This window comes from Chenopodium album, chromosome 12 (assembly GCF_948465745.1).
Source record: "Chenopodium album chromosome 12, dcCheAlbu1.1, whole genome shotgun sequence".
Classification (NCBI taxonomy): domain Eukaryota; kingdom Viridiplantae; phylum Streptophyta; class Magnoliopsida; order Caryophyllales; family Amaranthaceae; genus Chenopodium; species Chenopodium album.
In genome coordinates, this window is record NC_137845.1 from 30,273,696 (window position 1) to 30,345,784 (window position 72,089).

The following is a 72,089-nucleotide window of genomic DNA, read 5'->3' on the forward strand; positions in this document are numbered from 1 at the left end:
AGCGCTCTCACTAAGAGCCTCCAATGCAGACGGGCTTTTACCCCCGGTTGTTGGTCTTTTATGCCAGACGGCACAGAAGATACCGTCTGGGTTGTTTGAGTCCTTGTTGCCTTAGCAGGGGTCTTCTTGAGATCATCCGGCCGATTTCATTTGAGCATCTTGGTAATCGACCAGGGAACAACCTTGCTCCCACTCTGAGATAGGACAACCGGCAAGTTAGTTCTTTGAAGATAAATTCTTACAAGTTATGAGGGCAGGTGGGCCTTACCCCATCTTTCCTGGTCACCGCCTGGGCCTTCTCCAGAATGTCCTTTCGAACCTGAGCGACAGACTTGGTAGGCGTCTTGTCGGCGTCAACCATTTCCAAAGCAGTTGCTGCAAAGGGAAATCAACCGGTTAGAAAAATGATGAATCAAGAACCGAAAATGCAAATATATTAAATTCCCAGTTGAGGGGCTACATACGTCTCTCAAATATGGTACTTAGACCACAGGCGGAGAGAAACACCTCGTCTTTGAGCCACTCCGGATGGGGCACCCAATACTTAGGCACAATTATTTCTGTCCCATCGTCAAGCGGCATTGTAGTCGTTGTAAACAGACCCGGGTCCATTATTTCATCCCAAGCCGTCCTAAGAATATGCAGACGGGCACAGAACTAGAGGCGGGTCCTTATTGTTCTGGCGAAGGGCCCGGTTGTGATGCAAAGATGGAGAAGATACCAAGTAAAACTTCTCCCTCCACTTACTCCATTTGGACGTCTTGTCTAACGTCATCATATACTCCGGGAGTGTGGTTAGAGTATACCACGCTCCCCAACCGCCTGGGGCGCGGCTCATATAATGCATATGAGCAAACGCCTTAAAGCTAGGCGTCACATTATGAAATTCGCAAGCGGCGATATAGCTTAATATGTTAACCCACGAATTGGGTGTAAGCTGCCATACGCCTAGCTCATATCCCATTAGGATGGCCCTTATTCCTTTGTGAAGGGGTAAGCAGAGACCGACTTTGAATGCCGCCTCATAACAGTCGAAATAGTTATCAGCGTGCTCAATGTCATCATCCCTAAAAACTGCTGCCTCCGTAGGCGGTACCTATATATCCCAATCGTCCCTTATTGGGTGTTTGTCTTTGAAAGTTTCGAAGCTATCTTTCAAAGTAGCAATGTCCTTGGGAGACATACCCGTCTCTGTGGGGTTCGTTATAGATGGTCTTTTGGCCATCTGTTAATATTCAAAACCGACATCCTCTTGATTGGAGCTGGATGCCTCAGAGCCGGACTTGTCAACGGCCTCTTCGTCGTATGACTCTTTATTAAGACTTTGAGCAGAGGCGGATCCCTCATCTCCTGACTCTTCTAGAATCCTGTCACTAGGAGTGCTGGGGGCACGCGGGGAGAACTTTGATTGCTCATCCGATTCCTAGTGTTCCTCGTCTGGGGTTACCTCATTAGCAGGCACTTCCATAGTGCGCCTTCTCCTTCTTGGCTTTACAACCGTCTATTTAACTCTCGCCATTGTGTCCTGCATAGACACAGAGATGGTGGAATTCGGGGATGAGCAAAGCAGGTCCATGCACCCAGAGACGGCACCCCTAGTCCTAGACTCAACCGTACCAGGAGACCGGCTGACTACTATCCTAGGCTGTGCCGTGTGTGTTGATGGTGAATCCATTTTTTTTGAAAAACTGTATATATACAAACGGAAGAAATTCGAAAGAGTTGAGAAGAGAAGAGACGGTTACCTCTGATTAAACTCTGAAAAGTTGCCTCAAACGGTGGCCGGTTGAGTGCACGAACGCTGCATACGGAAAATTTCTGGAAAGTAGCTACAGGCGGTAATAGAGTGTCTCTCTCTAGAAAATTCTCTCTCTAGTCTTGTGAAATGGTCAAAAATGAGGGAGAAAAAGCGGGGGGGGGGGGGGGGGGGGAGGTAAAACACTATTTATAGAAGGGTGAAAACGAGGGCATCCCCGTCACTTTAACCGAAGGTGAACCGTTTGTTACTGTTCATCACTAACAGGGGGACGCGTGTCACAGGCGCCCCGTGGCCTGCCACGTCACCCCTGTGAGGGGCAAATGTTTAGGGTAAAAATACCCTAGACACGTAGCCCAATCAGAGAGGGACACGTGTCACTCTTGGATGGGTCCAACGTGGACCACTCCTGACACGTGTCAGCCTCAGATGACAAATGGAATGGTGGCCTCCAAGGCCTAATTCCCAAGAACGCCGCAAAACGGCGCAACCCATTAGGTCATTCTGACCTAATGAAGGGCACATTTTCCAACGACCCAATAAATAGGGAGATTTTCCCCATTTTGGGGACCTTTTCATTCATTACAACATACCTACATTCTCTCACATCAAAGAAGACACCTAATCTGGGAATCCGAGAAGATCTCACCTTTACCTTTTCCGCACCTTTTCATCTTCTACGACCAATACTAACTTGAACGTCAGAGGCGGAACTCCTACCAACCGGAGTCTCCGTGTTTTGCAGGTACAGGCCGTGTGGAATCAGTTTTGGTGACGTAACTCTCCCGAGGGACCAAAAAAACACCCAAAACACTTACTACACTAAAAGTATGTAGGTTTATTGGCATTAATAACAAAACATGAAGACTTATGAAACATTAAATTTGAAAAACCCTCGAAAGAGAAAAGGCCAAACGAGAGAGGAGAGAAGGGACGACAAAAAAAAAAAAATAGTTTACTTATATTATTACAGAACGTAACAAATTTATCAATTAAAATCACTTAAAATACATTGAAAGAGTTGATTTTTTAAGATTGTAAATTATCTGAATGTAAAAGATTAATTAAATGAATTACTAATTTATATTATATAATCATTTCTTTAAAATACATAGAAATATGATACTTTCTTCTTTGCTAAATAAATGCACCATTTTTCATTTCAAGGTCAAAATTTTTAAATTTTGACCATTGAACCTAAAATCACTCCATACTTTATAAAATGAAATAGAGTTAAGTAAAATCTAATGAGAAGCATCTCATCGAATTTCAAAGTATTATTAATTTTATATCTATAATATTTAACAATGTATAATTAAAGATACTTATAATCAAAATAGTGTATCAAATATTGTGAAACACTGTTTTCTTCAGTTCAGTTCAGCTCTAATAAGTTCAGTTCAGTTCAGCTCTAATAAGTTCAGTTCAGTTCAGTTCAGCTCTAATAAGTTCGGTTCAGTTTAGTTCAGCTCTAATAAGTTCAGTTTAATTCAGTTCAGCTCTAATAAGTTCAGTTTAGTTCACTTCAGCTCTAATAAGTTCAGTTTAACTCTAATAAGTTCAGTTCAGTTCAGCTCCTAATTTCCTTCTCTTATTAAATATTCATTTTAGTTCAGCTCTAATAAGTTCAGTTCACTTTAATCAGTTTAGTTGATCTCATTTCAGTAAATGAGAAGAGGCCCTAAATAATGTCAATCCACTTCAAAGAAAGCAAAAGGAGTACTAAAATGGTCTAACATTAGAAAAAGACTTCACGAGAAAAAAAAGCTAAAAACAAAAAGGAAAACAAAATAAAGGGATAAATATTGTCAATAGCTTTTAGATGAGCTGTTTCCTCCTCAAATACTAGTATCAGCTAACCGCCAATTCACGTGGTCCTCGTTTACTACAACACACTAACCATGCTGACATGGCACCCGAACCTAATAAAACTCATTGCCACGTAGGATCGGACAACCGTTTGGTCCCTAACTCAAATCCCCATAACAAAACCCAAAACCCATTAAAATAATAAAAATAAAAAATAAAAATTTGCTCATGTTAGTTCCAAGTATAGCAGTTGGAAGTAGTCATTTCCTCTTCTCTTGTAAGCTAACTTAACAAAAAGTTGCAGAACAACAAATAGTACAAATTCATTCTCTCCCTTACCTTTCTTTGTTTTGCTTCTTTGATAAGCTAATTATATCTCTTTATTTTTTTTAATTTCTTTTTTCTTTCATTTACTTGGCTTTGTCTGTCTCCTCCATTGAAGCCTACACGAGAAGTTTGGTAAGCTCCTCACGGAAAAGCAAATTTCTCTGAACTTTTGTCTCCCATTACCCCATTCCTTCTCTTCTTCTCCTTCTATATATATGATCATCAAATTATAACTAACAGATTAATCACATACAAATACATTCATATATATAATATATATATTCATAATTGTATTTCAATTTGTTCGATAATCTATCTGGTTCGTTTTATCGAATATGATGGGTTGTTGTTGGAGGAAGGCGGTGGTTTACCTATTGATGATATGGTTGCAACAGTGTTGTTTTCTATCAGTGGCGATTCTAGACCCGCTTGATTTCCTAGCATTGCAATCGATACGGAAATCGTTACGAGATGTTCCGGGGTCGAATTTTTTTCAGTCATGGGACTTCACATCCGACCCGTGTAACTTCCCCGGAGTTTACTGTGATTCCGACAAGGTCATCGCGCTCAACCTCGGCGACCCACGGGCCGGATCACCGGGCCTAACGGGCCGGATTGACCCGGCGATCGGGAAACTGTCTTTGCTCGCGGAGTTCACCATTGTTCCGGGTCGGGTTATGGGTCGAATACCCGGTACAATATCGGAGTTGTCGAATCTTCGGTTTTTCGCCGTTAGTAGGAATTTCCTAAACGGAGATATTCCTGCTGGTTTTGGAGAGCTAAGAAGTTTGCACACTCTTGACTTAAGCTACAATCAGCTTACCGGTTCGATCCCTCGACCTCTTGGTTCACTACCGGTTCTTTCGAACCTTATTCTCTGTCATAACCACCTTGACGGTCCGTTGCCTTCTTTCATCTCAAATTCGCTAACTCGAGTCGACTTGATGCACAACAATTTAACCGGTCCTCTCCAATCCGACTCATTCCCGCCTTCGGTCCAGTATCTCTCGCTCGGGTGGAACAAGCTAACCGGATCTGTTTTCAACACATTACCCAATCTAAACCGGTTGAATTACCTCGACTTAAGCATGAACCAATTCACCGGTTTAATCCCATGTCAAATATTTACCTTCCCAATTTCCAACCTCCAACTACAAAGAAACCAGTTCTTCGGCCCGGTTCATCCCGATACCCAAGTAACAATTTCAACCATTGATTTGAGCTACAACAGATTATCGGGCCAAGTATCGCCAATGCTATCAACGGTTCAGAATCTATTCCTGAACAATAACCGGTTCTTCGGTTCGGTTCCGGAGAGCTTTGTGGACCGGCTGATGGATGCAACGATACAAACGTTATACTTACAGCATAACTATCTGACAGGATTTCAGATGAATCAGACGGCTGAGATTCCTCTAAGTAGTGTGTTGTGTTTACAGTATAATTGTATGGTCCCACCAACACAGTCAGCTTGCCCGTTGAAAGCTGGGGATGCCAAGACACGACCTACAGCGCAGTGTAACGAGTGGCGAGGGTAATTTTGGAATTTCATACCAGACATCTTATTATTGTCTTAAAAAAAGGTTTTTTTTTTCCTAATTAATTAAATTTTTTTTTGTTGTGTCTAGCTAATTAATTTAGTTTGTGGCAAAGATTTTTGCTTTGATTTATTTAATTTTTTGTTACATGAGGTGAATGAACTCAGAAGAAATAATGTGGAAAAGCAGAAATGTGGATAGTTTTTAACTTTTATTTTATATATTAATTTGTAGTTTATTATTAGTATTACGGAGTACATTATTATTATTAAACTTGTTACTATATATTATTTACGAAGTATTTAGCTGTACTCAGTTTTTTGTGGTAATGTATTACTATGAACTTTTTTTATTTATTTTTATTTTTTTAAGTATGGTGGCTTAACAATAGTTTTTATGATTAATATGTTGTTTATAGGCATACTCTCTACTTCCTAATTTAATTTTTACTTTTATTTTCTATCGTTGTCGGATTCTCCACAATATGGTTGATCTTAGTGTGTTAGCCTCCATCGCATGTCTTCATCCACGCCTCTGCTAGGTAGTATGAAGGCGAACCTAAGTCGAGTGAAGTGTCTTGCACAAGATTTATTTTGATGATCCTTGTACACCACAATATACGAAGTAATAATTTTGATGTATGCCACTTTAATCCTTGTATTGAATACGGAGTACATGATTTAAAAATGGATATATAGAGCAATTAAACTAAGACGGATAGAATAATTTTAAAACTCGGAAGGTTAAGAAGACATCGAAGCCTTGGCTTCTTTTTAAGAAGCTTTAACCCGCACGAGTTGGTGAAGCATATCATAATCATTCCATACAATAATACAAAAACAACTTAATAATAATTATTATTATTATTAAACATAAAAATCATAACCAAATAAACAAAGAAAAAGGTAAAGGCTTAATTAAGACACTTTGTCAATTAAAGGGAAAGAGACAAATGCATCTTTCTAATCTTTTTAGCTTAACATGAAGACTACAAGATTTTGAGTTGAATATGATTTTTCTTACGTATGATTTAGAGGAAATCATTAGTTAATGAAGGGGATTTTAATGGGCCACGTGGTCCCTAATTTGGGCCAAAAAGGGTGATAGTGATCCAAATGGGCCCAATATATTTGGGTTCAATAATTTATTTTTCATCCACTAGACGTAGCTGTCGGAGGATTCTGCTCAAAGTGGAAATTTACCTCAAACTCGATCTTTAGCTCATTAAATACACCAACACATGAGGTTTTTGTTTAAGATTTATTTGCGGTTTTGTCAAATTAATTCTTGATTCAATTAGCGGTTTAAGAGTGAATGAAGTGAAGAAATAATACTTGGTATGTAGTAGAATAGTTTGCATAAATCTAATATGAAACTGTTAATTGAAGTAGGTCTTTAGTAGAATTAATCCCTAGTTGAGTTAGTATTTAGGGTCTGTTCATATTTACTTAATTTCAGTTCAGTTCAGTTCAGTTCAGCTCTAATCAGTTCAGTTCAGTTCAGTTCAGTTCCAATCAGTTCAGTTCAGTTCAGTTCAGTTCAGCTCTTAATTTCCCTCTCACATAAAATATTCATTTCAGCTTAATTCAGTTCAGTTCAGTTCCAATCAGTTCAGTTCAGTTCAGTTCAGTTCCAATCAGTTCAGTTCAGTTCAGTTCAGCTCAGTTCAGTAAATATGAACAGGCCCTTAGTAGTGGTTTATCATTAATGCATCAAAAAACAAAAAACAAAAAAAAAAAAAAAATACCCGATTCACTTGTTAATTGTTGACATGGATGATTCATTATTAATTTTTTTTTTTAAAGTAATGAATTTTAAAAAGTCAGAGTTTAACACAAACGTTGAGACATCTTTTAGCATTATCCAATAAATAGTATAATAATTTAGTTAACAATTCATTTTTATTATTTAAAAGTTATTTTTATTAATTTCACTTTCTCATTATTATCAACATCTCTTTATTACTTAAGGTCCCAACTTAAAATTTCATTTGTAGGTTTTAGCTAATTTCATCGTAGTTTGAGGTAGTAATTAACGTTGATTAAAAGTCCTCTTGCCTTTGGCACTTGTTCAAGTCCCTAATTCCCTAATAAGACTCATCCATACATCAAAATGATCCTATGATTCAAGAACTATTTTTAGATATCATTCACTATAATCTTACAAATTCATAATCAAATATTACCTATTACTCAATAAATACAAGGACAAAGACAATTATAAGTGTTTTATTATCATTTTTGTGCACAAACAAGCAAGCAAATATGGGAGAAATAGTACCAATAAATGATACAAGTATATAAAAATAGAAGATCCATTCATCATAGAAGTAGGTGAAACATGTGTATAGAAGAAATTAAAAAAAACATAAATATAAACGGTTGTAATTAAGGGACCAAGAAGTTTCTACTTTTCATTTTCACAAGAAGATGATCATCAAGTACTTGTCATATGAATTCATCATAGTGGAAATTTATGATTTCAAGAGGTCCACTTAATTTGTTGTTGTTGTTTCAATGAATACTACAAGAAGGGGGGGTTGAATTGTAGTATGAGAGTTTAGCCAAACTTTTTGCGGAATTAAAATTAAGTTAGCTAAAGGAACTGAGAGATTAACTGAAGGAACTAAAGAATGCAAGAGAGATTTTACGTGGAAAACTCCTTGGCCCTAACAAGGAGAAAAACCACGACCACTTGGGATTTTGGGAAAAGAATCTTCACTAGAATAGGGCAAATGATCCTATTACAAGCTAAAGACTCAAACTCAAGTTCCTCTACGAACTTGAGACCCTGAGGAACAAGTCACCCAACTTGTTACTCTTCTCTTCTCTTTCTCTCTTCTCACTTCTCTGTTCTCTCTTCTCTTTCTCTTCTCTTTCTCTTTTCTCTTTCTCTTTTCTCTTTCTCTTCTCTTTCTCATACACAAATGTTCACTCGAACTTCCCCATTCCCCAATTACAACTCGAAAGAAAAACAAACTCTAGTATAAGAACATTAAGAACACTCTAATCAACTTATGTGGAATTGGACGCTTGACTCAATTAAAAGCTTGAAAACTTATGTGAGCAAGGACAAGTTTTTCCAACAGAAATTATGAACTATTTATAGAGCTATAAACGCTTTGGAAAACTTCATTGTGCAGCAAACCCATTACGCCACTACTCATGCCCACTAAGAAGATCATGTCCCTTAATTTAAGGAACCATGAACTCCTCAATTTTGTAGAACCACGACTTGATGAAGATCGTGGGAGAGTAGGCCGCAAGTTTTGGAAAACATGGTGATTTTATTTTTTTCAGAAGATATTTTCGAAAGTAAGAAAATAAAATAAAATCTTTTTGCACAAGATACTTTCGAAATTCAGAAAGAAATAAAATCCCTTTCAAAAGATAAACGTTTTAGATTGCAACCGTTTTCCTAAAAACTAGCATGCACAATTTTATCTTCTTAGACCAATTCCACACAGATTTTTCGAGTGCCATTTAATATCTTATACTTACATAAATCCTAAAATATAAAAATATATTTAGTCTTCATGTTCTCTGATGAAGCTTCTACTCCGAGGCTTCTGTTCCTTGGAAGGAACTTCTCTTCTCTGGTGATGCTTCTTCTCTGAAGCTTCTGTTCCCTGAGGGAACCTTCTCTTCTCAAGTCTTCATTTCTGAAGCGCCAGTTCCTGTGAGGGAACTCTTCTTTTTGGATAGCTTTGTTTCTGGCCTTCCTGTTCCTCATGGTATCTTTGCTCGACACTTAATTCTCCTAGTCTTTGCACTGATCACACACTCAAACAATCAAGCCTTTATTAGTATGTAAGTAAGTGAGGTTGTGTCATCATCAAAATCATTAAGTCCAACAATATTCCCCCTTTTTGATGATGACAAACAATCCAAACTTACTTACAAGGAAACAAAGATAATCCACCCTAAACTAAGGAAGGAAAATGCAATGCAAAAAGGGAACTACTTAATAAAAATAAAGACAGAAAACAAAAAGAAGAAAAATTGCAAAAATGGAAAAACTTGTATTTACATATACCTGCCTGTAGAGATGTAGGCTTGCTGAGAAGACTTCGAACAGAGACCATAGAATGATTAAGTTTCCTTGGATAGTTTGCATCTTTTCCCCCTTTTGGCATTATCAAAAACCAACATACAAGCATAGTATACCATAACACAGCACCATCAAGTGGTCTAGTGTTAAGACAAGAAGCATGCATATATAGAGAAAACATTCACAAAGCATATAGGCAAAAGCATTATAGACATTCATCATCCAAAACCGATTTAAAACATCGGCCAATGTACCAAATTTGCAAGTTCACAAAAAAAACAGAGTGCCCAAAATATTACAGACCAAATTTAAAAATTGTTTCCCAAAAACAAATAAACAAAAGTTTCATCAACAGAAAAAGGCTGCAAGGAAAGAGAGGTTAGGAAGCAGTGCTCTGGTCATCATCAACAGCAAGATCCTCAAGCTTCTTGCTGATTTGAGACACAATATCCTTCACTGTGGACAGTCTCCCCTGTTCTGAGCTCTTGACCAGTTTCTTCAGATCAGCATCAAGAGTGAGCACACTCTTCTTCAGTTCCTCCATTTTCACTGTTGACTGCTCTTGTTCCTTCAGCACCTTCTGGAGCATCTCCTTCAACTCCTTCACATCCTCGCTGGGAACCTTAGGTGGGGAACTAAATGCTGCAAAACCTGAAGTAGATGCATACTTGCCCGAAGTAGGAGAGGTGGTAACTTTCTGCAGTTCCTCTTGTACCCCAGTTATATCTATGCAGATAGGTGCTGGGGCCTCCTTTTTCTTCATCAACCTCAAACTCTTCCTCTTCTTCTTTCCCCCTGTCTCAATAACCTCTTCCACCTGCCTTTCCTCTTCCTCCTCTTGTTCCTGCAACTCCTGAACAACATTCCCTATGGCCTCTCCTGCCTGATCTTCTCCTACTTCCCCCTCAACTGAACCACCTACTTCTTTTGGCCTCCTTTCTTCCTGCACAACTTCAAAACACCCATCTACAACTTTCATCTTATGGTTTTCAAGGAAAATGGGTTGTATGTATTCAGTGTTTTTGAGGGGCAGGGGTTCTTTGTCAGCAAAGGAAATGCCAAAGCTTTCAAACACATAAGTGAGTAGGTTACCATATCCAACCTTCCAGCCTTTAGGAACACAATGAGATAGGTGTTGGATCATGATAGAGGGAAAGTTAATTTGGATCTTTTTGGCTAGGCAATAGATTAGGACAGAGTCAAGCTTGTTGGCACTGTCTCTCTTTTGAGAACGAGGGATAATGTCATTGAACACGAATTTTAACAGGATTTTGTCAAGAGGGTTTAGATCATTGTGGTTTATGTAGGTTTCCTCCGGGTCACCTCCTAAATACTCCACTATTTCATCAATATTAGCATCAGGAATCGGGTTCCTTATCACATTATTTTTGAAATAAATATCATACCCAGTATTAGGCACATCAAACAATTCAGCCAGATACATAGCATCAAACTCAATAGCCTTCCCATACACACAGCAGTGAATAGTATCCTTAGAGTACTTAAAGCTTTTGCAAAAATCTTTCATAGCATCAACATACAAACTTCGATTAAAACACTCACCCAACAGATTCACCCAATTTTGAGCTTCAAGCAAATCCAACAATTCATAAAGCTTAACAGATTTACACCAAGGTAAATTAAGTGCCAAACCTGTCACAAAGTGATCGCTGATTTTCTCCTGTTTCTTCATAGAAGCAGGCTTGTCTCGATAGTTGACACCCATCTCCGAAACGCTTTCTTCCTCTTCTTGCATGTCCTCGATTTTTCTTTTTCGGGAAGAATTGGACTCAGTAGGAGATTCCTTCTTTTGAGGCTCAGGATTTCGAGTTTCGGGGATGATTTCCATGGTGATTTCTGGAATAGGGTTTGTGATTTCTTCGGCTTCAGTTTGGGTTTTTGGTGAGACAGACATTGGTGAGAAATTTTGATCGGAGTGATGAGAGAGAAGGTAATTTTTGAGTGGTGTAAATTTTGGTGAGGCTGACATGTTTTTATGGTGGAGGTAACTTGAGGAAGTGAGGTGTCGTTTGGGAGGTGAGGTGAATTTAGTTTATTTGACACTCCTATTTATTGCTTAGGGAAACGTAAACCGTGTTTCAAGAGAGTAATGGATGTGGGCAACTTTTGAACAAAAGATAATGATGAATTTTGATATATTCATCCGAATTTAGTGTTTAGATAAAAAAAAATTTGAATTTTGAAGATCAGATAAACACAACACTTTTATCTTTTGAATTCAATGAAATTGCTTGCAAATACAACTTGATACACGGAACAATTCAATAAGGCTCATGCAATCAATTTTGGACTTCTAATATCTATGACTTTCAAATTTACATGCCCATTAGTAAATGTTACTCCTGCTCACAACTTGCCTTAACTATGTAATTAAACATATAACACTTGTGCACAGTATACAATAGTTTAAGCACGTCAGTTTGAGTTTCATACCTGAGGGAACTTGATGCATTTCTCTTAGTATAACTTAATCATCCCAAGTTCCATTCTCATCTTCTCATGCCTTTCTCTATTCAAGGGCTTAGTTAATATATCTGCAATTTGATTGTCAGTTTGGCAGAAATCTAACTTAATTAAACCCTTTTCAACATTATCCTTAAGGAAATGATGCCTTATATGAATATGCTTGACTCTTGAATGATGGACTGGATCTTTAGATATGCAAATTGCACTAGTGTTATCACAATAGATAGTAATGCAATTAAATTTAATACCAAAGTCACGCAACTGTTGTTTGATCCAAAGGACTTGAGAGCAACAAGCAGCTGCTGCTACATACTCAGCCTCTGCAGTAGACAATGCAACAGTATTTTGTTTCTTGGAACCCCAAGAAACTAGACAAGAGCCAAGGAACTGAACCATACCTGAGGTGCTTTTCCTGTTGACTAAGTCACCAGTATAGTCAGCATCAGTAAATCCTCTAAGCATAAAGTCATCACTTCTAGGATAGAACAGACACAGGTTATCTGTTCCTTTGAGGTATCTCAAAATTCTCTTAACAGCCGTTAGATGAGATTCCTTAGGGTTAGACTGAAATCTAGCACACAATCCAACACTAAAAGAGATGTCAGGCCTACTGGCTGTTAGATATAGCAATGAACCAATCATACCTCTATAAGTCGTTTGATCCACACTTGTTCCTTGTGGATCATCATCAAGTCTCGTTGCTGTTCCCATAGGTGTGTGATTTGTCTGGACATTCTCCATGTTGTACTTCTTCAGAAGTTCCTTGATGTACTTCTGCTGGTGAATCATTATTCCTTCTGCTGTTTGCTTTATTTGGAGTCCAAGGAAGAAATTTAGTTCACCCATCATGCTCATCTCAAATTCACCACCCATTAGCTCAGCAAAGTACTTGCACAAACCATTGTTAGTAGCACCAAATATAATATCATCAACATAAATCTGTACTACCAACAAATCAGTTCCTCTAGATTTAAGAAAAAGGGTTTTATCAACCTTTCCTCTTTTAAAATCATTTTTCAGGAGGAACTTTGAGAGCCTTTCATACCAGGCTCTTGGTGCTTGCTTAAGCCCATAAAGAGCTTTATCAAGCTTGAAGACATGATTTGGAAACTTAGGATTTTCGAAACCTGGAGGTTGTTCTACGAACACCTCCTCATTTAAGTAACCATTTAGAAAAGCACATTTCACATCCATTTGATAGAGTTTGAAACCCATAAAGGAAGCAAAAGCTACTAGGATTCTAATAGCTTCTAATCTAGCTACTGGAGCAAAGGTTTCATCGAAATCAATACCTTCCTGTTGGTTATAGCCTTTCACAACCAACCTTGCCTTGTTTCTTACAATGGTACCATGCTCATCCAGCTTGTTCCTGAACACCCACTTGAGCCCAATGATCTTCTTTTCCTTAGGCTTTGGCTCAAGGTGCCAGACTTTGTTCCTTTCAAACTCATTTAGTTCCTCTTGCATGGCTACTATCCAGTCAGCATCTCCCAAGGCTTCTTGATGATTTCGAGGCTCTAGGATGGATAGAAATGCTTGGAACGCACAAAAGTTCCTCATTTGTGATCTGGTTTGAGTTCCTTTCCCAATGTCACTGATTATGAGATCAGTAGGATGGGAACCTCTATACCTGAATGGCTTGGGATGAAATTCCCTTGCTGGAACTCCAATTTGAGGAGCTTCTTGTCCTGTTCCCTCTGCTTGTTCCTCTTCAGCTTGTTCCTCATTCACCTGTTCATCTTGGTGAGGAACGTCTTCATTCTCTTGAGGTTCTTCTTCTGCTGCAGGATGCTTTTCTTTGGCTTGCTTTTGATCTTCTTCTTCATCTTTGTCTCTGATCAATCCTATTTCAAAATCATTATCTTCTTCCTGTTCCTGTACACTCACAAACTGATTAACTTCATCAAATATTATGTGAATGCTTTCCTCAACACACATTGAGTTCTTATTGTAAACTCTATAAGCTTTGCTATCAGAGGCATATCCAAGAAATATAGCCTCTTCACTTCTCTCATCAAATTTGCCTAGATTTTTCTTACCATTATTATGTACAAAGCACTTACAACCAAAGGCCCTAAGATGAGATATGTTTGGTTTCCTTCCCCTGAAAAGTTCATAGGGAGTCTTGTTGATGATGCTTCTGATTGTTACTCTGTTAAGAATGTAACATGCTGTATTCACGGCTTCAGCCCAGAAGTTCCTTGGCAATCCACTTGCAATCAGCATGGTTCTAGCCATTTCCTCAAGGGTTCGATTCTTCCTTTCCACGACCCCATTCTGTTGGGGGGTTCTTGGAGCTGAGAAGTTATGGTTCATGCCATTTTCCCTGCAAAACTCATCGAATCTTGAGTTCTCAAATTCAGTTCCGTGATCTGATCTGAGATGGAGTAGTGAGTAACCACTGATTTTCTGTATTTTCTTAGCAAAAGCAACAAACTCGTCAAAAGTTTCATCTTTACTTGCAAGGAAAATAACCCAAGTGAATTTGGAATAATCATCAACAATAACCAAAACATATTTCTTGCCACTCCTGCTTTGAATTCTCATGGGACCACACAAGTCCATATGGATTAGTTCCAAAGGCTTTGTAGTGCTCACCATTTTCTTCAATTTAAAAGATGAACGAACATGCTTGCCTTTCACACATGCATCACAAACTTTATTCTGTAGGAACTTGATAATAGGAAGTCCCACAACCAAGTCCCTTGACCTTAGTTTGTTAAGTAATGAAAAGCTAGCATGTCCAAAACGTTTATGCCATAGCAGGGGATCATCTTCAACAACACTCAGACATGTAAGGTTGTTCCTTGGGATTAAGTTGAGGTCTACAGTATATGTATTCCCTCTTCTTGTTCCTTCTAGAACAACCTTTCCTGATTTGTTGTTGATGATGTTACAAGAATCAGAAGTAAAGCTTACAGAGTTTCCCTTATCACAAAATTGTGATATACTGAGCAAATTGTGCATTAAGCCCTCGACCAGGAACACATTATCAATGGAATGAGATTTTGATCTTCCAATTTTTCCTTTTCCAATGATCTCGCCCTTCTTATTGTCCCCAAAGGTTACTGTTCCTCCAGGGTAGTCTTCTAGTGAGAGGAATTTTGATTTATCACCTGTCATATGCTTTGAACACCCGCTGTCGAGATACCACGAGTTGTTCCCCCTCACTAGAACCTGCAAGAAAACTAAGCATTAGTATCAGGAACCCAGGTTTCCTTGGGTTCCTTTGACGTGGATGCAATATCAGTTTTCTTGACCCACACTTGTTTTACATTCCTTTTATTAGCCTCTTCTCTATTCCAACATTGACCATAGAGATGTCCAGTCTTACCACAAAAGGTACACATCTTCATGCTAGGAAGCTCAACATATTTCTTTTGTTTACCTTTTCTCTTGGTCATATAACCAAGTCCTTCTGTTCTTTTTCCTTGAGCTTCAGCAATCCATTTGGGTATAACTTTTGGGTCAATACTCCTATCCTTTCTAGCATTCAGTTCATTTTCAAGTTGATCTTTTTTATTCCTTAAAGTCGAAAGTTCATTTTTCAGATTTTCAAAATCAACATTGAATTTAAGCAACTGATCACTCGAGGAACTGCTAGAACTGATATCAGAATTCATGAGCTTATACTGAGTTAATTCAACATTCAAAAGAATACTTTCATTCTTGATTCTATCAGCTATCTCTTTTATGTGTTTATACTTAATATTTAGCTCTTGCAATTTGCTTTGGGACTTGGCATATGCTGTTTCCAACCAAGTGCCATGTTCCTTGCAAACCTTAAGAGTCTTCTCACACTTATTTAGTTTAACACAAGTTTCTCTAAAGAATTCTTCTTCTTCTAGACACAAATCTATTAAGACATCTTTAGAGAGAGTTTTAAGCTGTTTAGGATCAAGAAATACCTCTTTGTGGAGTTCCTCAAGGTTGGCCTTTTCATCATCTGATTTGGCCATCAGACACAGATTGGCTGTCTCCTCTTCTGGTTGGTCATCCTCATCTTCTTCACTGTCAGAATCACCCCAAGCTGCAATCATGGCTTTCCTCATGTCCGACTTTTGAAAGTTTGCTTTGCTGAATTTTTCTCTTCCTTGCTCCTTGCCCTTTCCTTTTCCTTTATCATTTTCCCAGAGAGGACAATCTCTGATAAAGTGATCTGGGGATCCACACTTGTGGCAGCTGTAGTCAGGTTTGGCATTAGAGTTCTTTTTCCCGAAGTTCCTTGAGGTGCGGCCTTTCTTGAATATCCTTTTGAACCTTCGAACGATCATGGCAGCTTCATCCTCGTCTACTTCTGAGTCTTCCTCCTCCTCTGCTTTCAGAGCCAACCCCTTGTTCCTCATGGTTTCAGTGTTGACTCCAAGGTGCAACTCGTGGGTCATGAGAGAGCCAACAAGTTGCTCGATGTTGAACTTGGTGAAGTCCTTAGTTTCCTGTAGGGCTGTTACCTTAGCTCTCCATCTCTCGTCCTGTGGAAGACTTCTGAGAACCTTCCTAACCTGCTCATCTGTAGGAATCTGTCTACCAAGGGAAACCAGCTCATTTATGATGTTAGTAAAACGAGTTAGCATCTCCTGGATGGTTTCCTTAGGTTGCATCTCGAATCTTTCATACTTAGACATAAGTAGATCGATTTTTGAGCGTTTAACCTCATTAGTTCCTTCATGAGTAATCTGCAGCAAATCCCAGATTTCCTTTGCGTTCTTGCACCCCATAACACGATTGTGTTCATGAGGTCCAAGCCCGCAATGGAGCAATTTCACAGCCATAGCATTGATTTCCATTTTGTCAAAATCCTCTTTTTCATATTCAGACATAGGCTTAGGGATTACCTCATTCTGAGCATTTGTTTTGGTGACTTCGAAATCACCAACTTCAATGACCCTCCAAACTTGGTAGTTCTCCGCCTTGATAAAGATCTCCATACGGTTCTTCCAGTAGGTATAGAACTTCCCGTTGAACATAGGAGGTCTCTGAGTTGAGTATTTTTCCTCGAGCTTTTCGTGAGTATTCATTTTCTCCAAGACCTTTCTTCTTCAGGGTTTCCTGATTCTCTTAGAAGTTAGGCTCTGATACCAATTGTTGTTTCAATGAATACTACAAGAAGGGGGGGTTGAATTGTAGTATGAGAGTTTAGCCAAACTTTTTGCGGAATTAAAATTAAGTTAGCTAAAGGAACTGAGAGATTAACTGAAGGAACTAAAGAATGCAAGAGAGATTTTACGTGGAAAACTCCTTGGCCCTAACAAGGAGAAAAACCACGACCACTTGGGATTTTGGGAAAAGAATCTTCACTAGAATAGGGCAAATGATCCTATTACAAGCTAAAGACTCAAACTCAAGTTCCTCTACGAACTTGAGACCCTGAGGAACAAGTCACCCAACTTGTTACTCTTCTCTTCTCTTTCTCTCTTCTCACTTCTCTGTTCTCTCTTCTCACTTCTCTGTTCTCTCTTCTCTTTCTCTTTTCTCTTTCTCTTTTCTCTTTCTCTTCTCTTTCTCATACACAAATGTTCACTCGAACTTCCCCATTCCCCAATTACAACTCGTAAGAAAAACAAACTCTAGTATAAGAACATTAAGAACACTCTAATCAACTTATGTGGAATTGGACGCTTGACTCAATTAAAAGCTTGAAAACTTATGTGAGCAAGGACAAGTTTTTCCAACAGAAATTATGAACTATTTATAGAGCTATAAACGCTTTGGAAAACTTCATTGTGCAGCAAACCCATTACGTCACTACTCATGCCCACTAAGAAGATCATGTCCCTTAATTTAAGGAACCATGAACTCCTCAATTTTGCAGAACCACGACTTGATGAAGATCGTGGGAGAGTAGGCCGCAAGTTTTGGAAAACATGGTGATTTTATTTTTTTCAGAAGATATTTTCGAAAGTAAGAAAATAAAATAAAATCTTTTTGCACAAGATACTTTCGAAATTCAGAAAGAAATAAAATCCCTTTCAAAAGATAAACGTTTTAGATTGCAACCGTTTTCCTAAAAACTAGCATGCACAATTTTATCTTCTTAGACCAATTCCACACAGATTTTTCGAGTGCCATTTAATATCTTATACTTACATAAATCCTAAAATATAAAAATATATTTAGTCTTCATGTTCTCTGATGAAGCTTCTACTCCGAGGCTTCTGTTCCTTGGAAGGAACTTCTCTTCTCTGGTGATGCTTCTTCTCTGAAGCTTCTGTTCCCTGAGGGAACCTTCTCTTCTCAAGTCTTCATTTCTGAAGCGCCAGTTCCTGTGAGGGAACTCTTCTTTTTGGATAGCTTTGTTTCTAGCCTTCCTGTTCCTCATGGTATCTTTGCTCGACACTTAATTCTCCTAGTCTTTGCACTGATCACACACTCAAACAATCAAGCCTTTATTAGTATGTAAGTAAGTGAGGTTGTGTCATCATCAAAATCATTAAGTCCAACAGTTGTTATGGGATGTCACTATCTTCCATAAATTTCATGTTAATTTGTCATTAATTAATTAAGCCTCAATCTCCAATACACAAAGAATGTCTTTCACTTCGTTTTTTAGTTGACTTCAACTTAGTATTCTCTTGTGATTTGTGCCTTGGGACCTTTCGGGTAAGGCTAACGCTGGATTTAAGTGTATGGACGTATCGAACAAGGTATCGTAAGAATAAGTTGTACATGAAGTAACTTTGGTGCATACATCCTTGCAATGGTAATGGTTTTGGAGGAAGTACATTCTTGGATGGAGCCCTCGAACTTGGGTCTGTTATATTCATCTTATAACTTTTAGAAAATAAATTCTAACAAGGAATACCCAAGTTTAAATTATGTTTAAAATAAAGTTTATTAAAATAGACTAATAAGTTTATATAGATTTAAATAGGTAAAAATCACATGACTAGAATACACCCTAGATAATCATGAAGTAATGAATATCTTTTCATCACCAATTTTTTTTTTTTTTTTTTTTTTTTTTTTTTTTTTTTTTTGGTTTCACCCGGTCATCCTTTGGGGTAATCCGGATTTGGGAATCAGATGATTAGGTTCCAAACCCCTCCTGATTACTATTTTGGGAGATCGAGCACACGGTCCTCTCTACCTATTTTCATCATCAATTTGTTACACCCTTTCGGCCTTTCTTTCTAATTAAGTGTAAGTGTAGGGTCAATTTACTGTTTTTATTTTATATTATTACCAATTGCACTAATACTTTGTAATTTTTTTTTTTTAGGGAAACGGTTAGTAGGCATTTTATTGCAAATAAAGAGCCGCCAAAGTCGTTAGACTTCGCGGATAAGAGTTCATACAAACTAGCTCTGAACTACCTCTAGTATCACACCTTGCTATTAAATGGGCTACCAAGTTGCCTACTCTCTTAACATGAGAAATAACAAAAACATCTAAATCATTTGCAAGGCTAGCAATATCATCATAAATGAGCCAAAGAGGAGAGAAGCCTGTTGAGTGGTTTTCTATCTTGCTGACAACCAAGCTTGAGTCCCTCTCAACCCAAATATTTTTATAACCAAACCTTCGAGCCAACCCCATCCCATATCTCACTGCTGCAGCTTCTGCCCGATTCCACGCCCCAATCCTCTTCGTACCTCTTAACCGCAGCTAGCAGCACTTGCCCAGCCTCGTCCCGAGTACCCAAGACTCACAAAGTTATTAGCAACAATGTGAGCATCAACATTGAATTTGATCAGTCCAGCAGGGGGACAACACCAAGAGGATGCAGAAAGGAAACTCGAGGCAGCTTTTTTGTTGAACACTTTGTGAGCATACACACCATAATCAGACACAAGGCGAACAAAACCAGCAGCAACGTATGTAGCATTTATCGTGGCATTTTCCTTCACTATATTTCTACAAAAACCATGTTGCCCAAGCTATAGCAAGAAGTTTAGGCAGATTGGTTTTATCAATTTTATTAGCCAACCACAACAACTTAGTAGTGAAAGAAGATGAAGGAGCGTCCCTCACAACTTGGGCAAACTCAGATTGCTCCCACACCTCTTTAGCCAAGTGACATTTAAATAACACATGCACAATTGATTCAATCTCAGCATTACAACACATACATACCTCATCATGTGCAATATGGCGACAAAATAATTCCTGCTTCACTGCCATGCTCCCTTTGCTTGCTTCCATAAGAAGTGTCTTAATTTTGGCGGACCATTAATATGCCACACAAGCTTCCAAAATTCTCTATCATCATCGTTCAATGATGCCTCAACACCATTCAAATGACCCAATCTGCCAAACAAATAACCAAACTTCACAGAGTAGTCCCCGGTCTTTGATAGCCACCAAAAAAGAGTATCCGTTGGCTTTGTTTGTGAAATAGGCAACTGTAAAATAAGCTTACGGTCATACTCAGTGAATAGTGATTGCAGCATATCCATTCTCCATACCCCACTATCAGCATCAATCAAATCAGCCACCCATAACTCCGGATCAAATTGAGAATCATGCACAGGTACAGCAGTTGACCGTTTACCAGGCAACCAAGAATCAAGCCAAACCCGAATGTTCACTCCGGTTCCTACACGCCACTTTAGACCTTCTAACAGTAAGGATTTTGAACCCCATAAACTTTGCCAGGAATAACTTAGATCGTACCCCCGAAAAGCTTCAAGCACCGAACTGTTTATGAAGTATTTCACTTTGAGAATTGCGTGGGTGAATGTTAGGTGTCGTATGAATTGAAGTCTCTTAATCTATTTTGCAAGAAGAGCTTGATTGAAGATTTTTAAGTCATGAAAACCCAAAACCCCAAGAGCTTTAGGCCTACATAAAGACTCCCAATTATGCCAATGCATTTTCTAGGTAGGCTCCGTAGAACCCCACCAAAACCGAGCGAATAACGCATGCATCTCATCTATTAGGCCCTCCGGAATCTTGAATATGCTCATTATATACGTGGGAATAGCTTGTGCAACCACCTTGATCATTATTTCTTTCCCGGTCTTGAAAGTAGCTTCTCTTTCCATCCTTGAAGCTTTTTCCAAATTCTCTCATTAAGCCTTGCAAATATCACCTTTTTAGATTTACCTATGATGGTAGGTAGACCTAAATATTTCTCATGTCTCTCTTCCAATATCTATCTAATAAATAAAATAATTATTGTTGATATCACTATCATCCATGTGTCACCTTCTCAGATCATTAAAAAAAATAAAAAAAAAGTCCAATCAAAACTATTCCTAAAAGACTTGGAAAAGATAGACTACCCCAACTTTTTTTTTTTTCCTCCTATATATTAGTGATTTTTTGAGTTTAGGTTTTCCACTTACATTAATTATTCTTCAATTTGTATTAATAATAAAACCGTTAAACTAAGGAAAATTGACTTAAAATATACCAACTATCAATGGTGTGTGCAAAAGAATACGAACTCAACTATTTGCTGTTGACGGTACCACTTTTGTACTATTTGTGCAAAATAGTACGCCGGTCACCAAAAAGTATTTCGAGGAATATTCCGTCTATATTCATTATTTTTTTTTAATTAATCTAAGGTTTCTTTGCAAAATACATATTATGTTAATAATTTTCTTTATAATTCAAATTAATAATGCCCCACTTCTTTTTTTTTTTTTTTTTTGAATTGTCAATATGCGTTAATATGTTTTTTTTTTTCAAAATACATGAATGTAGTAATTTCTACTATCACACAATAGTATATAGCCATATAGGGTATTTAAATGCATTATAATGTTGATATAATTAGTTTCAAAAATTAAAAATTTCCCCACATTCACCAACCAAAATAATGTGGGGAAATTTTTAGATTTTTTAAACAAAATTTGAAACTATTTATATCAAAATAATAATGCATTTACATACCCTATTTATTATTGTGTGATAGTAAAAAATACTACTGGTATTTAAAAAAAAATTAAATACATATTGACAATTTAAAAAATAAATAAATAAAACAAAAAAACCTAACAAAGGGGTGGGGTACAATTAATTTGGATTGTACGGTAAAGGAAATGATTAACATACTATGTATTTTGAAAAAAAAAAACAGAAAATTAATAATTAATATAGACGGAATATTCCTCATGATACTTTTCCGGTGACCGGCGTACGATTTTACACATGTTGTACAAAAGTCGGTACCGCAAATAGCAAATAGTAAATTTCATTGTATTTTGCATACACTGTTAATAGTTGGTATTATTTAAAGCCAATTTTCCTTAAACTAATGCTAACACCTTTGATTTAAATTTTAAAGCACATTGTATAACATATATTAAATTTTTTAAACATTATACTTCCTTCATTTCTTCATAATTGTAACACACATTTTATCACAGTATTTAAGAAAAGTGGACCTAATTCAAATGGGGTTAGGAGTATAATCACGTGGACCATGAATTTTAAATAAAGGTAATAATAGTACAATTTTCACTATAAAACCTTCATTTTATACTCTTGTAACATTTCCATTTTAGTAAAGTGTTACAACTATAAAGAAACGGAGGAAGTATATTTTATTTTAGCTCAATTTTTCCAACGATAAGGCTTTACAACTTATTATATTTTGCTTAAATAATTTTTTTTACAAACAAATAAGCAAAATCTTTATCGGTAAAAACCGTACATCGTACAAAACTAACCTAGTTAATAATATAGCTATCAACAACTATAAACTTCGTATAACTTACACAAAGTATAGGAGTATATCATAATAATATAGCCATCACCAATGACCTGAGAATTCGGTCAATATTTGATCTTGACTTAGGAAAATAACTGTACAAAGAACACTATGTTGATTGTAATCAATTAATAAATGTATACTAAAAGACACACTAGCAATGACATGTGTCATCTCTTGGTGTGTCCTTAGTAATTTATTTATTTTTTTTTGAAAAAAAATCAATTATAGTATAAAATCTTATATAAAAATATTTTTTTTTTATATATATGTTAGTAATAAAGATAATTACTTTGAATAAAAAAGATTTTATATGCCTTTCCACACAAGCATTTATGACTATAATATAAAATATTAACATAATTTACAACATTTTGATTTACAAAAGTATTCATATTTTTTCCCTAATAAAGATAGTTTATTTATTGATTAGAATTCACATCAAAGTAGTGTGTGTACTTATTATTTTTTTTTTATTTGTTAAAATAACCAGTTATATTGAAAACTTGATATTAATTTTTAAAAATTACCATTACCGTGCATGGCATGGGACCTAAACTAGTATTATTCAAATTCACACACATAAATCAAACGGCACAACCAGTAATAATATGAATGCCAAAAGAGGCAATATTTGCACGAAATATGAGCAATTCAATAAAAGCTCTAAATGAAATAAGTAGATGTGTGATGTTTGTTTACGGTGCTCCGGTTGTAGAAGATAGACGTCAAATTTGGGGTTTGATTTTAGATTTACTTGCTTTTGCTCCTAATTGTTTGGTTATTGGTGGTATTAATCAAATAGATCATAGTTATGATAGGTTGGGTGGTTCCACTGTAATTAAGGGTTGGGATTCCTTTATTGATTTTAGATTAAAATCCAGTCTACTTTCAACTCCCTTCAAAGCCCCCCCTACACTAGGACGAACAATCGGGAAGCACATAAACTTATTCTACAACGGCTTGATCGCTCTTATATGACCTCTGATTGGTTTCATAACTATCAAAATAGTCGTTTACTCAATCAACTGTTCCTTGTTTCCGATCATGCTGCTGTTGTGTTTGACGACTCTTCCTTCCAACATATGTCAAACCGTCCTTAGTAATTGGACAATTGGTGCCTTAACTATACACAGGTACATAACTTCGTTTATCACACATGGCAAAGGCATACTATTGGCTCCCTAATGTTTACCCTCTCGAAAAATTTGGACCATGTAAAGACACTAATTCGAAAGTGGTGTCTTAACAATAAGAAATTTTGGGGCGTGGATTGGATAATTTTCTCAAAGGAGCTTTCCACTCGAGGAGAGTCAATTCAATCAGTTCCTGATGCGACTCAGTATATGTCTAATATTGTTTCTTCAAAGGACAGTATTTTACTACAACTTTAATTCTGGATACAGCGTTGTAAGAAACATTGGATACTCGAAGGGGATTGCCCCTCAAAGATTTTGTTCTCTAAAGTCAAAAGTCGGTAGAAAAAGAATGAGATTACTTCCTTACTTGATGATCAAGGCTAGGTGTTCTTCAGCATGGTCAGGCGGACGTCCAACGTATTGTAGTGACCTCTTAAACAGACCTTTAAAGTGATGATATTCCTCCTTATCATCCGGAAATTGACATTGTCTTGCGTGAATTAGATCTTCTGCAGTTCACTTCTTCTCAACTTAATAACTTAGAAAGAGCCTTTTCGGCTAAGGAAATTAGGGATAACATGTTTGCTTTAGGTAACTGTAAGTCGCCTGGCCCGGATGGGATCACAGCTGAGTTTTTCAAAACACACTAGGATGTTGTTGGAGATTCGGTTATCACTACCATTCAAAGTTTCTTTCAAATAGGGTTCCTTCTGAAAGAGTGAATAAATCTCTCCTTGTAATGATCCCAAAGATTGGAACCCCAACGGATATTCGACATTTGCGACCAATCATCCTCTGTAATACGATTTACAAATACGCTTCGAAATGATTGGTCGCCAGATTGTGTCAGTATCTTCCTCTTCTTATCTCAGATTCTCAACATGCCTTTGTTCAAGGCAGAGTTATGACAGATAACATTTTGTTGAGTCATGAGTTAATGGAGAAAATTAACATTTCTAAATATGGTTCTAATTGGTTACCCGCGATCAAAATTGATATGAGCAAACTTACGATCGAGTTCATTGGAGCTTTCTTTTACAGGTCTTGAAGGCCTACGGGTTTCCAGCTCGTTGGTTGCAAATGATCCAGCAATTTCTATCTACGATCTCTTACAAGTCACTAATCAATGGAACGACATCGGACTCCTTTAAACCACGGTGTGGTCTTCGCCAAGGTTGACCCTCTCTCACCGTACCTCTTCCTTTTTTGCATGGATATTTTCTCGAGGATGTTGCATCTTGGACAAAATTTGAAGTTATTTCATGGAATCAAGTTATCCAGGACGAGTCCTTCTATCTCGCATTTATTCTTTGTGGATGACGCAATCATCTATTTTCGGGAAAATTCTGCGTCCTGTACTAATATTATGCAGATCATTCAACAGTTTCTGGTGAAGAGCTAAATCTGTCAAAATCCTTAATCAAGTTTAGCCCGAATACTTGTACCTCTACTCAGGCTAGTTTCAAATCAATTTTCCAAATGAAGCAAGTTTAGGTGTTCGATCATCATCTAGGGGCTTAATCAATTTCGTCGGGAAAAAGAAGGACCACTTCCAATTCATCATCGACATAATAATCGGAAGAATTAATTGTTTAAAATGTTATCCGGCTTTCTCAATCGCAGAAGTTAATTTTTATTAACTCAATCCTTGTAGCTATGGCTTCTCATGTTCTTGCTTGTTATGAGTTGCCGGTCTCTATTATGGGGAAAATTGATTCTTTACTCATGCGCTTCTTCTAGGCGCATTCTAATACTAAAGGTATGCATTGGGTTAATAAGGATATCATGCATCTTCCTCGTGGCTTGGGTGGCTTGGGCATTTGCTGCTTGTCGTCTTTAAATAAGGCTTTGCTTATGAAACAGGTTTGGCAACTCTTTACTAACCCACAGTTGCTAGTGTCTAAAGTTTTCGGTCTGCGTACAACCTTTCTTTCCAACAACTCTCTGAGTCGCCCACGGTTTTCTGGGCGTCATTCGTATGGCCTTTGGGGGTTAATTAAAGCGGATACACTTTTACAACAAGGATGCAATTGGAAAATTAGTAATGGCCGATCGACTCTAGCTGGTTCGGCTAATTGGGTCAATGGTAGCATTATGGAGTTCAAACCCGGGATTTCTTTACAAAATATAGCAGCTTATACTGTCAGTTTTTTCATTCACCCTCAGAAATTTTTAGGGTAGGACACTGATAAAGTTGCTGATTGGTTTGTTCCTACGGATGCTTCTACAATCTTAGCTATGGAGTTGCCTGATACAACTCAAGAAGATTTCCGTTATTGGTCAAGTACCCCATCGGGGAGGTACTCGGTGAAAACAAGTTACGCAATACTACAACAACTTTCTCCTACTTCTACACTTTCTGGTACTGGGTCCTTTTGGAAAGTTCTTTGGTCTCTCCAATTACAACCAAAATGGAAGCTGTTTTTTTTATGGAAACTGCTACATCGTGCTCTTGCAGTTAAGGTGGAACTCCGTCATAAAGGTGTTCCGATTCAAGATGTGTTCCATGACCTCTGTAGATCAGAACCAGAGGATTTACAACATCTCTTCGGAATGTGTTATAGTGCACGAACAGTTTGGAGGGGTGGATGCCTCGGTATCCGCTTAGAATTTAATGGAGACCTTTCTTTCTCAGATTGGATCCAAGAGTATATCCGACTTTTTATTAGTCAGGATGGCCTTCTTCGTTGGTACACTTTGGAGTCTGTGGTTATGTCGAAATTCCAGAATCTTTAGGGATTCTACTACTTCCCGGCCATTTGATTCACAGTTCGCAGAGGTTATGGTTGCACATACAATATTTGTCAACATGGACGCTTCTACGAACACCACCTATGTTGCAGGAGATGATGATGGTGCCTCTCCTCTGCCTGGGTTTTACATAGCTCGGCTTGGACTGGATACCTAAAGACCAGCTTTACTTTTTCTCCAAATAGACGGGTCCTGGTTCAAAGATTCTCCACAAGCTGGGATGGGATGGTGCGTGGATAATGCTGACCCGTTGGATGATCGGATCATTGGTGGAAGTAACTTTGGGATTTGTGACTTATCTTTACATGCGGAGGCTTTAGTATGCATGTATGGGTTACAATGGGCTTTTGATCGAGGGTTTCATTCCCTCACCATTTTTACTGATTCCTTCCTGTAATCTTGTTTCCCTTCTTCGGGGGGATGGTCATGGTAACGTTGCTTACATTTGGCTCATTCGCAATATTAAACTTCTTGGATTTATCTTTCAATATTGTAGCATACACAAGGCGGGTCGTTAGTGCATTCATCGAGTTCATCAAATAGTTGGGGAAGCGGCGGTTAATATTATTTGCTTTAATATTAAGGAAAAATACACTTTAATAATCCCAAATATTGACGATTTACCTAGAATAATCCCAACTAAGGATTATTTTCTAACAGTCCTAACTTTGTCTCTTATTTTCTTCCGGCGGTCCCAATGACCAGTAACCTGTTGAAAAGGTAATTTTTTAATAAATACCACGTGTCAACATGTCATTAGTTTAGAATTTAAAAAATTAGAAAAAAAAAATCTAAAAATTTCATTTAGAATCAAAAAATAAAAATAGAAAATTTTAAAAATATCAAAAAATTAAAAAAATCAGAAAATTAAAAAAATAAAAATGCATAAAAAAATCAAAAATGCATAAAAAATCTGAAAATTAAAAAAAAAATCAAAAAATTAGGGGAAAAAAATACAAAATTTAAACAAAAAAAAAATCAAAAAATTCATTTAAAAAAATCAAAAAATTAAAATAAATCAGAATATAACAAAAAAAAAATCAGAAAATTAGAAAAAAAAATTTAAAAATAAAGAAAAAAAAAAAGAAAACTCCCAAAACCCTCCCAGCCTCCCCCCGCCTTGTAACCCTAGACAACCTTCGCCGCCCCTTTCCCCGCCGACGGCCAACCCCCATAACTCCCCAAAATGGCTGGCCGACGCCCACCCATCCCGGAAACCACTCGGCCGACCCAAAACTACCCCCCGAAACTACCCCATCGCTATTCCCCGACCCCCAAAACCACCCCCTCCCTCTTCCCCGACCCCTAAACAGCCACTCCTCATTTCCCCTACCTCCGAAATGGTCGGTTTTGACGGTGAGGGAAAGGAATGGGGGTTGTTTTGAGGGTCGGGGAAGAAGAGGTGGTGGTTATGGGGGTCGGGTGTTAGAATCCAACTCCTCTTGATGTATTAGATTCCCTTTAGATGCTTTCTTAGAGTTTACTTTATGTTTTCTAAGCCTGAAGTCCCATTATTGTGTTACTGTCAGTTTAATGTTCACTAGGGATTCTCCTTGTAATCAAATTAAAGCTCTTTATAGGGTGAATGATTAATGAAATCTTAAGCCTTCTACCAAGTTTTGTCTTGCTTTTTTGCTTGTTCGTTGTTAGACCTCTATAGATATTGTGTCTTACTTGCACAATAGCTCCCCTCCAAACCAACTTGATGCACTAAGAACTCGTGGTTCAGACCCGCTTGTGCCCGCCTTGAAGTATCGGGCGTCACAAGCCCTGACCACCCACACTTCGTTTCCCAAATAGACGTGAGTGCTCCTGTGATTTACTTGTTCGCTTGTGTTGCTTTGTGCTCACAAGCCCCTTTTCCGCTCAAGGCTAACGTTCTTTCCACCAAAAGGCTAGAGCGTACCGCACATTTCGGGGCCCAAACTCCCGAACCGTGACAGTTGGTATCAAAGCCAGGTTCAAACCTTGTCGCAAGCAACCTGTGTAGGCACCAAGGAGGGCTACACGAAGATGGAATTCATAGAGGAAAGACTCGGTTGGCTCGAGACGAAAGTGGACGAATGGTCCCAGCTGCAAGTCATTGTACATGAGTAAGCCGAGCAAATTGTGAAATTGATTGAAGATAGAGATGCTCTCCGCGAACAATTGCAATTTGTTCAAGGACAAGCTGACGAAGCACTTGAGAAATGTGCTACCCTAATGTGCGTTGTGGGCAGAGATGCACTTGGTGTTGAGGCGGCAAAGATCAAGCTGCCCAAACCTCGCGACTACAGTGGTGCTAGAGATGCTAAAGAAGTCGACAACTTTCTCTTCGACATGGAGCAGTACTTCCGAATATATCAATTAAGTGAATATCAAAAGGTGGATACTGCCATCATGTACTTGTTTGAAGATGCCAAGCTTTGGTGGCGCACCAAGCACGCAGACATCGAAGCAGGAAGGATAAAGATCGATACATGGGCGGAGTTCAAAGAGGAACTCAAAGAACAATTCTACCCGCACAACACAGACTTTGTTGCTCGGATGAAGTTGCAAGAGTGCCACCAGAAGGGCTCTCTTCGCGACTATGTGAAGGAATACTCGGCGATAATGTTGGACATCACTGACATGAATGAGAAAGATCGTGTGTTCAACTTTGTCCATGGGTTAAAGGATTAGGCGCAGCGAGAGATTTTAAGGCAGAAGATTGACACCCTCGCTGTTGCCATGTGTGCTGCTGAGAGATTGATGGACTACTCAGTCGGGAAGGGCCGTCAATCTGAGAATGATACAAGAGAGACGTCCACACGCAGCGATAGTCAGACTCCTAACTCTCCAAAGGGTATGGAGAATGGCTCTCGGGTATCATCCAACACCGTTGAAGGGTATCAAAGAAGAAGTGCAGGAGGTGATGCCCACAGATCGACATCGAACCCCTCCCACAACTCCGGAAACTCTAAGGCCGGCGCGTCCTCGGCAAATACAAAGCCGCCGAATTGCATTCTTTGTCAAGGCCCACACAAATGGTGGGAGTGCGAGCATAAAGAAGAGCTTAACAAGATCCAAAAGAGATTATCATCCATGTCCGTGCAAGAGTCCCCAGAGGAGAAAAAGACCAGTAGAAACAACAGTCCAATTCAAAGAATGAGTACGATCTAAAGGATGTGCTCCATGAGAATGATTTCCTCTCAAGAACCCGAAGTCCGATACCTTTCGGCAATGCGAGTGATGGAGCCAGAGAAGAAGGCGACATCGAAGAAACAAGCTCATGCCAGAGACACCCAGAAGCGGGAGATGAAGCCCAGCGAGTCGGCAACATCCAAAGATACACCCCCGCCAAACTCAAAATCAGACACCCGGTTTGAAGCAAAGAGCGACGAGCCTAGAGACACCAAAGGAGAACCTCCCAAGAGAGAGGGAAAAAAGTGGTCGAGCAAACAACGAAGGTCACGTATAGTGGATCACATAAACAATGGTCACCCCAGAGGCACCAACCACAAATTGAAGCTTACCACCACAATCTCAAGGAAGCAGCTCCCCAACAGATGATCGTGGAAGCAGATCTCCACCAGAACTCAACAGTCACCACTCCTGGGAGGAGATTTAGAGATGAAGCTCTCAACAAGTTGTTCGAGCACAACAACTCCAAAGACAAGCTCCTCGACAACAACGAAGATCCAACTTTAGAGTCAGCAAAGATTTAAGAATTCAGCCGCATCAACGGTGCACCAGAGACTCAAGATAGTTTAGGATTTTCCAATTTAGTTTGTAACTATTGTAAGTCGACGAGGGCGTCGACAGCTTAAGTGGGGGAGGATGTTAGAATCCGACTCCTCTTGATGTATGAAATTCATCCTTTAGATGCTTTCTTAGAGTTTACTTTATGTTTTCTAAACCTGAAGTCCCATTATTATGTTACTGTCAATTCAGTGTTCACTAGGGATTCTCCTTGTAATCAAATTAAAGCACTTTAGAGGGTGAATGATGAATGAAATCTTAAGCCTTCTACCAAGTGTTGCCTTATTTTTGTGCTTGTTTGTTGTTAGATCTCTATAGATATTGTGTCTTACTTGCATAATACCTCCCCTCCAAACCAACTTGATGCACTAAGAACTCGTGGTTTGGACCTGCTTGTGCCCGCCTTGAAGTATCGGCCGTTACAAGCCTCGACCACCCGCACTCCGTCGCCCAAATAGACGTGAGTGCTCATGTGATTTATTTGTCCGCTTGTGTTGCTTTGTGCTCACAAGCCCCTCTTTCGCTCAAGGCTGGCGTTCTTGCTGCCAAAAGGCTAGAGTGTGCCGCACGTTTCGGGCCCAAACTCCCGGATCGTGACATCGGGGAATAGTAAGGGGGTGGTTTCGGGGGTGATTTTGGGCCGGTCAGATGGTTTCCGAGCTGGGTGGGTGTCGGCCGGCCATTTTAGGGGGTTATAGGGGTGGGTTGCCGACGGGGAATGGGGAGGGGTTGGCTGGCTAGGGTTACAGGGTGGTGGGAAGGTGGCTGGTTGGGTTTTGGGGTTTTTTTTTTTAATTTTTTTGTTTCTTTAAATTTTTTGATTTTTTTTATTAATCCTTTGATTTTGTATTATTTATTTGAAATTTTTCTTGTCTGATTTTTTTTGTTATTTTCTGATTTTTTTTTTTATTATTATTGTTTGATTTTTTTTATTTCTGATTTATTTTTGAATTTTCTGATTTTTTTTTATTTTCTAAATTTTTTAAATTATTTTATGTTTTTTTTAATTTTCTGATTTTTTTTTAATGAAATTTTCTGATTTTTTTTTTTAATTTTTTAATTTTTTTGTTTTTTTATTTTTTATTTTGGACCAATCGTGTGTTGACACGTGGCATATGACCTGTCATAACAGGTTGTTGACCCATAGTTGACCGGTTGGGTCTAGTGGAAGAAAATAAGAGGCAAAGTTAGGACTGTTAGAAAATAATCCTTAGTTGGGATTATTCTAGGTAAATCGTCAATAGTTAGGATTATTAAAGTGTATTTTTCCTAATATTAATATGTAATCTGTTTGTATCCTTTGTATAAAAAAATAAAAAAAATAAAAAAATAAATAGCAGGTACTTGCCAGAATCTGAAGATGTTAAAATACAGACTTTATCATATTTTTATTTTTTGAATAAAAAAAAAGGGTAAAAAGAAGAAGCATATAGAAGACTATTCAATGGCTACACAAAAAATGTAGTCATTGTAACTAAATTCAATCTCAATCGTTTAAATATTAATAATTAATCGTATCCATTCAATATTTGACCTCTAAATTATAAATGATTTTTAAAACTAATTTATTATTTAAAAAAAAAAAAACTGAAAAAAAAAAATAAAAACTACTTGTCAGTTGTCACCACCATTGATGAACTTCTAAGAATTTACCCTTCAACCTAATCTCCATTAACTAATCATACAGGAACAATTAACATGGATAGGATTAAAGTATAACAAACATTCAATGGAAAAGTGCCAAAAAGCATACAATCTTATACATTGGATAAGTATAATACGAAGTACATGGATAATTAAATAGGATCAATTTGACTCTTGCACTAATTAATAGATTTCTTTTACAGTGATTCATCCTCCTCTCAACAACACCCCACTCTTCTATCAAATTCTCCCCATAAATATCATGAATTAGGTATCTGATGCTCATTTTCGACAGCAATGCCAGTGTTCAACGATAAATGCAAATTCGTCGAAAAACATTAAGCGTCGGAAAGTTCTTCCATTGCAATATCTTCCTTTTGGTTGACAATGGTGCGTAATCTTTTAAGTGGATTATGTTGGTTATTCATACATTGCAGAAAATCATTAATGGAAGATTGAAAGTTGTCTTATAGTTTAGTTATTGAAGCCTTTTTTGGGTATTTTTTTCGGTCAACTTAAATCAATGGCCTTATTTACATAATAATAATCAATGGTGTAGATTTTGTTTTTATAATGGCTACAATTTTATTGTAGCCATTGCAAAACTGTTCAAAAAGAGATTCTTTCTATCACTAAAACATAAAATTATGTGCGCACTCAAAGCAGCATATGTAAATCACGAATAACTATTCTTTCCAATAATCCTTATCTTCAAAGTATGCCCACAAACAACTTCCAATCAAAACAGAATAATTGTACAGCAATACATTTGCCTACAATACAAGTAATTATGAAGATTATATTACAAGGATATGGAATCATTACATAATCATTTGTTATTTGGTATGGTATAATTTACGCTTAATAGTTTGTACCTTAGACGTGTAATGTGTATTAGTGCACCAAGAATGAGATCGTTTGGGAATCATTCCATGTTTGTTGAATAATGATTGAGGAAATCCAAATCATAGATGTCGTCTCCATAGATCTCGTTCGTCGCTTGGAGGTGCAGGCATTTCATCACTTCCTGAAAAGTCCCACTTTACTAAACTCCCGTCCCAAGATGAGCTAACAAGCATTGGGTAACAAGGGTGCCAATTGCAGTCTCTCACCACAGACATATGGTGATCAAGCTTTGCTACAGTGGCTCCACTAACCTGTGATAGGACACAAAACAGACCTCTCATCGAGTTAAGGGAGATTCATTCACCACATTAACACAAAAATAAGAGTTGTCCTCAATTTTTTGGCAAAATTGGCCTCAACATTCTGAACTATGGCTTGGGTGCACCCAACACCCTGTACTTTACGTAGTAGCCAAAACACCAGAAACTAATGACTTGGGTGCAAATCGCACCTTTAGTGAGTTTTCCAGCCACCATTCTCCTTGGAGCTGATGAATTAAATTTTTATTTTTCGATTTGTGTGCCGAAAAATGTCCCATAAAGGTTTCAAGGGTCATTTTCTAGATCTATTGTCTACAATGTGAATCTCGCCTAAACAAGGTAATTGAGGGTCAGGTGTATGTCCACAGAACAAATCGAAAAGCATTTTTTTATTAGACCCATGATTTCAAAGGGTTCATTTTCATAGCTTAACAGAAAACAATAATTCACAGGAAGTTCATTGAGCCATTTTAACTTATAAGTAAATTATAAATCAAAGCTGAAAATTTATCCATAACTATTCCCTACATGTCGAATCAAAGCCATTTAACTAATCAGAATGCAATACAAGGAATAAAAAATATGCATCATCAGCATCTTTTGCTCAACAAGCATAAAATTTACCAGGCAACAGCTTAACAAGGCACAAGATGAGAGATAAATGACATACCAAGTCATATATGTACACACTTCCATCATTTGAACCTGTGTATATGTACTTCTTTCCACTGCAAAGACAATGCCATCATGTCAATTATCTTTTACCACTATCAACACTGTTAGAAAACCCTTACTGTCTTAACTTATTTTGACTTGTTTGAGACAAAATAAGTTAGATAAATAAAGTTTGGACGCTAACAAGTTCAGACAATATAAGTCGGAATAAGTTCAGATAAGTCTTGATGATTGAGTTAAGTAATGATAATTTCAGATAAGGGCAATAATTCAGATTCAGGCAAGTAAAATTAAGCAGTACAGAACACCTCTTAGCAGTTTTGTCATAAGTTTATTATTTTATTTTTCACAACGGAAATTAAATTAATTTCTCCATTGTTGATGAGTTATTGAATATAATGAATTTTTTTGTGAATGTGATTAGCTACCCAGTTAAAAATAAATTAATAAAAATCAGCCAATTATTATTTGTCGAGGTTCGCTTACAATGCTTATATTTCTCTAACAATATCAAACCAAACTACTTTGTAATGTGCTTCAAATTGAGAAAGCTAACACATAGCTTCTTAATAGACTAAGAAAATGTTTCATCTCATTATTAGTTGAGAGCCATGAGACATCTTTATTTCGTCACCACGAATTATCCAAAGTGTTTAAAATAAATTAAAGTTAAAGAGCTCGTGTTGCCAGCAGATTTTTGCGTAACTGAAGACAATGATGCCAAGGATATATAAATCATAGAATTTTGTTGACTGCAGTATGATCCAAATTCCTATGATAACGCTGAAATGGTTGGAATATAAGATTGCAATAGGGTATTTACCCAATTAGAGAGAATGAGCCAAGGGAATGGTCACAACAAAAGAAAGGAAGGCAGTTGAAGTCAACTGAGCAAGTTGATTACAACGGAAGAATGTAGGTCCTAAGCTATATGCAAAATTGAGGAATTAACAATTTCAAGGGAGTTACTTTAAGTCTAGAACAGATAACATTCAATTTATATTCATAGTTAGCAACCCAAAACCATTGAAAAATCCATCAAATGATGGTGAAGTTGCAAATTTTATATGACGTGCACACAAAGTTTAATGTTCAGAAACACGAAGATTAGTGAAAAGGACAAATGGATAAGTTTTATTGACATAAGATCTTGCATGGATCAGAACAAGTTCCATGATCTTAGGTTTCAAAAAACCGATACATGATATGAGATCAATATGAAAACACCACCGCACAAAAGTCTGGCACAATGTTACATGCCGTTAAAATTGTCTTTCTAGGAACCTCCTAGCCTACCAAAACAAAAACTAAAAGTAAAAAAAAATTCACCTTACCCCTTCTCTCTCTCTCTTCTGGCCTCTTGATTTCAAAAAAAAAGAAAGATCCTGGCAAAATAGCATAACAATTTCTCCCTTTTGAGATTCATGGAGCCCCATTTGTATAAGAGCACCACTTTATCTGACTTCATCAGCTCTATTGGTTTTGCACACCAAAACTTCTTCTTCCTCAGACACTAATATAACTACTCCCTCTATTCCTGATTCTCAAAAGTTTGACTTACTTCCCATTTTGAGGTATTTCAAAAATTGACTCACTTTTACTTTATTTTTAGCAACCCCCTTTTGCAACTATGCCCCTCTTACCCACAACAATGCATATCTTTTCACTCACTCTCTCTTACTTTATCCCTTTTCCGTTACACCCACTTACCTGTGTACTCCATCTCTATTACTCCCTCCGTCCCTAAAAGAACGACCCTTTTGGCCAAATTTTAGTCCCAAAATGTTCATCTCATTTGCATTTAAATACCCTCCATTTTGCAATAATATTTGTGCAAAATTAGCTTCCCCGTGTAAATTTTGCCTTATCTATGTACAATTATTTTTCTCTCTCTACGTTTTTGCAAATCCCATGTAAATTTCCCTTTTCAATGTACTTTTATTAGCTTCCCCATACACATGTACTTCCAACTTAAGTTTCTTGATACCCGTGAAAACTCCCAAAAAGGGTCGTTCTTTTAGGGACGGAGGGAGTACTTTATACACTTTCTTAGACCACTCACTATTTGAAAACTTTCCTAGAAACAAGAGTCTATAGTGAGTCAAACTTTCAGGAATATAAGGAGTATATAAGATCTCATAGGCTCTTATCTTAAATTTGTTTCAAATAATGCATCACTCCATCTCATCCAACATTTTTTTTCCTAGTGCTATTAACTCCAACGTCCAAAGTTTTAGTGATAATGGGCTAACAAGTTAAGCCTTTCACCCCCTTTTTGAACATCTTTTTCCTTATTTTTAGAATGAACCTCAAGTATGTCTTTCCTGAAAGCTTGACCACATAAAAAGGTTTGGGTCTTTAAGGATGTGTCAATAGATTGGTAGAGTCCATGACAGTCTTGATCTCACCTTTAAACGAATATATATTTTCCTTTTACTTTCTCTAAAAACAATGCGCTACAATTCAATCTTGCAGTCTTAAGCTCAGGATTCTACTAATAAGCATCACTTCAAAAGTGATCCTTCATCCCTTTTGTCGAGATCTTCTTTTTCCCAGGTAATTAAGTAATACAGAGAATGCAAGAAAAATCTGTCACATATTCATAACCCTCACATCCCACTTAAAGAGGATATTAGATCTCCTTTGCGTAACACACTAGCATAAAAATACACTTAATTTACACCACAAATAATAAAGAAACGATGATGGTCAAAGTCAAGATTGTCATGAGCTGAACTTTTGCAGTTTTGCTAGTCTTTAAACTGTGACCATTATTTCCCCACCCACAATTTAGTGACAAATAATTTCTCAATGTCAATATAAACCCTGGATTTTTAATCAATAGAGATTGAGAGAGATGAATAATTCTCACTATTACTAAATTTTATGAACTTTACTTTATTCAGTGGGATCTTTCATTCACATTTTTCCCACCAAGAATGTTTTGGGAAACTCTTTGACCCCAAATTTCAGCTATCCTACGTTCATCAAACTTACAGGGTTCAACAAGCAGTAGATAGTTCATAATCAAGAGAGAAACTTGTTCTCTTTATGTATATAGATGTTAAGAGTAGACAACCAAAGCAAAATACTTCGCCTTATCCCATGTAATATTTTGTAAGGTTATGCGCACAGAATAAGAATTTTTTAGTTATTGCAGTGATACTCAAAGCTAAGAAACAAAATTGCATTGACATTTTAAATGCTAGATAATACCAAACAAAAGTACTCCCTCTGTCCCGTTATTAAATGCCCGTATCTCATATTTCACCGGAACTAATGGTAGTGGAGGGAGTATGTAATATTCTTCCTCCCTTAATCTCTCTTTACAGTCCTTAATCCCTTCAATGTAGTCACTAATCTGTTCTAATTCGTAACAAACATCCAGCTCAATCTACAAGCTGGAGGAGCAAGAAGAGCCTATTATTAAGCTCTCCATAGATACTATATACAAATTATAACTTCTAGCTAATATGTAGACAGAAAAGCAAAAACGTTAACAGTGAGCATAAACTTGGCTCTATAGCTCACTGAAAAGAGAGACATCGGCAAATAAACTCACCTAAATTCTGGAGAAAAATAGCAACGGATTAGCGTACGCAAGACTGAATGTCCTTCATATGTGGCTACTGATAGATCATTAGGATGTCTCAAATGTCTTGCCTGCTGTGGATAGTCCATCCATCTGTAATCCCATTCATAATTCCTAGGAGCAGGATCACTGGCAGATAGAAGCATGTCAAAAATCGCATTAATGTGCAAATAATCAAACATGCATAGTTATATCCACAAGCATAAAAATTGAGTATTTGTTCCAGTGGTAGCACATTGGGTTTCCCGCTGCCAGTCCCAAGCCTGGATAAAGGAGGAGGGTTACGGTAGGCCAGTGACAGCCAGTATAAAACTTCGTCACATCCCATGACATGAGCCAAACAGATATTTTCGTGGGGGCGTTCCCTACTCAGCGACGCGCTGCACTTCCTAGACCCGGGTGTAGTGATAAGTATGCAAGGGTTGCTAGGTCGTCGCCCAGAAGCGACGCGCCACATTGCCCGAGTGTGGTGTCAAATGAGCAAGGGCGTGCCATTGGGGCGTTCCCTACTGAGCGACGCGCTGCACTTCCCAGACCCGGGTGCAGTGATAAGTATGTAAGGGTTGCTAGGTCGTCGCCCAGAAGCGACGCGCCATATTGCCCAATTGTGGTGTCAAATAATCAAGGACTTGGAGTTGGGATCAGGAGGGAGCGTGGGAGAAAAGAATTTAGTTTGCGGATTGGTTCTTGGAATGTGGGGTCTCTTACGGGAAAATCAGCAGAATTGGTAGAAGTAATGAAAAGACGACGCGTGAACATCATGTGCCTCCAAGAGACAAGATGGACAGGAGAAGGAGCTCGAGGCTTGGTTTTGGGGTATAAGGTATGGTATGTTGGGCAAGAAACGAGCCACAGAACAAGGAATGGTGGAGCTAGGAACGGAGTTGGTGTGGTTCTCGATGAGAGGTTGGCAAAAGAGGTGATCGAGGTCTATCGGAAGAACGATAGGTTGATAAGGCTGAAGTTGCTATGTGGCAAGGAGATTGTGAATGTTATCAGTGCTTATGCTCCCCAAGTGGGTTTAGATGCAGAAGAGAAACGACAATTTTGGGAGGACCTAGACGAGGTGGTGCAGGGTGTCCACCACTCAGAGAAGTTATATATTGGAGGGGATCTAAATGGGCACGTTGGGGCGAGCCGAGATGGCTATGAGAGTGTCCATGGAGGCTTTGGGTATGGGCAGAGGGACGCCGGTGGTGAAGCTATTATGGATTTTGCCCAATCATATGATTTAATTTTGGCTAATACTTGGTTTAAGAAGAGGGATTCACACTTGATAACTTTTCGGAATGGAGCAAATGCAACTCAAATAGACTTCCTGCTCACAAGGAGCATAGATAGACAAAGTTGCATAAACTGTAAGGTTATCCCAGGGGAGAGTGTGGTCACCCAACACCGGCTATTGGTAATGACTATTCGTCTGAAAGAGAAGGCGAAGAAAAAAGTTAGACAAGAAGAACCAAGGATAAGATGGTGGACCCTAAGGGATGCAAAAGCTAAGGTTTTTACAGAAAAGGTAATTGAAGAAGCGGATTGGGATGGAGAGGTGGATCCGGACATGACCTGGTTACGAATGAAGAACTGTTTCCTAAGAGTGGCCAAAGAGGTCTTAGGGGAAGTAAGGGGAAGAACTTCGGTACAGAGAGATACTTCGTGGTGGAATGAAGAGGTGAAAGCAGTAATTAAGCAAAAAAGGGAATGCTATCAAGCCTTAGGAAAATGTAGGAGTGATGAAACCTTTGCAGCGTATAAGGAGGCTAAGAGTAAGGCAAAGGCAGCTGTTCGCCAAGCAAAAGAAAAGGCATATCAGGAGGTTTATGAAAAGCTTGATTCCAAGGAGGGAGAAAGGATCATTTATAAGATGGCAAAGAGAAGACAAGAGGCAAGGAAGGATATTGGCATGGTGAAGTGTGTCAAAGATAAGAACCAAATGGTCCTAGTGCAAGAGGAGGGCATCAAGGACAGGTGGAAGGGGTACTTCGATGAATTATTTAATGGAAGTAATGGAGTTGTGATAGGAGATACCTCTATGAGTGATGAAGAAATCAACATGGAGTATGTGCGAAGGATTAGGAGAGTAGAGGTGGAGATTGCACTGAGGAAGATGAAACCTAAGAAGGCGGTTGGCCCTGATGGGGTACCGATAGAGGTGTGGAGGTGTTTGGGTAAGATTGGTATTGATTGGTTAACAAACCTTTTCAACAAGATATGGACGGCTACAAGGATCCCACAAGATTGGAGGAAGAGCACCTTGGTCCCGGTTTATAAAAACAAAGGAGACGCTCAAGATTGTTCTAACTATCGAGGAATTAAGCTTATGAGCCATACTATGAAGTTGTGGGAAAGGGTGATTGAACAAAGGTTGAGGGCATGCACAAGCATTTCAGATAACCAATTTGGTTTTATGCCTGGGAGATCTACTATGGAGGCAATCCATTTGATAAGACAAATGATGGAGTTTTATAGGGTAAAGAAGAAAGATCTTCATATGGTCTTTATTGATTTAGAGAAGGCATATGACAAGGTGCCAAGAGAGATACTTTGGTGGGCAATGTTGAAGAAAGGTATCCCACGAAGGTATGTAGACCTAGTTAAGGATATGTATCGGGATGTGTCAACAAATGTGAGGACATGCGGAGGGTTGACAAAAGATTTCCCTATTACAATCGGATTGCATCAAGGGTCTGCATTAAGCCCTTTTCTTTTTGCAACGGTTCTAGACGAATTAACTAGACCAATTCAAGATGAGGTTCCATGGTGTATGCTGTTCGCAGATGATATCGTTTTGGTGGATGAGACTAAGGATGGGGTTAATGTCAAGTTGGAGCAATGGAGGCAAAGGTTGGAATCTAGAGGGTTTAAGCTAAGTCGGAGTAAGACTGAATATTTGGTATGTCGTTTTGGCACTCAGAGGGGGACAAGCAATGAAGTGGTGAGTTTGGATGGAAAGGATTTGACCATGAGTGAATGTTTTAAGTACCTAGGGTCGATCATCCAGAAGAATGGTGACATTGATCAAGACGTGACCCACAGGATTAAGTCAGGGTGGCTTAAATGGAGAGCGGCCACGGGAGTGCTATGCGACCGCAGCATTCCCTTAAAGTTGAAGGGAAAATTCTACAGGACTGCCATAAGACCAGTGTTGCTCTATGGTACAGAATGTTGGGCTTCTAAGAAAGAGCATATTAAAAAGATAGAGGTTACGGAAATGCGCATGTTAAGGTGGATGTGTGGAAACACTTTAAGAGATAGAATCAGAAATGAGGTTATTCGCAAGAAAGTAGGTGTGGCGGGCATTGTAGATAAATTAAGGGAAAATCGTCTGCGTTGGTTTGGACATGTAAGACGGAGACCCGAGGGTGCACCGGTGCGAAGAGTGGAAGAGTGGGACCATGGAGGGATTAAACGAGGAAGAGGGAGACCAAAGATGACTTGGTTGGAAGGAGTGAGGAAGGATATGAAGTGCATGGATTTACGTGAGGATGAAGTTTTGGATCGTAAGGGATGGAGGAGAAAGATTTATGTTGATGACTACACGGAATAATCAAATTTGGTTCATGTTAGCCGACCCCACTTTTGGGATTAAGGCTTTGATTGATTGATTGATTGATTGATTGTTCCAGTGGTAGCACATTGTAATGTTGTACAATCATTTATCAGTCATTGTTATATTCGAATAAAGGCATACTTTCTCAGTTTATTTTTAGTTTAACATGTTTATTTTATAACGCTTGCTAATATATAACTTCAACCATAAATATCTTTAATCAGCTTCTTTTTCTTCTTTAATCATCAAACAAGTAAAATTTGTAAAAAAAGATATTTAGATAATATGCACTGAAATTAATCTAACAAGATCCCACATGATTGTATTTCCTCTTATGTATGAATACAAAAGACAACTAGAGTGAAGTTAATAGTGTCAAAAGTTAACATTTTGTCTTAAAAGAAGAAGAGGAAGTACTAGACTACTGTGTAAGCATGTTATCATTTTAAACCAACCAAATAACTTGCATCCTGTTAGTCAAAATACCTAGATGAAACTGTTACATTACAGTTTCTAGCCAAAATAAAATAGCATTTTCCAACCAAAAGTTTATACAAGTCTCAAATTTAAGAATTCACTAATGCAAAGATTTTTCTACTTTAACTAGCGACTAGCTTTTAGAGCAATCAAAATCTTCTTTTCCTGAAAGACTAAAAGAATTACATCAAGAATGACTGGCCATACAAGGAAAAACAGCAAAAAAGATCCTTGGAAGCCCATACAGCAAAGAAAGAATTACATCAACTATAAACCTATGATTCTAAGAATACCTACATTCAGTAGACTAGCAGTATTTTTCTACGAAGGACGTGACCTCTAATTTTATCCTGCCTTTGAAGTAACATAAGTGCATGTCTATATAACTTTAAGTTATACTATTACACTATTTTGAAGACTTCAAAATGGACAAAGAATTCACTACATGCATAGCACAGTGTGACAGTGAATACATAAAATGACAGATTTAACATGTCTTTAACTTTCAAGTCTTACAAAAATAAATGAATAGTTTACATACCAGGTAATATTAGAGGACATCTTTCTAACATCCCAGAGCTTTATGCACTGATCTTTACCATTTGAAATGAAATATCGACCATCTCCTCGGCTATCAATAAATGTAATTCCTTCTAAATGTCCCATCATGACACCAGCCGCCTTCCCTCTTGCAATGAAGCATCGCCTGTCCCACACCTACAGATACAGCTCATAATTAACTGGTTAGGAAATAATGTGATACATCTTGATGATTGATACATTAATAGGTATTGGTATACACATTTATTGGATCCAGGCATCCAGCATCATGTATATGAGTAAGCAAATGTAAAAATAGGTATACTGGGGCACCTATTTTTGCCTCTATGAAAATGATAGGAGGTTTAGAGCACGGCCATCAGACAATATAACATGCGCCAAAGTCCTACCATCACCTGCCAACCCCAGCCATTAAGAACTCGTTAAGGCCAGATCATCACGACCGCCAGAATCTATCTGAGGACCGCTGTCTTGCACAGGCAAGCCTTAGGTGTTGGATTCTCAAGTTAGCCATCTTGAAACGTCAGGGTTTTGAAATTATTGGAGACTTCTCCTAAGGGAATTGTTGATCCAGAAATAGTGAGAGGAGTTAAATGCTTGGTAGGCCTTTAAGCTACACTTACTGGCTTCTTCTAGTGTATTGACCCTTGGGTGGCTTGATTCAAGTTCCAACACTGTAAGATCTAGTTGCGTGTACAACTTTAATTGGTACTAGCTTGGTAATTTTAAATAAGCCTTTTCATGGGGGTATTGACTTCTGCTTTCATTAGCACTTGCGCTATTTATTAATCACTCTTCACATTGGTAAGTGCTACCTGGGGTGGGTGTAAAAAGGTGTGAATAGTGTGGGGTAGAAGAGGTAAGGTAGTAAAAGGGAATTTTCCTAAGAAAAAGAATATAGTAGAAATGAGCCAAACATTTTAAAACAGCTCAAAATGGAAAGCATATCGGGAATGGAGGGAGTACATAATTTTTTTTTCTTATTTATAAATAAAAAATAGTAATTAAAAAAAATCCGGGGTTTTTTTATCCCCTAATTAACGATAATTAACACTAAGAAACTGAGAACGTGGCATACTATCCTGATATGGGTCATGATAAATTTGTGGCCTCTTATTTGGGAGGAAGGAGTATACAGTATGCAACACTTATCACTTGCAATGTATGACATAGATCTCAGCTTCAGCACCCTTTTCTTATTAACCAGTTAGTCTGTTTGAGAAGTGTGGAGACTTGAAACATATCGGTTGAAATTGTATCATAGTACTTTTTCTTTTTTTAAAATGCAGGATTTGTGGTTTTTTGTTTGGAGAATTGGGGTGCTCTAGGGATTGTTTGGATTGGAATCAATGCAGTTTGGATCTTAACTTACCTCCTCTTAATTGAGTGTATTGAATTTAGTTATAATTTTTATTGGTTCACCACAATCAACTTCTGAAGTTTGTTGCTGGCAATAATTTTCTATTTTTCTTTCAAGTGTGTGTAACATCAGTAGGTTCTTCCCCTGAGATAGGTAGGCAAACAACTTGTATCTTACCTTATACTATAAAACTTAAGAAAGGCACATTGTTTACCTTACAGTAATTGTCATCACTTCCAGAAAATATAAGATGGCCGCTTTCATCAGCAAAACAAACGGTGTTCACATCTGACTGCACAAACAATCAAGAAAGTAAGTGAAGACAGGTTTTTTTTCATCTTCAATTTTCAGCAATTAGCAATATGTTAAGGAAGGAACCACAAAAAATCAACAAAAAATTTGCATTTATTTTTTCCCAAAAAAATTTCACATTTACACATGTATACAGCCAACTTCCATACAACTGATAAAAAAGTTATGTTCTCCTCACAAGGCAGAAAAGATAAAATTAATCAACGCTATTTTTACTGTGTATTTTTGGCCCAAACAGTTAAAATTTAAAAGCAATGTAGTATAAACCTCTAAGACTCCACCTCCCTGATTTCTGATTCCTATTCAACATAATCATGCAAAAAGTTCTATTTTCAGTCTGAGATATATTAGGATATTTAAGTATGAACAATGTAATACATGAAGTCACTTCATATACTTGTGAGAGTAAGCTTGCCTCAAAAGTAGTACAATAAAACCCTCAGAATGCAAATTGGACCCTGATCTCAAGCCAACTTTTGAGAGGAGCATAGAAATGGTCTCCTAATTTCATGCTAAAGCTTCAACTAAGTTAAGGCGTATATAAATAATTACAATGACAAGCTCCTCAATATGTGTACCCCTTTTTTATGTGCAGATAATCTTGGGTGCATTGAAACGGAATGGAATAACATAAAAATGGCAAGGTGTTAGAGTGTTTAGCCAATTAAACCTCCAGGGTTTAAGGAAGTCCTTTTCTTATGCCAAGCTGTAATATCTTTTGAACACACTACATTAAGCTTCTTCGTGAGTTTAACTAAATTTCATTTAAAATTTAACAAAAGATGGGATAGAAATTTTGGCAACAGGACTTCATTCAAAACCAAACCTACCAATTGAAACAACAAAAATCGAAAAACAACTACCAAACAAGTGAAATAGAGAGCATTAATTGCAAGTGAAACAAATAATAATCCGAACTTATAAAATTTATATAATTAATCTCTTCAACGAAAAAATAAGTTGATATCATTTGTTATAATTGATTTACCAAAAGGAAAGACTACTAGTATAATTAGAATTAAATACTTGAAATAGCTCCCATTCAAAATTTAAGCAGGGTTGTTTACTCAATTTGGACAACCGCACCGAAAAAATAAATTTAAGATCCACCATATAAGTACAGATAAGTTTGGCCAACAACGCCGGAATAACACCAAGTATTAAACCGTAATCCCACTTCCCTGATATGGAATTTTTGGGAATGTCAAGCTTAAATAGTACTCTCCACCAACCAGCCAGATCCCTCAAATTATTCCACTTACAACAAGTTACAACTCCAATCCTCTTACCAATCGAGATAAATATCAAATATGGGTCTGGGCCACACCTGCAAACCAAGAGAGAGAGTCCACTTCACAAGTTCAAAGGATGTTCCATCCCAAAACCATATGGCAATAGGAGTAGCCACTTAGCCTTATAAAGCGATGAACTCTCTATTCTTCAACCAATGTGGGACACTTACATGTGATACTTGGGAAGTCTATTCTTCAACACCCTCACATGTAAGGTCCCTTTTAACTTTTTCTCATGTGATTTTTCGAGCTAGAGTGCTTCTTCACTCCCCCTCACATGGACCTACTCTTGGCCAGTGAACTTTAGCCATTTAAGATCCCATATCGTGGGCTTGGCTTTGATACCATATTAAATACATATTTGGGCCACACCCGCAAATCAAGAGAGAGATCTACTTCACAAGTCCAAAGGATGTTTCATCTCAAAACCATATGGCAATAGGAGGAGTAGTCCTCTAGCCTTATAAAGTGACTAACTCTCTCTTCTTCAACCAATGTGGCATACTTACATGTGGTAATACTTGGGAGGTCTATTCTTCAACAATAACATAGTTTGTCACATGTAAGCATTCTAACAACTGAGTTAGTTTGGTTGTTAACCTTTAAGCAACTAAACAAACAAAATCAGTTATGAAACCACCAATTTGGTTAAGAATAGTAGTTTGAATAAAGTCAAAATGACAAGGCATACATGTGCATTTGGTCCACAAGATCTTAAATTTCGATAATTTTGGAAACCATGGTTGCAATAAACCTACTTAATTTAAACAAAGTAACACCATATTCATGTAAGAAAACAATGCCAAAGAAAAATGTCTGAATAAAGGTTAATAGAATGAATATTTAAAGATAACATTGAAAAAGAAAAAAAGAAAAACAATTAGTTAAGATGAGTGCCTACAATGTGAGCTGATATTCGGAGGGAAAGCTTTTTAGCCTCAAGATCATAAACATAAATTGCATCATCACTACTTCCAGCCACAAGTTCTCGACCATCGGTCGAGAATTTCACAGAGAAAATCCCAAACCCATAACCTTCACCATATTCTGAAAAATCCAAGCCATCATGGAGCTCCTGCACAACATCAGAATACACACCAGATATGATTGTTTTGTCCTAAATGAGTAAAAAGTATTATGTCAAGGGAGCAGTTAAAGATATGACAACAGCAAACATACTATTTCAGATGGAATTTTTTTTTGTTTTAAACTATAAAGTAGTACAATAAGGTAATTGGAGAAATGGAGAGACATGCCATCCTAAATTACTAGAGAAGATTCGGTACAATATAGCTTATTACACTACTGTAGTAAGACTAATCTTAGGAAATTAATCAGTAGCATCATTTCAAAAGAGCTTGTCCACAAATTCAGCACTATAATTCAGAAAATCCTCTCCAGTCACAACAGGAATGATCTGCTTCAGATCTTTTCTTTTCCTCCCCTTTATTGTTTTCTTTTCCTCCCCCAACTTTCCTTGGAAGCAAGAAAGAAGAGAGAAAAAAAAAAAAAAAAAAAAACCAGGAAAATGCAAATGTGTCCGATTTGAGATCCCAGCTAATGAGCAGAATTGAAAAGGAAGTATTTCCAAAATTTTCCTTTGCAACCCCCAAACCTTGCCTATAGCAGTTATATGTTTCTAAGTAATACCCCATGCCTTGATAATTTGGCATCTCCAAATAGAAAAGAAAAAAAAAACATGACTAGTATATCAATTGCTTTTATTACAAATGAAACAAAAATCAAGCACCCACTGCTACATGGAGTCAGTGAAAAGTAAATAGTTTTTTGTTCAACATAAACAATCAAAGCAGATGTTAACGAGAAGAAAAACAGGATTTCATACGTGTTTGTCTGGGAATCATTGACCAATCAGCAATTAATATCAATAATGTTATTAACATACTCCATTTTATTCGTGTTATAATGTTCTCAACATATATACTCTATTTTATCTTTGGATAACCCCATTCACTACCTAACCTCTCTTAGCCTACACATTCACTTTGTCATAACAGATTAATATCAATACTACCCCTATTTTGTCATGTTCTTAACATATTCCATTTTATCGTGTTATAATGTTCTCAACATATCTACTTTATTTCATCTTTGGCCAACCCCATTTACTACCTAACATCTCTTAGCCTACACACTCACTTTGTCATACTTTATCCACCCTTTTCTATAAATCCATCTTTTTACACTTTCTCTCTAACTTTATCCATCTTTTTCTTTCACCCACCCACCTTTTTATACTCTCTCCTTTGCCTTATACTTATGCAAACAGTAAATATTAAGAACATATTATTAAAACAGAGGTAGAAGATGAAATAGAATCTCCTCATGACTCCACCTTTGGACCCTTATCAGGAGACTTTGATATGGTTAAATACACCTGAAAAAGACCGAGGAGTGAAGACAATAATTGACCAATATAAATTAGTTAGGTTGCTCTTGATTTCTTCTTTTTACTTTATTAGGTTGCTCTGGTTATTCTTGTATTTACTTAACAAGGTACTTTCTGGTACCATTAAATATGATATATTTCTAGTTTTGTATCTTTAAATTATAGCATAGTGCAAGATAACAAGTAATAGGCAAAATAGATAACATCGATTTTAACATAGATCATTTTCTCTTATTTCCCTCACTTAAAGATTTAATTCCTTTATTTCCCCAAATGAAAGCAGCTCTGATTTAAGTATACATATGTTACCAAAGGTTCATAATCAGTGGCGGGTCCAATATGGGTTTTGTGGGTTCAGTTGAACCCATAACGGATCCGGAAAATTCTAATCAAATTTCTTTGCTATAGCTAGTTAAATAAGATGCAAGTATATATGTTGAACCTTCCCAACAGCCCAGTGGTGTGAACACAACACCATTAATCAAAGGTAGCAAGTTCTACTCTACCTGGAACAAAGCTTAACCATGAAAGTATATATTATCTTTCTATAATCTCTATCAAAGATGCATGTTGAATTTGATGATGTAATAGTTAGTTCCAAAATTTAAGTCAAGCTCAATTGTTTGTTTTTTTTTTTAATTATTGTTTTATTTGTAAACATGTGCACAGCCTTTATTTATTTATTTTTTAGGTTGCCCTATCCGGTTCACTATATCCGGATCCGACCCGGGTTGCTTATGATGGATGAGTCTCCCAACAAGAATTTTCGGTGAGGCTCGAACTCGAGACCTCCCTTAAGCGACATCAAGTTTCTTACCACTTGAGCCATCTCTTGTTGGTCACACCCAAATTATTTATTGCAAGATAATTATGTTATTTTATTTGAAGGAAATATAATTATGTTATTTGGTTTCACTAATATATGTATTTAGTGGCTCCGAACCCATAACAAATAGTTTTTGGATTCGCCATCGTGCATAATGCACTTTTTTGAAGACTTTATGAAGACCATATCATATACTCTCTCCACCGGTGAGTACTTCCGCAGTTCTTTTTTTCATTTTTTTTTACTTGCAACCCTTCTCATGTCACGCTCACAAATGTTTATTATAAATCATTTATATTGCTTATTATCAATAAGTAAAAAATATAAAATTTGATATCATGAAAGTATAATCAAGACGAATCTAACGAGATCCTACACGATGACTTTTTTCTTAACTATAAATCACCAAAGTCAAAGGTAGTAAAGGTAGCAAATTTGAATGGTGCTAAAGTAAAAGTATAGCAATAAAAGGGAAAAAAAAAAAAAAAAAAAAAAAAAAAAAAAAAAAACAACAACAACAACAACAACAATAAAACAAAACCAGAGGAAGTAAATCAAATACTACGTATAACAAGACATATTGATGGTTTTAGTCGCTTCGCAGGAACAGTCACATTGTTGGGGGAACGTATATGATGCAAGATCGTGGACTGTGTCGCGGTTATAGCGATACAAATTTGATTTTAATTCTTGTTTACTTGTACACTATAAGAGTAATTAGAGTAGATTAATAAAGGCTTAGAGCCATTATTTGGGAGGTATGACTCACATGAGGAATTTATCACTCTATCTTTGAATAGCAAGCAACTTTGAGTGAAACATGGGAAATAACTTTCATATTGGGCAATTCAAAGTTGGAACATTTAATTTGGAAAAGATCACAGGTTTTGAAACACTCCTTACTAAACTGAACAATATTGATTCGATCAATTGAAAATCCTTTACAATACGGCCTAACAGAACAATAGAGCCATATTCATGTATCATTATTACACCCCCTCCCCCTCTTCCCCAGCTACACAACCACTAAATCATTTCAACTACCATCGGCATTCTCTATATATTGTATCCTATTGCCCAATAATTTGTTTTGAAAAATCCAAGCCATTTATCACCATCGCATTCTCCATATTTTGTATTTTATTTCCCTTTTATTTATCTAGCTATGGTAGCATAAAGTCTCATTATATCCACATTGAAGTTGTCATGCAGATAAGATTCTTATAGAGATTAGATTAGTTGAGCTGATCAAGAACTAAATATGGTAGAAGCAAATTTACAATTAATATTCATGAAACCTCCTGCTTTATCAAAATGATACTTCAGAATGCACTTCCTTGAGATTGTATGCCACAATTTTAAATAAACCCAAAAACTAGTAGTGCACATATTTTTCTATATGTAAAAATAAAGTATGTCTCCTAAGACAGAAAATTGAAGAATGAGATCCATACATTCACATTCGCATGAGACTCGATAGCAGCAGATCCAATATCAACAATATGTACAAGAGGTGACATGCTGGAATATACCTGCAATAACAACATAGTCATGTCATCACAAGTGAAACAAAAATTTATAGAATAAATCTCTCCACTATTTCTAATTTTCTATTATACAACACCCCCTCCCCTCCCAACAAAATATAAAATAAAAAATTTTTAAAGGCACATTTTAATTTACTTCCGGCCAACATATGACAATCACTCACAAGGTACTGCTGATCTGGCGAAAGGGATGTGTCTGTAATTGTCCAACGCAGGCTTTTGGCGACAATGTTCTTTTTAACTTTCCATCCCTTATCAACATTGTATATTCTAATATGACTTCCCTGCACAACCAAAGTGCAAGCAAATTACTATAACAATTTAAATATGCAAATCATAAGCTGCACCTGCCACCAAGAATAACAGGAAGCCAATGGCTTTATAAATTAATCCCATCTCTAAGCCTTCTAGGAATTTACCTGAAATCCAGTAATAAAAAGAGACCCATCAGTTGAAAACTGTGAAACATATGCTCGACTGCTCATCTGATCCAGGAGCCAGGGCCCTTTAACAGGCACATAACGGCTAGCCACATGGCAACAGTCCGCAGATGTGAACCTCCCTCTCCCAGAATAATTAGCCTCTCGACCAGCCAACATTTTCACTGCCGATACAGATCTTTTTCTCTTTCCGGGTACAACCTTACTCAAATGCTCATTGGGTTTTGATTTAATCATTGTCAAGTCAGAAATTTCGTTGTCTAAACATATCGAATTGTCATCATGTGCATGACCATAGCTACTAGAATTAGCAGTGTTGCTAGCATCATAGAATTCATCTGCAGAATCTAACTCTAATCGACTTACATATTGACCCATTTCGCTCAAATTCTCCTCACTCAAATTCTCCTCCAAGGACTCCACCAGACTAAAATACATATCAAATTCTGGAGCTGATCATCGACAAAAGTGTACATATAGCCCCTCGAGCCGTGCTCGAACCCAATAACCGGAATGATACTGCTGTAAAATTTGATTGTATCCCCAAATTAAATATGTTCATTTTGAATCAAAATTCTCTTTCATTGTCATATACTTGGTTATACACTTATACCCTTATACCCTATAATGTTGCAGACACTTTTGCAACTTCATTACCCAGCAATTAATCCACAAACAATCATCTAAACATGCAAATAATAACTGATAAATTATAGTTCAGACAATCAAATTTCATGGAATTGAAGGAAAATCAAGCAACCCCAACTTAAAAAATGGATAATTTGCCAATTAAAATGATAAAATCATAGCTAAATTAGAAAATTAATCGTCAATTACGAAGCAATAAAAGCATAAATATGGGATATAACGAAATTGAAGAACTTACATAAAAATTGATTAGTTGTTGTTGAATGATTGGAGGGTATAACTGATATATCTAGTTAGGAATAGGATATGGAGGTCAAAATAGGCAGCATTTGGTGGTCTCTCTACAAACGTCATCCTCAAGCTCACACTGACGTTAAATGAGCTGAATTATGGATGGATTTTTTCTCCTTTTAAGATAAAATTGGTATAAATCACCTTTTTTTTATCACCTTTTTAAAAAAAATCACTTTTTATGTTTTTTTATTTACTAAATCACCTTTTAAGTATCTAAATTTTTTATTACACCACCCCTATTTCAAATCTAACAGATTGTATCTCAACCATCCACTTCCAAATCATCAACCATAACAAAACCTTCTCTTCCCTCTCAACCATCACTTCAATTACCTCAATTTAGGGTTTGAGAATAAACACTTACTCAATTTAGTCATACATTTATATAGAGGAAAGGGTCAAATGTTTTTGGGGGTTTAAAAATACATAATTTAGGAGCGAAAGGCACAAGTTGTGGGCTCCTTTGACGTCTCAGTAAAATTTTTCGTCAAAATTTGAAATAGGGGTGGTGCAATCAAGAATTTTGGTACTTAAAAGGTGGTTTAGTAAATAAAAAAAAATAAAGGGTGGTTTTTTCAAAAAAGGTGGTTTATACCAATTTTGCCCCTTTTCAATTTACCTTTTTAAAGATATTTTTACCAAAAACAAAAACTTGTAAGTCAAAGGACAAAACATGTAAAATTCGAAAATAATACTCCCTCCGTGTTTTAATACGGAGTAAGTGTTATAATTTGACCGACATAGTTTTAGGGAATTTTAATTGGCTTAAACAAAATAAGAGGTAAGTGAATGAGTGAGTATTAAAAATTACTCCTATCAATAATCAATCAACCATCAATAACTATATACTAAAAGACACACCAGCAATAACACATGTCAGTTTCTGGTGTGTCCTTAGTATTTTCCTAAAAATTTAATTTAATAGAAAATTTATTTAAAGAAAGTGTTTGTAAAATTTAATTATTATATAAATAGCAATGATATTTACCCTTTTTTATTATATTGACATTCAATTAACTAATATAGAAAATATAATATTTGTATAATATTTTTAAAAAATACAATCTTCTACTATAAGTTTATTTGTGGCAAAAATTACAATATATGATCACTGATAAGTATATAGGTATAGAGTTTTTTTCGTCAAAACTCACATCCTCTCCTTTTTTTATTCTTCTTTCTATGGTTTTTTTAGGAATTTATTGTTTTATTCCTATAATAAATTTTAATCTTTATCTTTATATATTCAGTTAATATAGATTTTCTTATATGGTTGAATCATTAGAATGACAATTAAGTATGATATTCCATGTTTCATTTATTTTAAATTATATACTCTTTGATCACGGTACTCATACCCAATATACTTGAGTAATTTTGCCTAAGTCTTATGTTATTTTACTTAAAACCTTGTGTTATTTTGCTAAAATAATATGCTATTCACTTATTTACTTCAACATCATACATAAAAAAAAAAAAAACACATGCATTTGTTTAAATAACATGTACTTATTTAAAAAATAACATATATATATATATATATATATTGAAATAATAAGAGGTTCACATCAAAATAACATGAATTTAATAAACCTGGAGTACAGCGAAATGATCAATGTTGAAAAAAAAAACATGCAAATATAAAATAATATATACTTATTTTAAAATAACATATATCTAAATTGAAATAACAAGAACTTCATATTAAAATAACATAAATTTTATAAACCTGGAGTACCATGCACACGGTACTCCAGGAGTAGCATAGAATTTGCGTGTTTCATTATGTCAAATACTTCATTTTTATCCATGTTAATTTTAGACAATATATATATATATATATATATATATATATATATATATATATATATATATATTATTCTATCAATTAAAATATAACATTAAATTGATAATAAATAGTGATAATAACTGTGCATGGCACGGGACCTAACCTAGTAAAAGAAAATAGTGAAGTTAATATCTTATTGGAAAATAATGATGTGAGAACAAAGATATAATAAAAAAAGTAGTAGTAGGTTTAGGTGGGGATCATGAGAGGAGAGAAATATAATATTTAAATGTAATTTTTTGCCAAAAAAATTAAGTGTAATAGACCTGACAAATGGGTCATTCGGGTCGGGTATGGGTCGGGTCAAGTACGGGTCAAAAAGTTATCGGGTCGGGTCTGGTCATTTCGAGTTTCAGGTAGTTGCTAATGCCTACACCCCCCCCCCCCTCTAGGCAAAACTACCTACTCCCCCCTCACTAAATTACTATGTAGCCCTTACCATCCCCACTAAAAGACAAAGTACAACCCCTCCCCACTAATTGCACATTACATACAAAAAAAAAAAAAAAAAATCCATTTCAAACATTTTCTCTCTCTACAACCTTCTTCTTCATCAATTTCTCTAGACTTTCTCTCTCGTCAAAACCAAAAAATTCGAACAATAGTCCCAAGCCCTGATAGTAGTGGTATAGCAGTGAAGCTCAACCACTCTAAAATTACTCCAAATTACTTCAAAATACTACAATTGTCTAACATTCGCGAAGAAATTCTTCAATCACAACAACATTTCGAGAAAGAGTAAGTAATTTGTTCATAGTACAATTTTATGTATAAACCCTAATTTTTCAATTTTAATTTGTGATTATATGTTCTTAAACATAATCTGCTATGATTAAACTTATTTCTATGCAAAAATGATTAAAATCTACTATATTTTGTGCTATTTTCCAATTTTTAGTTTACAAATTTTGCGTTACATATGTAAAAATCAAGGAATTATGAAATTGTTTGCCATTAAAAAATGAGTATAGAATATAATTGTGTCAATTTTGTGAATTATTGAGATTTAAATTATTTTATATTGAAAATGACTTTTCGGTTAATGTTCATTTTCATTTTGATAGATGTTCATTATGATATTAGTATATGATCATTTACATTTCTTACCTTAGATCTACTAGGATTCATTCTTGAGAGATTATTACCCTAGTTTTGTTTATAATCATTCACATATTAATGAATGTTTACTGGTATTTAAACAATTGCTCATTTGAATTTAAATACGTACATGTTCATTCTCATATTGAAAATATCCACATAAACTATAATAATACATGTTTAACTTCATATTAAATTATATGCCCATGAGCGTCATTTGAATATTATATTACATACATTTTAACTCTAATATTGATAGATGTTTATTCGAATTTGATACATAGATGTTCGTTTGGATATGTGTATATTCACACTTATATTAATGTATGTTCATTCACATGTCAAAAAATGTTCAAAAATAAATCACATATTGTTCATTTATCATAAACCTCTGATGATTCTATTTTAAAATATAATTTAATCTTATGGTATTTTATCCACATATAATATCAATACATATTAAGTTATATTTTGACATATTCAATTATTATTATTATTATTATTGGTAATTTACATTTATAGATATTCATTTGAATTTTTTATATATGTTCTTTTTCATATTAATAAATGTTCATTTAGAACTTCATACATGTTCATTTATAATTTAATACATGTTCATTTAGATTTTATACGTTTTTATTTTCATATTGAAATATTTTTATATATTTATAGTGTGTTCATTTTTGAATTTGTAATTGTTATTAATGCATAAATGTTCAATTTTGAATCCTTAAATTGAACGTACTTTAACTTTGTTTCGAATGTGTTAATATATATTTTTTTAATTTGAAAAACTTGATCGATTTCTAATTGTACAGGATAATCAAGTAAGGAAGTTGAAGGCGACAAATATATTATGCTCAGATTACGTTTTTCATGGAAAACACACACAAACACACACACACACACACACACACACACACATATATATATATTAGAGGTGCAACAAGGAGGATATACATATATATACTTTATTATACCAAATGTAACAAAGAATGTTCATTTAACAAGACACATGTGTACATTTGGTTCACTTTCATATTTATACATGTAATAGTATAGTTATATAGAAATGCGTTATTATTGTAATTAAATTAAATTTATTTTATATTGGAAATTATTTTTTAACAATGTTTTATTAAACAAGTAGAATTCTAAGACGTATGTATTTGTATACATCTTATTATGAAACTTACACATAACTCTTGAAATGAACATTTGATGATACAAACATGAACATTTGTTGAAACACGAATAAACAAAAATGAACATTAGAAGATGCAATATTTCTTATAACAAAAATGATTTGAACACAGTAATCCTTATAAATAAATTTTCTCTTATTTTAATTAATAGAAAATTCTTAAATTTCAATCAAGAAAATATATTAATTTGAACAAAAAACTCGTTGTTATAAAAATGAACATCTAATGATACATAAATGAACATTTACCAATACAAAAATAAACATGTTATAAAAATTTGTAGGAAATTCATTAATGAAAAGGGGCGGGGCATGAGCGGAGGGTGGGGGGGTGTAGGCAGTATTCCCTACCGTGGGATGTAGGTAAAAATTTGTAGGTTTCGGGTTGATTTCGGGTCGACTGATAATCGGGTCAGGTCGGGTCGGGTATCAGGTCAACATTTTGGGTCGGGTCAAGTTTGGGTCGGGTCAGTTCGGGCCGGGTCAATTTTCGGATCGGGTCAGGTCAATCTTTGGGTCCAATTTTCGGGTTAACTTCGGGTCAGGTCAGCTTCGGGTCGGGTCATATTTATTTATTTTTTCGGGTCGATGCATTGGGTTAAATTGAACTCTATATATATATTTATTTATTTTTTGATGAGAAACTCACTATATTTATTAAGGCTACTTTTTTTATGGAACATAGTAATTGTTTGACTATAGAATATTTTGTAATTTCATTTGGTATTGAACATTATGTTATGTACGCAATATTATTGTACTATTTTTTTTTCTAAACTTGTGAGAATTGTGACTTTTATTTCGAGCTTTATTTAATTTTTTTTATCTTATGGACAAACTCCGTACAATAGTCATTAAATTTCAATCTTTTTACGAATTTTTAATAACTTATAAAGATAAAAGGCCAAAGAAATCGAGAAAAGTAATGCTCAAAATATGTAAATTACTTACACTGTTATACATTACAAATTAATAATAATTAAAAAAAAAAAACTTAAGTCAGTTTGATTGTCGTTTTTTTCTATTTCGTGTCGGTTTGCTCAGGTCAAGTCTTTAGCTTAAATAGATCTGGTCATTTAAGGTATAAGATAATTTTGGTTCGGGTCACTTTGGGTTTCAAGTCTATTTGGGTCAATTAGTTCAAGTTACAGGTTGGGTCACTATGGGTATCGGGCCAACTTCGGGTCGGGTCAACTTCGGGTCGGGTCGTTTCAGGTCTCGGGTCAACTTCAGGTCGGGTTGTTTCGGGTCAAGGTCGGGTCAATTCCACTTCGGGTCGCGTATGGGTCAGGTTGGGTTGATTCGGGTTTTGGGTCAATTTCGGGTCACTATTTTCGGGTCATGGGTCGGGTCATTCGGGTCAAGTCATTGGGTCTGGGTCAGGATTGCTAGGTCTACGTGTAACACTTATCAAAATACGGCCGAATTTAGTAAGTGTAACACTTATTAAAACACGGAGGGAGTACTCGTAGTTTTTTTTTTTTTTAATCACGTAATAACCTTTTGATATTTTTATGGTAAAGACAAATGTATCAAATCAAGCATGTCGGTTTTGTTTTTTAATTCAGCTTATATATATATATATATATATATATATATATAATGTTCTTTTGTTATATCATCTATGTTTTTTTTTCTTTTTTTTTATCCCTCATGTGTCTAAGTTTCTGTTTTTTCCGGTTAATTGTGTATGTGTGTTAGTGACAATGTAAGTTAACCCTTATCTTTTTGGAATTTAACTATTATGGTCTTTGAGGTATTGAACGATACATAATATATGTATTGATATACTGTAGGGAATATTTCAAGCATCCCACACTTGAGCCCCACTATGATCATACACTTAAGTATGGTGGCGTCCAAAGGGAAGGAAGTTAGAGCATAAGAGTCGCCAACAAGTTTTAGAAACTTGTAAACCGTTCACAGGGTGAAGGTTACACCCCTTTACGATCCATGAGATCGCTAAATCCATAGTGGTCCTGAACCATGACTGGATATTCAGGAATGAAGGTACAAATCTAACCTAAAAGAAATTGAACCTACCCTAATAGGCCTCTACTTTATTCTTCTCAAATTCATGTGCGCTTTCCGACTAACATGCAATCATTAGGTTAATCCTAAAACCTGTTTAATCTATGTTGGTTGATTATTAATGCACAAATAAACTTATTATTGGCAATCACTTGAATTAAAATCATATTAGCCTAAAAAAAATTATTAATTATCTTATTAAGTGTAATTTCAAGTACAAATTCCCTTTAAACCTGCAAGAGAGGGCGTGATCAAGCAATAACATTGATACAACAAATTATCATCATAATCTCAATCTCATCAAAGCATAACAATATTATTAGCAAGGTCCTAGGCATGATACTAACAAGATTAATAACAAATCTTAGTGTAACACCCTAGAAATTCCTTTCTTTTAAAATACCTGTTTTGCCTTGTTTAAAACTTTAAATAGGAATATCTAAGACATTACCGCCACCGTGAAAACGGCTAAGGCAACTATCAAAGACACACAACGGAAGACTAATTTCAAAACCATTCAAAACAAGTCAACTTGAAAAGTTAACCAACGAAAGTAAAGTCAAACGAAGTAAAATAAAATCAACCTACAACTTGGAACCATCATAGACCCTTATTAAAACCAAACCAAACTCAAAACCTTTTTGTTAGTCATGCATAACATTAGTGTCATAAATAAATAAAGCAATAAACACATCATATACTTATAGAAACTAGCATGATTCGCTCTTCACTCATGCCCATTCATGAATATGCTTCATCACCTGAAAAGCTTCTCTCTACTTGTTTCACTACTCTCCATTAAAAATGGGTCATCATAGGGCCAAGACAAAGACAAGGCCAACAAACACACAATCAGTAAAGCTGAGTACACAAGCGTAATTAACACACTAGCATACAATTTCCTATCAACACATGTAGGGAATATTTCAAGCCATTAACCCCAAGCTTGAACCCCACTGTGATCATACACTTAAGTATGGTGGCGTCCAAAGGGAAGGAAGCTAGAGCAAAAGAGTCGCCAAAAAGTTTTAGGAACTTGTAAACCGTTCACAGGGTGAAGATTACACCCCTTAACGATCCATGAGATCGTCAACTCCAAAAGGTCTTGAACCAAATAGGGTTCAGGGATGAAGGTACAAATCTAGCCTAAAAGAGATTGAACCTGCCCTAATAATAGGCCTCTACTTTATTCTTCTCGTATTCATGTGCGCTTTCTGACTAACATGCAATCAACAGATTAACCCTAAACCTGTTTATCTATGTTGGTTGAACTTAATGCACAAGCAAAACTATTATTGGCGACCACTTGAATTATAATCATATTAGCCATAAACAAGATTATTAATTATCTTATTAAGCGTGATTCCAAGTACAAATTCCCTTTAAACCTGCAAGAGAGGCGTGATCAAGCAATAACAATAAATAATATAAAATCAAGCTACATGATAATCACAATAATCATAACAATTATAATCATGTTAATAATAAATCTTAAATATAATAGCAAGATCCTAGGCATGATACTAACAAGATTAATAACAAACCCTAGCATGTCACTAAGCATTAAAAATCAAAGCTTTAGCCCTAGCATGATACTAACATGATATAAATATGATATTAATATGATATTAGAAAACATAGGAAGCACCCTAAACATGATACTAGAAAGCAATAATAACATCCTAACATGATACTAGGAATTAAACAAATTTAAACACGCTTTCTACAAGAATAGAGCAACAAGATTACATACTTTGATGTCTCGTGCCTCTTTTTAATGACAAAATACACGCGTTAGTAACTTCAATATAAAATCAAACAACTAAATTAAATAATTGAAATAGAGATTTGGGACCAAACCCTCAGAAGTTATAACCTTCCACGTCTAGGGCGAAGGCAACTTCGAACTTGGCTAGGTGTATCTAGATCTCGTGAATGCGGAATTTTGTAAGGGGGAAGGTTTAGAAAAAGAGAGAGAGAAAGCTTCTAGCTTTAGAGAGAAAGATGATGATGATTGTAGATGAGAATTGATGCATAAAAACGGAGGTTCAGGACCTTATTTATAAGAAAACAGTCCGGAAAAGGTAGAATTTGATAAGGAATAAAACTCCACGTTGTCGCTGAAAAACGACCTTGTCGCATGGCGCCAGGCCTGTCGTCTGGCGACAGCCTGGATTTCTACGCGCTTTCAACACGGAGTCCACATATGAATCAAAATTGATTTGTAAAATCCGCATGAAAACTGAAATCGTATTTTCATAAAATAATATTTTATTCCAAATAAAACTTATCAAAATCTAATTATTAATTCTAATTCTATTAGGATTAAAGAGAACCTTCTAGAGAATTCTAGAAGACTATAATTAATTCTAATAATTCTAGGAATAATAATTAATATTGGGCCCTCCCCTAGATCATTTGGCCGCATGTAAAGATCAAACCGGGCCCAGTTTAGTATTTTGGCCATAACTTCCTCATTATTCATTAATTAGTGAACACTAGAACCTAGTGTAGGGTCTACTACCTACACCCCCATGAAAAACGATACTATTTTACTCTTCCTCCCACTAACTCCTCACTTCCCATATACTATCCACTTGCAAGTCACTACAGTAACCATCTATACCCCACACACTACATTATTAAGAAAAATAAAATAAAATTGAACCACCATTCAAATTCTCTCTCTTCATTCTTTTCATTTTACTTCCCCATTTTCTCTCTCATCAAAATCTTTAATATTTGCAAATAAATTTCAGTAAAAAGTTATAATTCTCTAGTCAAGTACAATGTCTAATATATGAGACAAATTTACACAATTGCTGGAAAAATTACCAAAGCAAAGTCGAAAGTCAAAATTGTAAGTGTTTTTGTTGATTTTTGAAATGAAAACACAAGTATAATGTCCTAGATTTTTTACTGGTATTTGTTACAATTGTGTTTTCATGAAAATAAAATAAACATCCTGCTTGAAAATGTATCAACGTAAATATGATGATATAATTTTACTTATTTTTGTAAAAAAAAATGGGGAAAAAAAGTAAATTTGTGGTGTGTTATTAGTTTATAAAATTGCTGGACTCAAAAAATTAAAAAAGAGTTTAATTGTCGCAAATTTTTGGATGATTTAATCTATTTCGTATGAGTGTAGATTTGTAAATTTAGTTCGTAGTGGAAAGTTCTATTTTTTTTTATGAATGTTCATTTTCAATTTGGTAAATGTTCATTTATATATTAGTACGACGTTATTCACATGTTAATAGATTATTAATATAATTAATGTTCATTTATATATTAGTACATGATCATTCACATATTAATGTTCGTTCTTTTTATATTATGAAGTGGAAAATTCTTTGATAAATGTTCCTTTTTAATTGGTAAATGTTCAATCACATAATATTATATGATCAAATACATATCAAGATAAATTTATTAGAATTTTGATGTATGATAACATATTTTTGTACCTTTTTCAAATATCTGCTACAGATTTAATAAGGAATTTCAATTAGAGTGTGTGATTTCTTGTACTTCTCATGGAAGTGATTCTTACAATTACAATTGAGTTATATGAGTTTGTGGTGTGCTCTTAAATTATTAAAATGTTCTAGATTTTGAAATATAAATTGTAAATAATAGATATTCATTTCAGTTTTGAATTTCAATATTTGTCTTTTCTCATATAGATATATGATCAATCACATGCATATTGATAGTTTCAAAAGTTTATTCACGTATATATATTTCATGTTAGCCGATTAATATCTTTAATTTCATGGTCATTTGCAATATCATATATGTTCATTTATATAATAATAGATGATCATTTCTATATTGAATTACTTTAGTCAGTATCATGTCGATTGTCGCGTCATACTCATCCGTGTTCATGTTACACATGAAAATTGGTTCATTTCAACACTAATTATTCTTGTTTAAATCCAATAGTTTATATATTTTATCTATTAGGTAAGAAATAAATCGTGGATATAATGAGTTAGACCACACAATAACAAGAAAAAAATTGAAGACAACAAAAAGAGGGAAATCAAGAAAGCATGGTGTCGCCAAACAACATGAATTAGTAACATCCATGAGCTTGAATTTTTCGAATTTGGATCAAGAAGCTTGTCGTGTTTGATATTATGTGTGGAGTTGTATTGTATATTTTGATATTCAATATTTCAATTTTTGATGATATACAAATTCACTTAGCTTTGATTTTATTAAGAAGGAAACAATCCTTTTCTTTTTTCCTTGAGCCCTACATACTACAACCAAATCCTTCAAAAAAAAATATCTAGTGATCTAGCTAGTGCCTATATATATATATATATATATATATATATATATATATATATATATATATATATATATATATATATATATATATATATATATATATATATATATAATGGTCATAGCAAAGAAGAAATTTGTTTATTAACAAAAAAACTAAATGTTCAAAACAATTGCCAATTATAAATCTTCAGCTAATTGGAAAAGAAATCACAATTAAGCTCCCATCTTCCTTAAATAAATTTTACATGTGGTTTTTTTTCATTAATAAAAAGCAATTTGTTCATTTTGTTCAACTTGTTCAAAAATGTTCAATTACAATAATACATTTGATCAACAAAAATATACTAAAAACACAACTATATGTAAATGATTTTTTTATCGTTATATAACTGAACATATTTTTAACACAACAAAAATAACAAATAGTAAAATATGTTCACTAATAAAAACGTATATGCATAACTATAAAACAATGTTACTCATTAAAATGCAAATGTACAATATATATTCGAATATAACAAGAATAAACATATAATGTACCACAAAACACACATATAAAAGATAAATGATCATTTACTATTGCGAAATTGATCATAAGAATAATAATATAATCATCATCAAAAATATGAAAACCGTAAACAATCAATAATAACAACTATAATTGTTCATATATGACACACATATATAAAAAAACAATCGAATTCCAAACAATAAACAAATCTTTTCATAAAAATTATTCATCTCTTTGCCTCTCACTCTTTCCAATTCAAATTCCAAAATCTTTTCTAAAAGCATATTTGTTTTACATTTCATAAGCTTCTGTTTGAGATTTAAATTCTTTGCCCAAAATTTTAGACTTAGTTGCTTCTCATAAACAATGTCATAATTTTTTTTCCACTTCATAAATTTATAATGTACAATTGTAAATGAATATAAATAGGTTTTAAAATGATCAATCATTAATACATATAATGTTCAATAACAAAACTGCAAATGATCAAATTTTAAAATTTTAACATATAATATTATCAAAAACAAAACTATATACACAAAATGATCATTTACCACTTTAAAAATGAACATTAATTAATTAATATATCACAAACAAAAGTACATATGATAAAACATAAATGATTATTTAGCATTATAAACTTGATTTAAAAGACAACAAAAAAGAAAAGAAATTAAAACTACCAACAAAAATATACGCAATTCTCAAACACAAATTAATAAATAAATTACAAGTATCAACAACCTAAAAATGTTCATCATCATAAAACATAACAAACTATGAAAATTAGAATCTACCAAAACATAATTTTAATTGTTCTTAAGCGAACTAGTAAAATAGATATATAATACATATTAAAAGTGCAAAAAATACATCGAGTAACAAAATTATGTTATATAAACTGATAGAAGGTTTTACTTTTTTTAAAAAAAAGGAAACGAATAAAAAACTACTCCATAACTTTTTTTTCATAATTTTTTTCAAACTTAAGCCAAACTGATAGAAGGTTCATCAACTTTTTTTTTTTATAATTTATTTTACTAATATATATTTTTCACATCTGCTTATAAATATACACCAACATATATTTATTGTTTATTATTAGAATAAGACGAGTATATAGCCTAATTAAATTTTTTAAATTGCACACACACGCATTGCGTGTGTTTCTTACCGTGTATTTATAAATGTAAAGGAACAAGAAAAAAAACCTTATAAGATGAATATCTTCATCAAGTGATATATTGGATCCGATATTGCTTATACTGTATATTATTAGTGATTACACATCTTAACTATTGAATATGTAAAATGATAATTAACATATATCAAAACCCCCCTCTTTACATAGTATACATGTTATATGCTTATTAATTTCAAAAGATAAATTAATTTTATTATATATAAATATTAATTTACGTATTGATAAATGTTCATTTTCATTCTTATTCATGATCATTTCATTTTTAACAAGTAAATGCATTAATTTTAAAATGAACATGTGCATATACTTAAAAGTTCATTTTTATACTACTAATTAAAGCACCCAATTATATCATGAAGTAGTTAATTTTACAAATTTAATAAGGAATTTCAATAACAGTGTGTGCTATATTGTAGTTGTCATGGAAATGATTCTTACATACAACTACAATAAGGAGTGTGTGCTACCTTCAAAATTTTTCAATAACAAGTACAAAAATTATAAATTTTATACATTTTTCATCTATGATAATGCTCCTTAATTAAATGTTCAATTATAAATAATTGTATGTTCATTTACAACTATTAAATAAATATGTTCAGTTTCGAAATATTATATGTTCAATTACAAATATTAAATAAATATGTTCATTTTTGAAATATTATATGTTCGTTCAATTATAAATAATTGTATGTTCATTTACAACCATTAAATTAATATGTTCATTTTGAAAATATTATATGTTCAATTATAAATAATTGTATGTTCATTTACAACTATTAAATAAATATGTTCATTTTTAAAATATTATATGTTCAATTATAAAATTATACGAGTATACTGTTTATAAAAAAAAAATTTAAATTATACACATCTCATTAAAATCAGAAGCAAGCTTTATCAATGGTGATTTGAGCTTCTTTATATTTTCCCTGTTTCTTAATCCTTTGCACTTTCCCCCTCTAACCCACTCAACTAATTAAGCCACAATAACCATTGTTGCCTCATTGCCCCACGACCACTCTTGTCTCGCTGCTGCCGCTATCACCGCTGCCACATAACCACCATCATCTCACCACCACCACTGCCATAACAACTGCAATTTGTTTGTAATTTCTTCGATTAGGCTTGCAATTTGCTTATTGAGTTGATTGCTTGTGAGTTAGGATCATTAATTGCTTTTTTAATTTTTTGAAACAAAGGATCATCAATTGCTTTATTATAATTGATACCATGGAAATCTCTTCACACTCTTTATTTTATACGAGTACAATAATTTTTTCATGGAATTGAAACTCAAAACATTGAATTAACTTGCAATGGTATATAACAAAAAAGAAAAAAAGAAAGTAAACACAAAAAAGAAAAAAATGACGTCAGTTGGGGAGGGGGGGTGTAGGTAGCAGAAGCTACACCGGAGTGTAGTGTAAAATTTTCATTATTCATCGGAATTGGGCTTATAATATATCGTTGGAAAGCTCTTTGCAAGCCCCATCCAACTACACTATTATTGGACCCTTGTCGTGGACCAAACTAAACTGGATTGGCTGTTTTCATAAAATAGAGTTGTTTTTTCGAAAACAGAAAGAAAGAATTTTAATAAAAACCAACCACAACACTTGACCTTTCACACTTTCACCTTATTCGATAATCGTTCGACGCAAAAGGTATTCATCACTGGGTTTGATTCTGGGGAGACACATTTGGGTGTCTACAACACACAACTTACCTCGTTGCACCTGTTTTTCAAGCATACAACAATCAATAAAAGTTCTCACTAGACACTACATAATTTATTTAATGTTGATTACGCATCGAACGGGTTTCCCCCTAACCTCCCCCAAATAAATTGAGGTTACTGACACGGGAGCTAACCGTGCTAGCATCAATAACCACTCATAGATGGCGGAATTTCGTGTGCATAATAATAATAAAAGGAATGCACAGCGTCCTGTACTCCAGTAGAAGTTATGATTAAATATAAAACCCCATAACTCCCCCCATATGTTCATACTCAAGGTACATACGCTCCAAGAGTTTTGGTGCGTAATCTCTTTCACTTTACGTTATTTACAGATTGTTAAACTTGGTGATGACTCTCAAACCATAATCATTCAATCAACAATAATTACTCAAACAACCAAATATATCAATTTAATTCTTGAATAATTAGTGACCACATAATAATTAATGTTGAACCCCTTTTTAATTCTACCTCGGTTCCAATGACACCTTAAACGCATAAAACGCCACAAATCCTATCCCTCAGTGTTAAAAACACCTTAAGTGCACTAAGGCACCAACATACCATTTATTCCTCATGTACATAGACACTTATATAGCTCCTTCCTTATGCTTATGGCATCAATAAAAATTATGTGAACCATAATAAAATTCCTTTTCAATATTACAAACCAAATTAAACATTTAGTTTAATTAAACATGCTCTCTAACATGCCACAAATAAATACGTGGTTCATAAATAATATTCCAAACTATAATTTTCCATCCAATAATCCATCACAAATAAATCATGCTTCATAACCCAATCACCAATAATATCCAAATTATAATTTACATTCCAAATCTAGCATGATACTACTTGTAATCAATTAAACACATTTAACATGCTACTACATCAATCAAATTATGCTAAGTATGCGAACGTACCTTGCATACGATCTTAAAATCGCCACGACTAATAGAAATTGCTCACTTCAAAGTGTCCTACAATTTAAAATCATAGAAGAGTATTAAAATCCTCTCTACACAAATTTCCAGCAATATATACTATTATAAAACCCCTCATAATTTAATTAAAATAAGTTGAAATTATATTTAAAACATCATACTTTAATCCCAATTAATGGGTAATTAAAATTCCTTAAAGAAACTTGATTTTTAATGCTCTACCAAAAATTCCAGCACTATAAAGCCTTAAAACACATTAATCAAAGGTTTAAACCATTATACATCATAACCCTTTAATAATTTATAAATCAAGAACCTAGGGCTTTAAAAATCGGGGCTTCTTAATTAAAAACATAATCTGAATATTAATTAACATAATACTCATAATCAAACATCAAAATCAAATCCCAAAACTCATAATTAATAATTAGATCTAGGATTAAATTGGTTTTTAAATTAAAGTTTTAAAATTTTTTTTTTTCGAAAGAAAAGGTGGCAGTCGACAGCCACCTGGCTGCTGGCGGGCACCGCTGCTGGTGGTGGTCGGCTGGTGGAGAGGGGGAGCCGAAAAAGGGGAAGGGGAAAAAGAGAAAGAAAAAAGAAAGAAAAATAAAGAGAAAAGGAAGAGAAGTTTACTTTGGGTTTTCTCCATTCTGGGCAAAGTTTGATTTGCCTCATGTGTTGAATATTTATACCCTTTCTCTAGAAACCCTTCTCCCTAAACTTTCCTCTTTTAATTTTCCTAATCCCTTCCCTAATAAAACTTTACTAAAATAAAATTTTCCTTAAATTAAACCCCAACTTAATTAAAAAAATTAATTAAATAAACTTTCCCTTTTTTAAATATTTCCAACTTATTTAAAATAAATAATTAAAATACTTTAAATAAAACAATTCAATTTAATTAAATAATTCTCAAAATACTTATTTTAATTAAAATATGTATAAAAATACGAGGTATTACACCTAGCATGTCACTAAATAATAAAAATCAAAGCTTTATCCCTAACATGATAATAACATGATATAAGAAATAGGAAGCAACCTAAGCATGATACTAGAAAGCAATAAATAACATCCTAACATGATACTAAGAATTAAAATAATCTAAGCATGCTTTCTATAAAAATATAACAATAAATCAACATACTTTGTTGCCTCGTATCTCTTTCTATCAAAACAATACACACGTTAGTAATTTCAATGAAAATATTAAATCAAACAATTAATTTAAATAATCAAAATAGGGATTTGGGACCAAACCCTCAAAAATTAGCAACCTTTCACGTCTAGAGAGAAGGCAACTTCGAGCTTGGTTATGTGCGTCTAAGACTCGTGAATGCGGTATTGTGTTTGAAAAGGCTAGGCTTAGAAATCAAGAGAGAGAAAGAAAGAATAAGCTTCTAGCTTAAAGAGAGAGATAATTAGATGTTTGTTGATGATTTTTGGTGATTGAAAACGGGGAAATAACGCCCTTATTTATAGAGAAAATGTAATACCCCGTATTTTCATACGTATTTTCTAATTAATTAATTATGAATTGTTTTATAAAAAGGGTATTTAAGTAAATTTATTATTTGGAGCCAAAATAATATTTGAATTTTGGCGCCAAAAGTATTTTGGAAACTAATCATTATTTTGGATAAGATTTATTATCCATTTATCTTATTTTAAAAACCGGATTATTTACATATTTCGGTTATTTTAATTAAAGCAAAATAATATTTTATTAATTATTTTAGATGGCCGAAAATTCCCAATATTTAGCTAGGGATTTCGGATTTTCCATGTGTGGAAAATCTTATTTTTCTTGGTTATTTATTGGTAAATAATTGGTATTTAATTAATTAATTATTTAATTATTTATTCTATATTATTTATACAATTATTTTATTCCTTAAAACCGAGCAAAATCTTCCTAAATAATCCTAGAGAAATCCGAAAATCTGAGCTATGGGAAGCTCAAGATTTTCGGCCCTCTCTAATTATTTTAGGGGAATTTATTTTGGTAAAATTGTATTTTTAATTATCTCCCAAAATCTCTTATTTTCCTTAATTCTATTTCTCCATCTTTTTAATATTTGATCATCAAATTCTCTTGCCTTTTATTCTTCTTAATTATTCCCCAAGTAATTCCAATTTCCTTATTATTTTTCATGACAAACATACCTTCCATATTTAATTATATACAATCACCTTAATATCAAAACCTTGCTTAATTCTTTTACTCACTTCTCCAAGTAATCCATTAAACCCTACTTGCCATAATTCTTCCCACATTCTCTTGCTATATTTCTTGCATGAGCTAGCCTATAAATATCCCTCCATACCTCTCACATTTTTCACACCAATTCTCTTCTTTTCTTCTCTTCTTTTTACACAAATCATCCCGTTTATCTTTGAAGCCAATTTCGGGCACTTCTGGTCAGTTTTTGGGGTATTGACGTCACAGAAGATTGTTTCTCTCAAAAAATCCTTGAGGTTAGGCTCAAGAATCACCCAATTCAGAGTTATATCGAAGGAGTTACAGCCTCTGCAAGTTCTACATACCTATTCTTTCCAACGCAAATTCAATTCTTCTCTTTTCCTTGGTTTCTTATCTTTTCTTCTTCTTTTCTCTTATTCAATTATTATTATTATTATTATTATTATTATTATTATTATTATTATTATTATTATTATTATTATTATTATTATTATTATTATGGGGGATTTATAAAAATTATTATGAGTAGTTTTAATTATATAAAATCAGATTTTTAAGAGAAAATACAAGTTTCTCAACATGATAAACATACAATGTTTCTCAAAAGGGCATTTTGGTCTTTTGATAAAAAAAATACCCAGTGCTTTCAGCTTCTCTCTCCTTAACAATGGACTTTGAGCAGTTTTCAACCATGAAAATCGCATGGTTCTTCAACAATGGAGGGAAATCTTTCGAACAATGACAATAACCTACCATTAGGGGTTAACCATGCCCTTAATTTATATATTATTCTTAGGGTTTTTCGTTAAATTCGACGGCGAAGCCGCCGGATATGGTGGTGTTAAGATTGGGGTTGTTGTAGTGTTGGTGGTGTTGGGGATGATGTTGTTTATGGTGATGGAATTCTTCTGCCATTGATGATGATTCAAAAGGTTGAAGAAAGAATGATGAAAATTGAAAGGAGGAAGAGGATGAGTCAGTAAGAAAAATAATAAAATATTGTAAAGTTTGCCATTATTTACATTATTTGCCATTTTGAGAAACTGGGGCAAGCTCGATTTTTAATGATGTTTATAAAATTAATTTAAAAGGTTCATGTACATATAAAAGGGGGTTTTTAATTTAATTATTGTGATTATTTGTTAACCTTATATTGATTAAGGTTATATTTATTTGTAGGGTGTGTTCGATCAAGATTCTTGAAATTCCTTTTGTGTGTTTTTGCTAAGCAAGGATCAAGGTACGTTAGGTGGCTAGATACCTTGAAAGTGATTGGTTTGAATAAGCATGTTTGAATGATTTTATGATGATTGAATTAAATTGAATTGAATTATGATTTATGAAATAAAAGCATGTTTAAATAAATTGGTTTTGATAAATTAGAGTATTGATTTTATATCATGTTTTAAATAATTAAAATTATTATTCATGTTTAAAAGGTTTGATTTTGAAAGCATGTGGAATTAAATAAAAAGGAGTTTGAATTATTATTATTAAAAGTTGGAATTATTGGATTTAAAAAGGATTTATTGAATTATTATTATTAATGCTTTACAAGCATGTTGGTAATCCCACTATGCGGATTTGGTTTATTGATAAGGCCTTGGACTTTGTATGACCGAGTCTTTCCTCAAGAATAGCCTTGTAATATAAGAATACTGGCTTGGGGGGTGTGCACACTTGGGTGAGGAACTGGATTAAAAGGAATTGGTTTTAAAGGAATTGGATTTTAAAGAGGAATTGGTTTATTGAATTGACTGTTAATATTGATTATTGAAATTGGTTTTGGAATTTTGAATTGGAATTATTGGTTAAATTATTGGAAATGGTGGAATTGATTTCAAAAGCATGTTTGCTAATAAATTGAGTTTAATTATCTTGCACTTATTGTACTTAGCATGTTTTGCTAATTCGTATTTCTTATTTTGTTTTGGTTCGCCCTGTTTACCTTGATGGTAAGCAGTGTTGACTAATTTCAGGTGGAGTCAATAAATGAGCATATGGAGTCCCAGGAATGGTTTCACCTAGATTGGGAAATGTTGGTTTTTATGTTTATTTTTGAGTACTTATGACAATGGTTACTATTTATAGTCTATTATTAATAAGAGAAGAGTATTGAAATTTTCCGCTGCAAAGTATTGGTTTTGTTTAGTAAGTTTGAGTAGCCTTACGTAATCACGCAGCGGTAATACGCCTAAGTCTATCTCTACGGTATAATTATATGTATTATACTAGTATTTCCGTAGAGGGAGATTTGGGGATGTTATAGAAAAATATCCGGAACGATAGAAAAGAGTTTGAAATTGACTCGGAGTAAAACTGCTCCTATCGCGACGTGATAGACTCCTCGCAACACGATGGCGCGGATATGATAAAAAGATGTATGGAGTCCTTTCCCTAATATAATTAGACAATTAGACTCCGTATTTATCATTAATTTAAGATCAGTTTTAAAATATTTGTTTTATTCCAAATTAAATTCATTATCTTCCTAAATAAAATAAAAATATAATTATTAATCCTAATTCCATTAGAATATAAAATAACCTTCTAGATTATTCTAGAAGATTAAAGTCAATCCTAATGACTTTAGGAATAACAATTAATGGGCCCTCCACTTGATCATTAGGCCGTATATAAAATCATTTTGGACCCAGTTTAGTATTTTGGCCATAACTTCCTCATTATTCATCAGAATTGGGCTTATAATATATCGTTGGAAAGCTCTTTTCGAGCCCCATCCAATTACACTATTATTGGACCCATATTATGGACCAAACTAAACTGGACTGGTCGTTTTCATAAACAGGGTATGAAAAGAAATATTTTAGAAAACAGAAAGAAGTATTTTTATTAAAAACAAGTGCATCACGAGACTCTTTCACATTTCACCTTGTTCGATAATCAATGACGTGAAAGATATTCATCATTGGGTTTGGTTTTTGGGAAGACACAATCAGGTGTCTATATATGTTATTCTTAAATTAGATTTTAACGTCATTTTTAATTATTAAAAAATTAATTGTTGATTTTTTTTTTTTATTAATTCTATGTTTTTATAAAAATATTAATTATCATTATATATATATATATATATATATATATATATATATATATATATATATATATATATATATATATATATATATATATATATATATATATGTATATGTATATGTATATATGTATATATGTTTTGAAATCAAGATCATGAAGTTTGTGATGATATTCTTTTGGGAAATCCTCTATTAATTTTTAATTTTCAAATCTAAAGAGCATTTGTAATATTAATATAGAACATAATAATATTATGCAATGAACATCATTTATATTTACCCACCATAGGGCATGTTCTCTTCAGCTTAATTTCAGTTCAGTTCAGTTCAATTCAATTCCTAATTTCCTTCTCTCATAAATAATTCATTTAAGCTCTATGCAGTTCAGTTCAGTTAACTTCAGCTCATTTTAGTAAATTAAAACATGCCCATAATCTAAAGACAAAATTCAAAGAATATTTCACAATAAGCAATGAACATTATGTCACAAATAAAAGTACATTACACTGACAATAAAAAAATACGGGCATTTACGATGGTTTATCAAAAGATATAATAAATACCATTATCTGATATAATAATAGACATATAAAATAAACATAGTGTTAATAATTAAGAGGTTGTTTGGCATCATTGTTGTTTTTGGTTTTTTTGTTTTTTACCCCCAAAATAAAACAAAACACTGTTTGGTAAAATAACTTAAAAAAACAAATTTACATCTTTTTTATTAAAACAAAAACGGTAAACCTAAAACACCTCAAAGCAGTTTTTGAGGTTTTGTTTTTTTTTTTTTTTTAAAGCCCTATCAAAGCTACGTTTATATCATCAATTGTATCTCCTCAAATTCAATATCTCATCTTTCTTCCTCAAACCCTAATCATTCTGAAAATTCAAGGAGCAATTACA

At 34.7% G+C, this 72,089-nt stretch overlaps 2 protein-coding genes across 5 annotated transcripts; one reads left to right on the top strand and one right to left on the bottom strand.

Annotated features, from left to right (window-relative positions):
- The first annotated feature begins 3,791 nt into the window (after positions 1-3,791).
- On the top strand, positions 3,792-5,923 carry LOC145572296 (uncharacterized). The gene has a single exon (XM_081631290.1). It carries the CDS (start codon positions 4,228-4,230, stop codon positions 5,428-5,430), a length of 1,203 nt encoding a protein of 400 aa, XP_081487416.1. The 5' UTR covers positions 3,792-4,227; the 3' UTR covers positions 5,431-5,923.
- Positions 5,924-32,551: 26,628 nt separating this feature from the next.
- Positions 32,552-51,118, bottom strand: LOC145570477 (LEC14B protein-like). Of its 4 annotated transcripts, none has more exons than XM_081629575.1 (10): positions 50,973-51,118; positions 50,066-50,608; positions 49,811-49,930; positions 49,554-49,631; positions 45,765-45,938; positions 43,474-43,551; positions 41,880-42,055; positions 37,285-37,443; positions 33,718-33,775; positions 32,552-33,038 (listed from the first exon to the last, which is right to left on the bottom strand). In XM_081629575.1, the coding sequence occupies exons 2-10, from the start codon at positions 50,522-50,524 to the stop codon at positions 32,847-32,849; spliced, it is 1,494 nt and encodes a 497-aa protein (XP_081485701.1). In that variant the 5' UTR covers positions 50,525-50,608; positions 50,973-51,118; the 3' UTR covers positions 32,552-32,846. The 4 variants fall into 4 exon arrangements, with proteins under 4 accessions (XP_081485701.1, XP_081485702.1, XP_081485700.1 ...); XM_081629576.1 differs by having other exon boundaries at positions 50,066-50,605; positions 50,973-51,107; XM_081629574.1 differs by lacking the exon at positions 50,973-51,118 and having other exon boundaries at positions 50,066-50,966.
- Positions 51,119-72,089: the final 20,971 nt, after the last annotated feature.

Coding starts and splice junctions, on each gene's coding strand:
- LOC145572296 (XM_081631290.1), top strand. CDS start 4,228: ATGATGGGTTGTTGTTGGAGGAAGGCGGTGGTTTACCTATTGATGATA.
- LOC145570477 (XM_081629575.1), bottom strand. CDS start 50,524: ATGTATTTTAGTCTGGTGGAGTCCTTGGAGGAGAATTTGAGTGAGGAG. Junction 45,939..49,553: donor AGTCTCATGCGAATGTGAAT/GTATGGATCTCA, acceptor GATGTTGTGCAG/GAGCTCCATGATGGCTTGGA. Junction 42,056..43,473: donor GTGATGACAATTACTGTAAG/GTAAACAATGTG, acceptor CTGTATCTGTAG/GTGTGGGACAGGCGATGCTT.